The sequence below is a fragment of the Lactuca virosa genome, chromosome 7 (assembly GCF_052849685.1).
Source record: "Lactuca virosa cultivar CGN04683 chromosome 7, Lactuca_virosa_CGN04683_v6, whole genome shotgun sequence".
Taxonomy (NCBI): Eukaryota; Viridiplantae; Streptophyta; class Magnoliopsida; order Asterales; family Asteraceae; genus Lactuca; species Lactuca virosa.
The window spans coordinates 66,648,110-66,720,198 of record NC_136432.1 but is presented as its reverse complement, the minus strand read 5'-3'; the positions used below and the strand labels follow the sequence as shown (position 1 = coordinate 66,720,198).

The 72,089-nt window shown below is 35.9% G+C and overlaps 1 protein-coding gene and 1 long non-coding RNA gene across 2 annotated transcripts; one reads left to right on the top strand and one right to left on the bottom strand.

The window, feature by feature from the left end:
• Positions 1-39,364: 39,364 nt before the first annotated feature.
• LOC145126077 (callose synthase 2-like) lies at positions 39,365-57,351 on the top strand. The gene is made up of 43 exons (XM_079061488.1): positions 39,365-39,539; positions 40,950-41,182; positions 43,223-43,323; positions 43,479-43,594; positions 43,710-43,803; positions 43,880-43,990; positions 44,142-44,258; positions 45,048-45,140; positions 45,246-45,337; positions 45,470-45,596; positions 45,704-45,841; positions 45,922-45,998; positions 46,462-46,534; positions 46,651-46,773; positions 46,848-46,965; positions 47,054-47,388; positions 48,035-48,087; positions 48,171-48,231; positions 48,609-48,690; positions 48,786-48,835; positions 48,929-49,015; positions 49,105-49,239; positions 49,325-49,431; positions 49,833-49,917; positions 50,043-50,203; positions 50,271-50,394; positions 50,488-50,585; positions 50,910-50,988; positions 51,077-51,228; positions 51,300-51,409; positions 51,474-51,599; positions 52,012-52,080; positions 52,238-52,427; positions 52,811-52,967; positions 53,561-53,680; positions 53,783-53,898; positions 54,014-54,097; positions 54,459-54,571; positions 54,783-55,012; positions 55,280-56,074; positions 56,182-56,232; positions 56,565-56,750; positions 56,851-57,351. Exons 2-43 carry the CDS (start codon positions 40,990-40,992, stop codon positions 57,100-57,102), a joined length of 5,781 nt encoding a protein of 1,926 aa, XP_078917614.1. The 5' UTR covers positions 39,365-39,539; positions 40,950-40,989; the 3' UTR covers positions 57,103-57,351.
• A 215-nt stretch (positions 57,352-57,566) lies between these two features.
• On the bottom strand, positions 57,567-59,426 carry LOC145126078 (uncharacterized). The gene is made up of 2 exons (XR_013716291.1): positions 59,200-59,426; positions 57,567-57,936 (listed from the first exon to the last, which is right to left on the bottom strand). It is a non-coding gene; the product is annotated as an uncharacterized LOC145126078 (long non-coding RNA).
• Positions 59,427-72,089: the final 12,663 nt, after the last annotated feature.

Below are 72,089 nucleotides of genomic sequence, written 5' to 3'. Positions count from 1 at the left end.
TTATGAGCACTCATGAGTGTTGTAGCACCACTTTGTCCACCAACTTGGACCTCTACAAGCCAACTCATAACAGCCTTGATTCATATCTACTTCCAACATATGACCGACTGTGGATGGTTTGAATAACTTAATCATTCAGGAAGAGCGACTTAGTTATTCTGGAAGTCAAAACATGCAAAGAGAAACACAAGAATAAATGAATCAAATATGGTATCAAACCCTATGAATATAAATAAACACTTTTATTTATCACCATACTGATTACTCATTATTCATTGTTTCGGTTGTATCAACTTTATACTTGAATTAAAAACACTAGTTGTCCCATGCTCCAAGCATGTACACTATGTTTTTCTTAAAGAATAGCTTTGCCATACACTAAGTATGCACTCTATGTTTGTCTATGATCCGTACTTTGTGAACTAGATCGAGTGAACATACTTTCAATGATTCTCTTTTCACACTCCCAAATCCTTATCAAAAAATGTAAGAATTCCAAATTCCTATCATTTATCGAAATTTGTTTAGATTTTTAAACTTATATGCACTGACCTCTTGTAATGAAAGTGTACAAAGTTACAAAGACTTGTCAGCAGTCATTATAAGGTATTCCAATGGAGTTCAACTCCATGGAAACTAAGTCTCATATTCAAAGTACATTGCTTTGAACATGCTTCTTGCATTAAGTTTTCTAATCTTACACAGATAACTTCCACCTATGGAGACAACTCCATATTCTCATTTTGACTATCACTTCTGAACAAGAGATGCCTCTTTTTTCAGAATATGTCAATATGGTCCTTCCAAAATTAGCACTATACTTCCAACTGTCCCTGAGCAACCAATCTTTGGTAAACCTTAGATTGTCCTCGACAATTGCTTAATCCTTTTAGTCATATCCAATTCTAGACCTTTTCCCTTCTTAATGCCTCTGGGCATTTGAAAATTTTAGAAAGGACAAATACTATAGCACATGCAATCGATCCTGTACCCAAAGCAAATGGGACACGATTCATGATGTCTCACATAAAGACATGATTCTAGACCAGTCTTTTGCTACAAAATTTTTTATTTGCCATGTTCTCTAAATTTGACTATGAAGAGGGATGCCGTAATCATAATCGAATTTTGAGAACGCAATATATGGAATTTCCTTAAGTTGAACCAATCCAACATGAAATTCATATATATATATATATTCTTGACTAAAGATGATTAAGGTCTCAATCTAAGCCTTTAGAACTGAAATGAAGTATATCCTCTCCCTTAATTATAGCAAAACAACTTTTTCAACCCCTGCAACTTCACGAATTGAAACTTTTGTTTTCTATAATTAACATTGCTAACTTGCAATACTTATCATAATTATCATGCTCCCACTAACATGATGATTATTAGCATAACACTTATGCTCCCACTAGCTTTGACATGTACTCAGAAATCAGCTGGACTTCTAGAAATCAATACTTTATTGACTTTCTTACCAAAGTTCAGACTTCTGATACGAGATTGCTTTGATAAAACTTTATCAAAATCATACACCTTTCCTTAGATCGCATGCATGTGTGTCTAAACAATTTCAGAACTATGAAAAGGGATGCCGTAATCATAGTCTCAATTGTTTAGACCTTTTGCCATCTGCTTCAAATCTACTTGGTGGAAGTGTTTCCTCACCATCATTTTCATGAATCGGAGAGAAACCTTATGACTCTTAGATTTTATGGTGTATGTGTTCTTATCCATGTGAATCGTCAAAACCATAGTCACAAGACACGGTTAATGACAAATCCAAACTCATATGGACTGAACTCAATCTGAATTTCTTGCCACCTGGCAGCTCAAGGGCCTGCCATTGCTTCCAAGTTGTTATGCAACCAATTGAGAACTCTAAGAACTCATATGAAAAGCCAACTTTAACTGGAATGGGCACAGAAATAGAATTATGTCAACACGATAGGTTATAAACCTCACGTCGTGTGCTAGTCTTAAACTACATGTTATTATTCTTGATTAGACCTTGAAGCTTTCAGAATCTCTAAGACTCCCACTGTCCTCTTGACATATAAGACTATCTTGTCAAATATTCAAGAGATAGTGCAGCTTCTTTATCAAGACAAACACTTCACACACTTGGCCTAAGTTGGTCTTTGTTTAACCCAAAACATCACAACTTACCAATTTCTAATGTACAAGAGTAGGACACTTTTACTCTTACATTTGACAAGTGTTTTGAACCTTTCTTTAAGATATGTCACTCAACTTACAGTCTTGGAGTATGACACTAAGACTTGTTTTGAAACGAAGTATGACTCATCTTCTCGATTTAACCATTTCAACAATTCATGACTCCTCTTCTTAGTCATAAGAATGCACTAAGATGTCCTTAGAAGACCAATTGTGATGTGGTTCTTTAATCATTAAGATGATCACAAAACATGATACTAAAGTACTCTCCCATCTTTTCAGATTTGAGAAACTTTTATCTTTCTGCCTAATTTGATTCTTCTCATTCGTTCTGCCATACATCGAGACTTTTCCAATGCTTCAGAATTATACTTAAACTTATAAGTATAACCATATTTACTAAACTTTAGTAAATCATGACGAATAGTCTTACCGAGCTTTTGTGGTGGACTTGGTCAGTGCACAAGAATTGGTACTCGATCCCTTAGTCCTTCACTTGACTCACATATACATGTGAACAAGGAATTAGTCTTAATTTTTTCCAAAGCTGAAAGTTCTCATTCATCATACTATTCAACTTGCATGATTCCAAGTTTCTATCCAACTGAAGCCTTGGGAATGAGAATCTTTCCTTATTAGGTAAATTATGACACTACCACAAACGAAAGAATCAAGTCCATTTTTTTCCAAATATTGCTATCAATGGAATCATATAAACAACCATTTTTCACAAATGCCACTTGTAAGGATATTTAAAATAAATATAACATTAAAACCTTTTATTTTATTTCAAAACTTTGCGGAAAAAACTTATCCTTACAGTGCAAATGCATATGAAAAACTTATTGTTATCTATTCCTAAGCAATATATCATAACTCCTAAGTAACAGCTTCAAAAATTCTGATCACCAAACCATGCGATCGAAATCCATCTTCGTGATCAGAATCAGCATGTACTTCCTTTAAGTTTCTTCACTTTTCATTGATTCTTAAAGCATCAACATGTGACCCAGTCACATCATGTAATGAGAATCTCAGAATAGAAACTTAACAGAGTTAGATAGTGGACTTTACCTAAAGTAGAGTCAAACTTCTTGGCTTGATCAACCTTATGATCTTTCAGGTAAATAGGCAGCTTCGCAATCAATGCCCCTTCCTTTGGCAAGATAAACATATGGACTCTTTCGTAATAGGACTATCTCAGACTTAGCCTTTCTCTTTACCATTTGGTCAACCTAGTTGACTATGGTTAAACCCTTTCTTTGGGATGAGAAGGTTTTTCTAGATATCCAATGTTACCATTGGCAATGTCCATTGGGAAGTTGAACTCCTAATCAATTTGCTTTACTAGTCCTCAAATCATTGTTGACCAAGCAAATAGATAAGATCATTAAGGGTCATGTCATAGTCTTTTTCATAGTAGTCCCAAAGGAACTCACTATGTGACTCATAAAGTGATTGAACATCCAACTTTATCAAGACTTTGACACCCAACTCTCCCGGCTTGTCAATATGTGACTTCATCTCTAAGATGTGATCACACCTAGACCTTGCCTTGCCATTAGGGCTTGAGTGACCTTGAACTTGTGGGTTAGGGAGAATAATTGGAGGAGGTGGAGGAAGTGAAGTTCCAAGAGATTTGGGAAGATCATAGATGTCTGAGCTAGACATCTTTTGGGAGATATTCAAGATAGTTGATTTAAAGTCCTTAATATAACACCCAATATGAAATATTAAGGCTAGGACCCAGCAAACTATTTTATAACTTGGAAGAGGGATGCCGTAATCCAAGCTATAAAATATTTGAAGGTAGGTGAATGACGATTCACCAATTTCCACCATGAAAACGAAATAATTTAATTAGGTTTTACTTGGCTTTGAAACTCCTAGATCTTTTGAGATTCATTGAACTGTTCAATGACATGTTTCAATCTCGAGTGTGCCCTTCAGGTTTTGTGACTGGGATGCCGAGGATCACAAAACAAGGTGTGAATAACCATGCAAATATACTTGGTACCCTTAATATTTACCCCTCAATCGATGTGTCGGTTAACCACACACGCTCCACCGATACTATGATAAATATTAAGTTACCCTTTGCCTACTTGTTAAACCCAGGTTAGAGTGCCGGTTAACCACACACGCTCCACTAACGGTTTAAACAAAGTGCAAAGTGTAATTTCATGGATTAGCACCTTATTCACATTTTCCTAAGTAACTAAGATTGGGAATTAATAAGTGTTTAGTTACTTAGTATTTATCATTAATACTTTTAATGAAGGGAGAATTATAGTCCTTGTCCTACCTGTTCGGCTAACGACCCTCCACCAGTCAAGGAAGCGGTGGGTGAGAGTGGACACCCATTAAGCTGCCATTTTATAGGCAACAACCTTATACCCCCCTTATAGACCGGCTTCGTGAATGAGGCCTACTAATGGTAAGACTGACTTGCTCTTATACACATATATATATATTATTAACTTATAATATTATAAAGTATAAGGATTGAATTTTAACTTTTAAAATTCTAAGGGCTTAACTTGGAATTAAAGTATTCATAAGGGAAAACTTTTCAAATTCCAAAACTTGAGGGCAAGTTTTGAAACTATTCAAAACTATTCAATTCCATAACTTATGTGTTTAAAGTAGTTTTAATTAAAAAACTCTTCAAGTTCCATAACTTGAGGAAAAGTTATGGAAGACTTTAAACTAATAAAAGAATGTAACTTTTCTTTATTTTTGTAACTTATGGAACTAATTAAGGTTACACATTTTATTACTTAATGAAGTGACTCTTGAACCTCTATAACTTGAGGACAAGTTATGGAGTCATAAAACCATTCAATGAAGACAAGACTCTTCATTTTGTAACCTTTGCCAACTTTTATGAGTTTTAAGAAACTTTAATGTGAATTTTCATGTAACTTGAGGACAAGTTACACAAACACATTTTAGAATCATCTCTTAGATTAAAATGGATTGAAAACAACAATTTCTAATACTTTTCTATTAATCTAAGCAACTCATAAGAACAAGATAATTTAATCAAACTTTTTCATGTAATTAGACTAACCATTAAACTAATACAAAACATGAATCTATTGACAATTATCTTTGAAATTGGATTAGAATGAACATTACCACATCAAAAACAGGTTTATAGGTTCAAAAACAGCTTATGGTAATGTTCCTAGTCCATTTCTAGCCAAAAACATCAAACAACAAGCTGTCAGCACCCAAAACTCGTCGAGTTCCTTGAGGAACTCGTCGAGTTCATGCCCAAAATGATGAACTCGTCGAGTTTTTTTGCATAAACTCGTCGAGTTTTATGGTCTGGACAGTTTCAACTTTGAAAAAACAATTTTGCATCAAGTATAAGTGAAAACAAGCCTAGGCTCTGATACCACTGTTGGGTTTTGAGCATTCTAACACTCCTAAGTGTACATGCAACCCTAAATACCTTGGATCTATGTTTTCTCTATTATACATGCAAATATGAACTTTCCAAGGTATTCATCCTAACTAGCATAATAACATTGATTCATATGAATATATCAAGTTAGAATTACATACCTCTTTTGATGTAGAATGACTTCATGAAGCCTGAGTGCCTAGTGCCCCAAGTGTGACACCTCAAATGGTTCACACAACACCAAATACACTTGGAATAACTTGAGAGAATTGGAACACTTCATCAAATCGGCTAGCCCTTTCTATCACACATAGTCGCCGATTTTCTCCAAGAATAAGATCATTATATAGTTAGGGTTACACCATGTAAACCCTAATTGTCATGGCCTTTCATTTCCATGATCCATGGGTACAAATACACCATGGATCATCCATGGAGCATCTTATGGGTTTTAGCCCAACTTGACAATCCATGGAGCATTAGCCCACTATATAAGTATGGATGATTTACACAATCAACCCATATATTTAATTAGTCTTCTTTTGATCACTTAATTAATACTAGATTAATTCTTGATCAATACTAATTAAATAATCTTATTAATATATTATAACTTATAATATATTAACAAACCTTAAGTGTTATTTCTCTCATTATAGTCTATCCAAATGCATGATGCCATGCAACCCAAATGGACCATGCCGGGTCGGGTCAAGTCTTACCAATTATAGTTATGGACTTAGACATTAATCCAACAGTCTCCCACTTGGATAAGTCTAAAACTTTTATTGCGTATGACTTCAAGAACCGACTGGCAATCGTAGCTCTCAAAAGCTTCCGTCGAACTATGACCTTGCCGATGATCTCTGACCTCTGTCAATGACTTGTCGATTAGATAAGTGATCATATATTCCTCCATTCTAGATATCATATGGACTGAGACATGGATTATAAATCACTCTCTCTGTCCATTTGTTGTTTCCTGATTTTCGATTTATGATGACTGACTGATTGAACAAATCAAATCAGTCCTGGCTTGGCCAAGCACTCACATGTGTGATCGCTAAATCATCGAGGGGCCCACAGATATCGCTTTTATCCCGAAGATAAAAGGAATGGATAAACTTCGACTCATATGGCTTGTTCTACTACTTGTTGAATCATACACAAAGGCACGTTTTATAACATCGAGTTACCAATGCGTTTTCGTGCAATCAATGTATAACCAACTCATAGTAACAACTCATATCTCTAGGTTTGAAGAATATAAGATATTATCGTCTCATGATCACTCGTGATAAAATCCATGAAGTGATTCAAATGAGCGTGGGTTGAATCCAATACTCAGAACTTATGAGCACTCATGAGTGTTGTAGCACCACTTTGTCCACCAACTTGGACCTCTACAAGCCAACTCATGACAGCCTTGATTCATATCTACTTCCAACATATGACCGACTGTGGATGGTTTGAATAACTTAATCATTCAGGAAGAGCGACTTAGTTATTCTGGAAGTCAAAACATGCAAAGAGAAACACAAGAATAAATGAATCAAATATGGTATCAAACCCTATGAATATAAATAAACACTTTTATTTATCACCATACTGATTACTCATTATTCATTGTTTCGGTTGTATCAACTTTATACTTGAATTAAAAACACTAGTTGTCCCATGCTCCAAGCATGTACACTATGTTTTTCTTAAAGAATAGCTTTGCCATACACTAAGTATGCACTCTATGTTTGTCTATGATCCGTACTTTGTGAACTAGATCGAGTGAACATACTTTCAATGATTCTCTTTTCACACTCCCAAATCCTTATCAAAAAATGTAAGAATTCCAAATTCCTATCATTTATCGAAATTTGTTTAGATTTTTAAACTTATATGCACTGACCTCTTGTAATGAAAGTGTACAAAGTTACAAAGACTTGTCAGCAGTCATTATAAGGTATTCCAATGGAGTTCAACTCCATGGAAACTAAGTCTCATATTCAAAGTACATTGCTTTGAACATGCTTCTTGCATTAAGTTTTCTAATCTTACACAGATAACTTCCACCTATGGAGACAACTCCATATTCTCATTTTGACTATCACTTCTGAACAAGAGATGCCTCTTTTTTCAGAATATGTCAATATGGTCCTTCCAAAATTAGCACTATACTTCCAACTGTCCATGAGCAACCAATCTTTGGTAAACCTTAGATTGTCCTCGACAATTGCTTAATCCTTTTAGTCATATCCAATTCTAGACCTTTTCCCTTCTTAATGCCTCTGGGCATTTGAAAAATTTAGAAAGGACAAATACTATAGCACATGCAATCGATCCTGTACCCAAAGCAAATGGGACACGATTCATGATGTCTCACATAAAGACATGATTCTAGACCAGTCTTTTGCTACAAAATTTTTTATTTGCCATGTTCTCTAAATTTGACTATGAAGAGGGATGCCGTAATCATAATCGAATTTTGAGAACGCAATATATGGAATTTCCTTAAGTTGAACCAATCCAACATGAAATTCATATATATATATTCTTGACTAAAGATGATTAAGGTCTCAATCTAAGCCTTTAGAACTGAAATGAAGTATATCCTCTCCCTTAATTATAGCAAAACAACTTTTTCAACCCCTGCAACTTCACGAATTGAAACTTTTGTTTTCTATAATTAACATTGCTAACTTGCAATACTTATCATAATTATCATGCTACCACTAACATGATGATTATTAGCATAACACTTATGCTCCCACTAGCTTTGACATGTACTCAGAAATCAGCTGGACTTCTAGAAATCAATACTTTATTGACTTTCTTACCAAAGTTCAGACTTCTGATACGAGATTGCTTTGATAAAACTTTATCAAAATCATACACCTTTCCTTAGATCGCATGCATGTGTGTCTAAACAATTTCAGAACTATGAAAAGGGATGCCGTAATCATAGTCTCAATTGTTTAGACCTTTTGCCATCTGCTTCAAATCTACTTGGTGGAAGTGTTTCCTCACCATCATTTTCATGAATCGGAGAGAAACCTTATGACTCTTAGATTTTATGGTGTATGTGTTCTTATCCATGTGAATCGTCAAAACCATAGTCACAAGACACGGTTAATGACAAATCCAAACTCATATGGACTGAACTCAATCTGAATTTCTTGCCACCTGGCAGCTCAAGGGCCTGCCATTGCTTCCAAGTTGTTATGCAACCAATTGAGAACTCTAAGAACTCATATGAAAAGCCAACTTTAACTGGAATGGGCACAGAAATAGAATTATGTCAACACGATAGGTTATAAACCTCACGTCGTGTGCTAGTCTTAAACTACATGTTATTATTCTTGATTAGACCTTGAAGCTTTCAGAATCTCTAAGACTCCCACTGTCCTCTTGACATATAAGACTATCTTGTCAAATATTCAAGAGATAGTGCAGCTTCTTTATCAAGACAAACACTTCACACACTTGGCCTAAGTTGGTCTTTGTTTAACCCAAAACATCACAACTTACCAATTTCTAATGTACAAGAGTAGGACACTTTTACTCTTACATTTGACAAGTGTTTTGAACCTTTCTTTAAGATATGTCACTCAACTTACAGTCTTGGAGTATGACACTAAGACTTGTTTTGAAACGAAGTATGACTCATCTTCTCGATTTAACCATTTCAACAATTCATGACTCCTCTTCTTAGTCATAAGAATGCACTAAGATGTCCTTAGAAGACCAATTGTGATGTGGTTCTTTAATCATTAAGATGATCACAAAACATGATACTAAAGTACTCTCCCATCTTTTCAGATTTGAGAAACTTTTATCTTTCTGCCTAATTTGATTCTTCTCATTCGTTCTGCCATACATCGAGACTTTTCCAATGCTTCAGAATTATACTTAAACTTATAAGTATAACCATATTTACTAAACTTTAGTAAATCATGACGAATAGTCTTACCGAGCTTTTGTGGTGGACTTGGTCAGTGCACAAGAATTGGTACTCGATCCCTTAGTCCTTCACTTGACTCACATATACATGTGAACAAGGAATTAGTCTTAATTTTTTCCAAAGCTGAAAGTTCTCATTCATCATACTATTCAACTTGCATGATTCCAAGTTTCTATCCAACTGAAGCCTTGGGAATGAGAATCTTTCCTTATTAGGTAAATTATGACACTACCACAAACGAAAGAATCAAGTCCATTTTTTTCCAAATATTGCTATCAATGGAATCATATAAACAACCATTTTTCACAAATGCCACTTGTAAGGATATTTAAAATAAATATAAAATTAAAACCTTTTATTTTATTTCAAAACTTTGCGGAAAAAACTTATCCTTACAGTGCAAATGCATATGAAAAACTTATTGTTATATATTCCTAAGCAATATATCATAACTCCTAAGTAACAGCTTCAAAAATTCTGATCACCAAACCATGCGATCGAAATCCATCTTCGTGATCAGAATCAGCATGTACTTCCTTTAAGTTTCTTCACTTTTCATTGATTCTTAAAGCATCAACATGTGACCCAGTCACATCATGTAATGAGAATCTCAGAATAGAAACTTAACAGAGTTAGATAGTGGACTTTACCTAAAGTAGAGTCAAACTTCTTGGCTTGATCAACCTTATGATCTTTCAGGTAAATAGGCAGCTTCGCAATCAATGCCCCTTCCTTTGGCAAGATAAACATATGGACTCTTTGGTAATAGGACTATCTCAGACTTAGCCTTTCTCTTTACCATTTGGTCAACCTAGTTGACTATGGTTAAACCCTTTCTTTGGGATGAGAAGGTTTTTCTAGATATCCAATGTTACCATTGGCAATGTCCATTGGGAAGTTGAACTCCTAATCAATTTGCTTTACTAGTCCTCAAATCATTGTTGACCAAGCAAATAGATAAGATCATTAAGGGTCATGTCATAGTCTTTTTCATAGTAGTCCCAAAGGAACTCACTATGTGACTCAGAAAGTGATTGAACATCCAACTTTATCAAGACTTTGACACCCAACTCTCCCGGCTTGTCAATATGTGACTTCATCTCTAAGATGTGATCACACCTAGACCTTGCCTTGCCATTAGGGCTTGAGTGACCTTGAACTTGTGGGTTAGGGAGAATAATTGGAGGAGGTGGAGGAAGTGAAGTTCCAAGAGATTTGGGAAGATCATAGATGTCTGAGCTAGACATCTTTTGGGAGATATTCAAGATAGTTGATTTAAAGTCCTTAATATAACACCCAATATGAAATATTAAGGCTAGGACCCAGCAAACTATTTTATAACTTGGAAGAGGGATGCCGTAATCCAAGCTATAAAATATTTGAAGGTAGGTGAATGACGATTCACCAATTTCCACCATGAAAACGAAATAATTTAATTAGGTTTTACTTGGCTTTGAAACTCCTAGATCTTTTGAGATTCATTGAACTGTTCAATGACATGTTTCAATCTCGAGTGTGCCCTTCAGGTTTTGTGACTGGGATGCCGAGGATCACAAAACAAGGTGTGAATAACCATGCAAATATACTTGGTACCCTTAATATTTACCCCTCAATCGATGTGTCGGTTAACCACACACGCTCCACCGATACTATGATAAATATTAAGTTACCCTTTGCCTACTTGTTAAACCCAGGTTAGAGTGCCGGTTAACCACACACGCTCCACTAACGGTTTAAACAAAGTGCAAAGTGTAATTTCATGGATTAGCACCTTATTCACATTTTCCTAAGTAACTAAGATTGGGAATTAATAAGTGTTTAGTTACTTAGTATTTATCATTAATACTTTTAATGAAGGGAGAATTATAGTCCTTGTCCTACCTGTTCGGCTAACGACCCTCCACCAGTCAAGGAAGCGGTGGGTGAGAGTGGACACCCATTAAGCTGCCATTTTATAGGCAACAACCTTATACCCCCCTTATAGACCGGCTTCGTGAATGAGGCCTACTAATGGTAAGACTGACTTGCTCTTATACACATATATATATATTATTAACTTATAATATTATAAAGTATAAGGATTGAATTTTAACTTTTAAAATTCTAAGGGCTTAACTTGGAATTAAAGTATTCATAAGGGAAAACTTTTCAAATTCCAAAACTTGAGGGCAAGTTTTGAAACTATTCAAAACTATTCAATTCCATAACTTATGTGTTTAAAGTAGTTTTAATTAAAAAACTCTTCAAGTTCCATAACTTGAGGAAAAGTTATGGAAGACTTTAAACTAATAAAAGAATGTAACTTTTCTTTATTTTTGTAACTTATGGAACTAATTAAGGTTACACATTTTATTACTTAATGAAGTGACTCTTGAACCTCTATAACTTGAGGACAAGTTATGGAGTCATAAAACCATTCAATGAAGACAAGACTCTTCATTTTGTAACCTTTGCCAACTTTTATGAGTTTTAAGAAACTTTAATGTGAATTTTCATGTAACTTGAGGACAAGTTACACAAACACATTTTAGAATCATCTCTTAGATTAAAATGGATTGAAAACAACAATTTCTAATACTTTTCTATTAATCTAAGCAACTCATAAGAACAAGATAATTTAATCAAACTTTTTCATGTAATTAGACTAACCATTAAACTAATACAAAACATGAATCTATTGACAATTATCTTTGAAATTGGATTAGAATGAACATTACCACATCAAAAACAGGTTTATAGGTTCAAAAACAGCTTATGGTAATGTTCCTAGTCCATTTCTAGCCAAAAACATCAAACAACAAGCTGTCAGCACCCAAAACTCGTCGAGTTCCTTGAGGAACTCGTCGAGTTCATGCCCAAAATGATGAACTCGTCGAGTTTTTTTGCATAAACTCGTCGAGTTTTATGGTCTGGACAGTTTCAACTTTGAAAAAACAATTTTGCATCAAGTATAAGTGAAAACAAGCCTAGGCTCTGATACCACTGTTGGGTTTTGAGCATTCTAACACTCCTAAGTGTACATGCAACCCTAAATACCTTGGATCTATGTTTTCTCTATTATACATGCAAATATGAACTTTCCAAGGTATTCATCCTAACTAGCATAATAACATTGATTCATATGAATATATCAAGTTAGAATTACATACCTCTTTTGATGTAGAATGACTTCATGAAGCCTGAGTGCCTAGTGCCCCAAGTGTGACACCTCAAATGGTTCACACAACACCAAATACACTTGGAATAACTTGAGAGAATTGGAACACTTCATCAAATCGGCTAGCCCTTTCTATCACACATAGTCGCCGATTTTCTCCAAGAATAAGATCATTATATAGTTAGGGTTACACCATGTAAACCCTAATTGTCATGGCCTTTCATTTCCATGATCCATGGGTACAAATACACCATGGATCATCCATGGAGCATCTTATGGGTTTTAGCCCAACTTGACAATCCATGGAGCATTAGCCCACTATATAAGTATGGATGATTTACACAATCAACCCATATATTTAATTAGTCTTCTTTTGATCACTTAATTAATACTAGATTAATTCTTGATCAATACTAATTAAATAATCTTATTAATATATTATAACTTATAATATATTAACAAACCTTAAGTGTTATTTCTCTCATTATAGTCTATCCAAATGCATGATGCCATGCAACCCAAATGGACCATGCCGGGTCGGGTCAAGTCTTACCAATTATAGTTATGGACTTAGACATTAATCCAACAGTCTCCCACTTGGATAAGTCTAAAACTTTTATTGCGTATGACTTCAAGAACCGACTGGCAATCGTAGCTCTCAAAAGCTTCCGTCGAACTATGACCTTGCCGATGATCTCTGACCTCTGTCAATGACTTGTCGATTAGATAAGTGATCATATATTCCTCCATTCTAGATATCATATGGACTGAGACATGGATTATAAATCACTCTCTCTGTCCATTTGTTGTTTCCTGATTTTCGATTTATGATGACTGACTGATTGAACAAATCAAATCAGTCCTGGCTTGGCCAAGCACTCACATGTGTGATCGCTAAATCATCGAGGGGCCCACAGATATCGCTTTTATCCCGAAGATAAAAGGAATGGATAAACTTCGACTCATATGGCTTGTTCTACTACTTGTTGAATCATACACAAAGGCACGTTTTATAACATCGAGTTACCAATGCGTTTTCGTGCAATCAATGTATAACCAACTCATAGTAACAACTCATATCTCTAGGTTTGAAGAATATAAGATATTATCGTCTCATGATCACTCGTGATAAAATCCATGAAGTGATTCAAATGAGCGTGGGTTGAATCCAATACTCAGAACTTATGAGCACTCATGAGTGTTGTAGCACCACTTTGTCCACCAACTTGGACCTCTACAAGCCAACTCATGACAGCCTTGATTCATATCTACTTCCAACATATGACCGACTGTGGATGGTTTGAATAACTTGATCATTCAGGAAGAGCGACTTAGTTATTCTGGAAGTCAAAACATGCAAAGAGAAACACAAGAATAAATGAATCAAATATGGTATCAAACCCTATGAATATAAATAAACACTTTTATTTATCACCATACTGATTACTCATTATTCATTGTTTCGGTTGTATCAACTTTATACTTGAATTAAAAACACTAGTTGTCCCATGCTCCAAGCATGTACACTATGTTTTTCTTAAAGAATAGCTTTGCCATACACTAAGTATGCACTCTATGTTTGTCTATGATCCGTACTTTGTGAACTAGATCGAGTGAACATACTTTCAATGATTCTCTTTTCACACTCCCAAATCCTTATCAAAAAATGTAAGAATTCCAAATTCCTATCATTTATCGAAATTTGTTTAGATTTTTAAACTTATATGCACTGACCTCTTGTAATGAAAGTGTACAAAGTTACAAAGACTTGTCAGCAGTCATTATAAGGTATTCCAATGGAGTTCAACTCCATGGAAACTAAGTCTCATATTCAAAGTACATTGCTTTGAACATGCTTCTTGCATTAAGTTTTCTAATCTTACACAGATAACTTCCACCTATGGAGACAACTCCATATTCTCATTTTGACTATCACTTCTGAACAAGAGATGCCTCTTTTTTCAGAATATGTCAATATGGTCCTTCCAAAATTAGCACTATACTTCCAACTGTCCATGAGCAACCAATCTTTGGTAAACCTTAGATTGTCCTCGACAATTGCTTAATCCTTTTAGTCATATCCAATTCTAGACCTTTTCCCTTCTTAATGCCTCTGGGCATTTGAAAAATTTAGAAAGGACAAATACTATAGCACATGCAATCGATCCTGTACCCAAAGCAAATGGGACACGATTCATGATGTCTCACATAAAGACATGATTCTAGACCAGTCTTTTGCTACAAAATTTTTTATTTGCCATGTTCTCTAAATTTGACTATGAAGAGGGATGCCGTAATCATAATCGAATTTTGAGAACGCAATATATGGAATTTCCTTAAGTTGAACCAATCCAACATGAAATTCATATATATATATTCTTGACTAAAGATGATTAAGGTCTCAATCTAAGCCTTTAGAACTGAAATGAAGTATATCCTCTCCCTTAATTATAGCAAAACAACTTTTTCAACCCCTGCAACTTCACGAATTGAAACTTTTGTTTTCTATAATTAACATTGCTAACTTGCAATACTTATCATAATTATCATGCTACCACTAACATGATGATTATTAGCATAACACTTATGCTCCCACTAGCTTTGACATGTACTCAGAAATCAGCTGGACTTCTAGAAATCAATACTTTATTGACTTTCTTACCAAAGTTCAGACTTCTGATACGAGATTGCTTTGATAAAACTTTATCAAAATCATACACCTTTCCTTAGATCGCATGCATGTGTGTCTAAACAATTTCAGAACTATGAAAAGGGATGCCGTAATCATAGTCTCAATTGTTTAGACCTTTTGCCATCTGCTTCAAATCTACTTGGTGGAAGTGTTTCCTCACCATCATTTTCATGAATCGGAGAGAAACCTTATGACTCTTAGATTTTATGGTGTATGTGTTCTTATCCATGTGAATCGTCAAAACCATAGTCACAAGACACGGTTAATGACAAATCCAAACTCATATGGACTGAACTCAATCTGAATTTCTTGCCACCTGGCAGCTCAAGGGCCTGCCATTGCTTCCAAGTTGTTATGCAACCAATTGAGAACTCTAAGAACTCATATGAAAAGCCAACTTTAACTGGAATGGGCACAGAAATAGAATTATGTCAACACGATAGGTTATAAACCTCACGTCGTGTGCTAGTCTTAAACTACATGTTATTATTCTTGATTAGACCTTGAAGCTTTCAGAATCTCTAAGACTCCCACTGTCCTCTTGACATATAAGACTATCTTGTCAAATATTCAAGAGATAGTGCAGCTTCTTTATCAAGACAAACACTTCACACACTTGGCCTAAGTTGGTCTTTGTTTAACCCAAAACATCACAACTTACCAATTTCTAATGTACAAGAGTAGGACACTTTTACTCTTACATTTGACAAGTGTTTTGAACCTTTCTTTAAGATATGTCACTCAACTTACAGTCTTGGAGTATGACACTAAGACTTGTTTTGAAACGAAGTATGACTCATCTTCTCGATTTAACCATTTCAACAATTCATGACTCCTCTTCTTAGTCATAAGAATGCACTAAGATGTCCTTAGAAGACCAATTGTGATGTGGTTCTTTAATCATTAAGATGATCACAAAACATGATACTAAAGTACTCTCCCATCTTTTCAGATTTGAGAAACTTTTATCTTTCTGCCTAATTTGATTCTTCTCATTCGTTCTGCCATACATCGAGACTTTTCCAATGCTTCAGAATTATACTTAAACTTATAAGTATAACCATATTTACTAAACTTTAGTAAATCATGACGAATAGTCTTACCGAGCTTTTGTGGTGGACTTGGTCAGTGCACAAGAATTGGTACTCGATCCCTTAGTCCTTCACTTGACTCACATATACATGTGAACAAGGAATTAGTCTTAATTTTTTCCAAAGCTGAAAGTTCTCATTCATCATACTATTCAACTTGCATGATTCCAAGTTTCTATCCAACTGAAGCCTTGGGAATGAGAATCTTTCCTTATTAGGTAAATTATGACACTACCACAAACGAAAGAATCAAGTCCATTTTTTTCCAAATATTGCTATCAATGGAATCATATAAACAACCATTTTTCACAAATGCCACTTGTAAGGATATTTAAAATAAATATAAAATTAAAACCTTTTATTTTATTTCAAAACTTTGCGGAAAAAACTTATCCTTACAGTGCAAATGCATATGAAAAACTTATTGTTATATATTCCTAAGCAATATATCATAACTCCTAAGTAACAGCTTCAAAAATTCTGATCACCAAACCATGCGATCGAAATCCATCTTCGTGATCAGAATCAGCATGTACTTCCTTTAAGTTTCTTCACTTTTCATTGATTCTTAAAGCATCAACATGTGACCCAGTCACATCATGTAATGAGAATCTCAGAATAGAAACTTAACAGAGTTAGATAGTGGACTTTACCTAAAGTAGAGTCAAACTTCTTGGCTTGATCAACCTTATGATCTTTCAGGTAAATAGGCAGCTTCGCAATCAATGCCCCTTCCTTTGGCAAGATAAACATATGGACTCTTTGGTAATAGGACTATCTCAGACTTAGCCTTTCTCTTTACCATTTGGTCAACCTAGTTGACTATGGTTAAACCCTTTCTTTGGGATGAGAAGGTTTTTCTAGATATCCAATGTTACCATTGGCAATGTCCATTGGGAAGTTGAACTCCTAATCAATTTGCTTTACTAGTCCTCAAATCATTGTTGACCAAGCAAATAGATAAGATCATTAAGGGTCATGTCATAGTCTATTTCATAGTAGTCCCAAAGGAACTCACTATGTGACTCAGAAAGTGATTGAACATCCAACTTTATCAAGACTTTGACACCCAACTCTCCCGGCTTGTCAATATGTGACTTCATCTCTAAGATGTGATCACACCTAGACCTTGCCTTGCCATTAGGGCTTGAGTGACCTTGAACTTGTGGGTTAGGGAGAATAATTGGAGGAGGTGGAGGAAGTGAAGTTCCAAGAGATTTGGGAAGATCATAGATGTCTGAGCTAGACATCTTTTGGGAGATATTCAAGATAGTTGATTTAAAGTCCTTAATATAACACCCAATATGAAATATTAAGGCTAGGACCCAGCAAACTATTTTATAACTTGGAAGAGGGATGCCGTAATCCAAGCTATAAAATATTTGAAGGTAGGTGAATGACGATTCACCAATTTCCACCATGAAAACGAAATAATTTAATTAGGTTTTACTTGGCTTTGAAACTCCTAGATCTTTTGAGATTCATTGAACTGTTCAATGACATGTTTCAATCTCGAGTGTGCCCTTCAGGTTTTATGACTGGGATGCCGAGGATCACAAAACAAGGTGTGAATAACCATGCAAATATACTTGTTACCCTTAATATTTACCCATCAATCGATGTGTCGGTTAACCACACACGCTCCACCGATACTATGATAAATATTAAGTTACCCTTTGCCTACTTGTTAAACCCAGGTTAGAGTGCCGGTTAACCACACACGCTCTACTAACGGTTTAAACAAAGTGCAAAGTGTAATTTCATGGATTAGCACCTTATTCACATTTTCCTAAGTAACTAAGATTGGGAATTAATAAGTGTTTAGTTACTTAGTATTTATCATTAATACTTTTAATGAAGGGAGAATTATAGTCCTTGTCCTACCTGTTCGGCTAACGACCCTCCACCAGTCAAGGAAGCGGTGGGTGAGAGTGGACACCCATTAAGCTGCCATTTTATAGGCAACAACCTTATACCCCCCTTATAGACCGGCTTCGTGAATGAGGCCTACTAATGGTAAGACTGACTTGCTCTTATACACATATATATATATATATTATTAACTTATAATATTATAAAGTATAAGGATTGAATTTTAACTTTTAAAATTCTAAGGGCTTAACTTGGAATTAAAGTATTCATAAGGGAAAACTTTTCAAATTCCAAAACTTGAGGGCAAGTTTTGAAACTATTCAAAACTATTCAATTCCATAACTTATGTGTTTAAAGTAGTTTTAATTAAAAAACTCTTCAAGTTCCATAACTTGAGGAAAAGTTATGGAAGACTTTAAACTAATAAAATAATGTAACTTTTCTTTATTTTTGTAACTTATGGAACTAATTAAGGTTACACATTTTATTACTTAATGAAGTGACTCTTGAACCTCCATAACTTGAGGACAAGTTATGGAGTCATAAAACCATTCAATGAAGACAAGACTCTTCATTTTGTAACCTTTGCCAACTTTTATGAGTTTTAAGAAACTTTAATGTGAATTTTCATGTAACTTGAGGACAAGTTACACAAACACATTTTAGAATCATCTCTTAGATTAAAATGGATTGAAAACAACAATTTCTAATACTTTTCTATTAATCTAAGCAACTCATAAGAACAAGATAATTTAATCAAACTTTTTCATGTAATTAGACTAACCATTAAACTAATACAAAACATGAATCTATTGACAATTATCTTTGAAATTGGATTAGAATGAACATTACCACATCAAAAACAGGTTTATAGGTTCAAAAACAGCTTATGGTAATGTTCCTAGTCCATTTCTAGCCAAAAACATCAAACAACAAGCTGTCAGCACCCAAAACTCGTCGAGTTCCTTGAGGAACTCGTCGAGTTCATGCCCAAAATGATGAACTCGTCGAGTTTTTTTTGCATAAACTCGTCGAGTTTTATGGTCTGGACAGTTTCAACTTTGAAAAAACAATTTTGCATCAAGTATAAGTGAAAACAAGCCTAGGCTCTGATACCACTGTTGGGTTTTGAGCATTCTAACACTCCTAAGTGTACATGCAACCCTAAATACCTTGGATCTATGTTTTCTCTATTATACATGCAAATATGAACTTTCCAAGGTATTCATCCTAACTAGCATAATAACATTGATTCATATGAATATATCAAGTTAGAATTACATACCTCTTTTGATGTAGAATGACTTCATGAAGCTTGAGTGCCTAGTGCCCCAAGTGTGACACCTCAAATGGTTCACACAACACCAAATACACTTGGAATAACTTGAGAGAATTGGAACACTTCATCAAATCGGCTAGCCCTTTCTATCACACATAGTCGCCGATTTTCTCCAAGAATAAGATCATTATATAGTTAGGGTTACACCATGTAAACCCTAATTGTCATGGCCTTTCATTTCCATGATCCATGGGTACAAATACACCATGGATCATCCATGGAGCATCTTATGGGTTTTAGCCCAACTTGACAATCCATGGAGCATTAGCCCACTATATAAGTATGGATGATTTACACAATCAACCCATATATTTAATTAGTCTTCTTTTGATCACTTAATTAATACTAGATTAATTCTTGATCAATACTAATTAAATAATCTTATTAATATATTATAACTTATAATATATTAACAAACCTTAAGTGTTATTTCTCTCATTATAGTCTATCCAAATGCATGATGCCATGCAACCCAAATGGACCATGCCGGGTCGGGTCAAGTCTTACCAATTATAGTTATGGACTTAGACATTAATCCAACAGTCTCCCACTTGGATAAGTCTAAAACTTTTATTGCGTATGACTTCAAGAACCGACTGGCAATTGTAGCTCTCAAAAGCTTCCGTCGAACTATGACCTTGCCGATGATCTCTGACCTCTGTCAATGACTTGTCGATTAGATAAGTGATCATATATTCCTCCATTCTAGATATCATATGGACTGAGACATGGATTATAAATTACTCTCTCTGTCCATTTGTTGTTTCCTGATTTTCGATTTATGATGACTGACTGATTGAACAAATCAAATCAGTCCTGGCTTGGCCAAGCACTCACATGTGTGATCGCTAAATCATCGAGGGGCCCACAGATATCGCTTTTATCCCGAAGATAAAAGGAATGGATAAACTTCGACTCATATGGCTTGTTCTACTACTTGTTGAATCATACACAAAGGCACGTTTTATAACATCGAGTTACCAATGCGTTTTCGTGCAATCAATGTATAACCAACTCATAGTAACAACTCATATCTCTAGGTTTGAAGAATATAAGATATTATCGTCTCATGATCACTCGTGATAAAATCCATGAAGTGATTCAAATGAGCGTGGGTTGAATCCAATACTCAGAACTTATGAGCACTCATGAGTGTTGTAGCACCACTTTGTCCACCAACTTGGACCTCTACAAGCCAACTCATGACAGCCTTGATTCATATCTACTTCCAACATATGACCGACTGTGGATGGTTTGAATAACTTAATCATTCAGGAAGAGCGACTTAGTTATTCTGGAAGTCAAAACATGCAAAGAGAAACACAAGAATAAATGAATCAAATATGGTATCAAACCCTATGAATATAAATAAACACTTTTATTTATCACCATACTGATTACTCATTATTCATTGTTTCGGTTGTATCAACTTTATACTTGAATTAAAAACACTAGTTGTCCCATGCTCCAAGCATGTACACTATGTTTTTCTTAAAGAATAGCTTTGCCATACACTAAGTATGCACTCTATGTTTGTCTATGATCCGTACTTTGTGAACTAGATCGAGTGAACATACTTTCAATGATTCTCTTTTCACACTCCCAAATCCTTATCAAAAAATGTAAGAATTCCAAATTCCTATCATTTATCGAAATTTGTTTAGATTTTTAAACTTATATGCACTGACCTCTTGTAATGAAAGTGTACAAAGTTACAAAGACTTGTCAGCAGTCATTATAAGGTATTCCAATGGAGTTCAACTCCATGGAAACTAAGTCTCATATTCAAAGTACATTGCTTTGAACATGCTTCTTGCATTAAGTTTTCTAATCTTACACAGATAACTTCCACCTATGGAGACAACTCCATATTCTCATCTTGACTATCACTTCTGAACAAGAGATGCCTCTTTTTTCAGAATATGTCAATATGGTCCTTCCAAAATTAGCACTATACTTCCAACTGTCCCTGAGCAACCAATCTTTGGTAAACCTTAGATTGTCCTCGACAATTGCTTAATCCTTTTAGTCATATCCAATTCTAGACCTTTTCCCTTCTTAATGCCTCTGGGCATTTGAAAAATTTAGAAAGGACAAATACTATAGCACATGCAATCGATCCTGTACCCAAAGCAAATGGGACACGATTCATGATGTCTCACATAAAGACATGATTCTAGACCAGTCTTTTGCTACAAAATTTTTTATTTGCCATGTTCTCTAAATTTGACTATGAAGAGGGATGCCGTAATCATAATCGAATTTTGAGAACGCAATATATGGAATTTCCTTAAGTTGAACCAATCCAACATGAAATTCATATATATATATTCTTGACTAAAGATGATTAAGGTCTCAATCTAAGCCTTTAGAACTGAAATGAAGTATATCCTCTCCCTTAATTATAGCAAAACAACTTTTTCAACCCCTGCAACTTCACGAATTGAAACTTTTGTTTTCTATAATTAACATTGCTAACTTGCAATACTTATCATAATTATCATGCTACCACTAACATGATGATTATTAGCATAACACTTATGCTCCCACTAGCTTTGACATGTACTCAGAAATCAGCTGGACTTCTAGAAATCAATACTTTATTGACTTTCTTACCAAAGTTCAGACTTCTGATACGAGATTGCTTTGATAAAACTTTATCAAAATCATACACCTTTCCTTAGATCGCATGCATGTGTGTCTAAACAATTTCAGAACTATGAAAAGGGATGCCGTAATCATAGTCTCAATTGTTTAGACCTTTTGCCATCTGCTTCAAATCTACTTGGTGGAAGTGTTTCCTCACCATCATTTTCATGAATCGGAGAGAAACCTTATGACTCTTAGATTTTATGGTGTATGTGTTCTTATCCATGTGAATCGTCAAAACCATAGTCACAAGACACGGTTAATGACAAATCCAAACTCATATGGACTGAACTCAATCTGAATTTCTTGCCACCTGGCAGCTCAAGGGCCTGCCATTGCTTCCAAGTTGTTATGCAACCAATTGAGAACTCTAAGAACTCATATGAAAAGCCAACTTTAACTGGAATGGGCACAGAAATAGAATTATGTCAACACGATAGGTTATAAACCTCACGTCGTGTGCTAGTCTTAAACTACATGTTATTATTCTTGATTAGACCTTGAAGCTTTCAGAATCTCTAAGACTCCCACTGTCCTCTTGACATATAAGACTATCTTGTCAAATATTCAAGAGATAGTGCAGCTTCTTTATCAAGACAAACACTTCACACACTTGGCCTAAGTTGGTCTTTGTTTAACCCAAAACATCACAACTTACCAATTTCTAATGTACAAGAGTAGGACACTTTTACTCTTACATTTGACAAGTGTTTTGAACCTTTCTTTAAGATATGTCACTCAACTTACAGTCTTGGAGTATGACACTAAGACTTGTTTTGAAACGAAGTATGACTCATCTTCTCGATTTAACCATTTCAACAATTCATGACTCCTCTTCTTAGTCATAAGAATGCACTAAGATGTCCTTAGAAGACCAATTGTGATGTGGTTCTTTAATCATTAAGATGATCACAAAACATGATACTAAAGTACTCTCCCATCTTTTCAGATTTGAGAAACTTTTATCTTTCTGCCTAATTTGATTCTTCTCATTCGTTCTGCCATACATCGAGACTTTTCCAATGCTTCAGAATTATACTTAAACTTATAAGTATAACCATATTTACTAAACTTTAGTAAATCATGACGAATAGTCTTACCGAGCTTTTGTGGTGGACTTGGTCAGTGCACAAGAATTGGTACTCGATCCCTTAGTCCTTCACTTGACTCACATATACATGTGAACAAGGAATTAGTCTTAATTTTTTCCAAAGCTGAAAGTTCTCATTCATCATACTATTCAACTTGCATGATTCCAAGTTTCTATCCAACTGAAGCCTTGGGAATGAGAATCTTTCCTTATTAGGTAAATTATGACACTACCACAAACGAAAGAATCAAGTCCATTTTTTTCCAAATATTGCTATCAATGGAATCATATAAACAACCATTTTTCACAAATGCCACTTGTAAGGATATTTAAAATAAATATAAAATTAAAACCTTTTATTTTATTTCAAAACTTTGCGGAAAAAACTTATCCTTACAGTGCAAATGCATATGAAAAACTTATTGTTATCTATTCCTAAGCAATATATCATAACTCCTAAGTAACAGCTTCAAAAATTCTGATCACCAAACCATGCGATCGAAATCCATCTTCGTGATCAGAATCAGCATGTACTTCCTTTAAGTTTCTTCACTTTTCATTGATTCTTAAAGCATCAACATGTGACCCAGTCACATCATGTAATGAGAATCTCATAATAGAAACTTAACAGAGTTAGATAGTGGACTTTACCTAAAGTAGAGTCAAACTTCTTGGCTTGATCAACCTTATGATCTTTCAGGTAAATAGGCAGCTTCGCAATCAATGCCCCTTCCTTTGGCAAGATAAACATATGGACTCTTTGGTAATAGGACTATCTCAGACTTAGCCTTTCTCTTTACCATTTGGTCAACCTAGTTGACTATGGTCAAACCCTTTCTTTGGGATGAGAAGGTTTTTCTAGATATCCAATGTTACCATTGGCAATGTCCATTGGGAAGTTGAACTCCTAATCAATTTGCTTTACTAGTCCTCAAATCATTGTTGACCAAGCAAATAGATAAGATCATTAAGGGTCATGTCATAGTCTATTTCATAGTAGTCCCAAAGGAACTCACTATGTGACTCAGAAAGTGATTGAACATCCAACTTTATCAAGACTTTGACACCCAACTCTCCCGGCTTGTCAATATGTGACTTCATATCTATGATGTGATCACACCTAGACCTTGCCTTGCCATTAGGGCTTGAGTGACCTTGAACTTGTGGGTTAGGGAGAATAATTGGAGGAGGTGGAGGAAGTGAAGTTCCAAGAGATTTGGGAAGATCATAGATGTCTGAGCTAGACATCTTTTGGGAGATATTCAAGATAGTTGATTTAAAGTCCTTAATATAACACCCAATATGAAATATTAAGGCTAGGACCCAGCAAACTATTTTATAACTTGGAAGAGGGATGCCGTAATCCAAGCTATAAAATATTTGAAGGTAGGTGAATGACGATTCACCAATTTCCACCATGAAAACGAAATAATTTAATTAGGTTTTACTTGGCTTTGAAACTCCTAGATCTTTTGAGATTCATTGAACTGTTCAATGATATGTTTCAATCTCGAGTGTGCCCTTCAGGTTTTGTGACTGGGATGCCGAGGATCACAAAACAAGGTGTGAATAACCATGCAAATATACTTGGTACCCTTAATATTTACCCCTCAATCGATGTGCCGGTTAACCACACACGCTCCACCGATACTATGATAAATATTAAGTTACCCTTTGCCTACCTTGTTAAACCCAGGTTAGAGTGCCGGTTAACCACACACGCTCCACTAACGGTTTAAACAAAGTGCAAAGTGTAATTTCATGGATTAGCACCTTATTCACATTTTCCTAAGTAACTAAGATTGGGAATTAATAAGTGTTTAGTTACTTAGTATTTATCATTAATACTTTTAATGAAGGGAGAATTATAGTCCTTGTCCTACCTGTTCGGCTAACGACCCTCCACCAGTCAAGGAAGCGGTGGGTGAGAGTGGACACCCATTAAGCTGCCATTTTATAGGCAACAACCTTATACCCCCCTTATAGACCGGCTTCGTGAATGAGGCCTAGTAATGGTAAGACTGACTTGCTCTTATACACATATATATTATTAACTTATAATATTATAAAGTATAAGGATTGAATTTTAACTTTTAAAATTCTAAGGGCTTAACTTGGAATTAAAGTATTCATAAGGGAAAACTTTTCAAATTCCAAAACTTGAGGGCAAGTTTTGAAACTATTCAAAACTATTCAATTCCATAACTTATGTGTTTAAAGTAGTTTTAATTAAAAAACTCTTCAAGTTCCATAACTTGAGGAAAAGTTATGGAAGACTTTAAACTAATAAAAGAATGTAACTTTTCTTTATTTTTGTAACTTATGGAACTAATTAAGGTTACACATTTTATTACTTAATGAAGTGACTCTTGAACCTCCATAACTTGAGGACAAGTTATGGAGTCATAAAACCATTCAATGAAGACAAGACTCTTCATTTTGTAACCTTTGCCAACTTTTATGAGTTTTTAGAAACTTTAATGTGACTTTTCATGTAACTTGAGGACAAGTTACACAAACACATTTTAGAATCATCTCTTAGATTAAAATGGATTGAAAACAACAATTTCTAATAATTTTTCTATTAATCTAAGCAACTCATAAGAACAAGATAATTTAATCAAACTTTTTCATGTAATTAGACTAACCATTAAACTAATACAAAACATGAATCTATTGACAATTATATTTGAAACTGGATTAGAATGAACATTACCACATCAAAAACAGGTTTATAGGTTCAAAAACAGCTTATGGTAATGTTCCTAGTCCATTTCTAGCCAAAAACATCAAACAGCAAGCTGTCAGCACCCAAAAATCGTCGAGTTCCTTGAGGAACTCGTCGAGTTCATGCCCAAAATGATGAACTCGTCGAGTTTTTTTGCATAAACTCGTCGAGTTTTATGGTCTGGACAGTTTCAGCTTTGAAAAAACAATTTTGCATCAAGTATAAGTGAAAACAAGCCTAGGCTCTGATACCACTGTTGGGTTTTGAGCATTCTAACACTCCTAAGTGTACATGCAACCCTAAATACCTTGGATCTATGTTTTCTCTATTATACATGCAAATATGAACTTTCCAAGGTATTCATCCTAACTAGCATAATAACATTGATTCATATGAATATATCAAGTTAGAATTACATACCTCTTTTGATGTAGAATGACTTCATGAAGCTTGAGTGCCTAGTTCCCCAAGTGTGACACCTCAAATGGTTCACACAACACCAAATACACTTGGAATAACTTGAGAGAATTGGAACACTTCATCAAATCGGCTAGCCCTTTCTATCACACATAGTCGCCGATTTTCTCCAAGAATAAGATCATTATATAGTTAGGGTTACACCATGTAAACCCTAATTGTCATGGCCTTTCATTTCCATGATCCATGGGTACAAATACACCATGGAGCATCCATGGAGCATCTTATGGGTTTTAGCCCAACTTGACAATCCATGGAGCATTAGCCCACTATATAAGTATGGATGATTTACACAATCAACCCATATATTTAATTAGTCTTCTTTTGATCACTTAATTAATACTAGATTAATTCTTGATCAATACTAATTAAATAATCTTATTAATATATTATAACTTATAATATATTAACAAACCTTAAGTGTTATTTCTCTCATTATAGTCTATCCAAATACATGATGTCATGCAACCCAAATGGACCATGCCGGGTCGGGTCAAGTCTTACCAATTATAGTTATGGACTTAGACATTAATTCAACAGCTTCACCTCCCTGTCCATGATTTCGACTGGTTCTTCGATGAACAGGAGATTCTCGTTGATTTCGATTTCTTCTAATGGAATGACGAGAGTTTCTTCGGATAAGCATTTCTTTAAATTGGATACATGGAACACGGGGTGTACACGGCTGAGCTCAGCGGGTAGCTGCAGTCTATAAGCCACTGGACCGATTCGGGCAAGAATCTCGCAGGGTCCAATGTATCGAGGGTTTAGCTTTCCCCGTTTCCCAAAACGAATCACCCCTTTCCAAGGAGAGACCTTTAATAACACCCTATCACCAACTCTGAATTCCAAGGGCTTTCGCCGCTTATCGGCTTAGCTCTTTTGTCTGTCTCGTGATGATTGCAGTCGGGCTCTGATTTGAATTATCTTCTCGGTCGTCTCGCGTATGATTTCTGGTCCCGTTAGTGCATTGTCTGATGTTTGTCCTTTTGCTAACTGAGTGTCCCCTACCTCTGCCCAACACAACTGTGATCTACATTTACACCCATACAATGCCTCGAAAGGAGCGACTTTGATGCTTGAGTGATAACTGTTATTGTACGAGAATTCGATCAAAGGCAAGTGGATATCCCACGACTTTCCAAAGTCTATCACACATGCGCGAAGCATATCTTCAAGGGTTTGAATGGTTCATTCGCTTTGACCATCCATTTGTGGGTGGTAGGCAGTGCTCATGTCAAGTTGTGTTCCCATAGCTTTCTGAAGGGATTGCCAAAAGCGTGAAGTAAACCTACTATCTCTATCTGAGATGATAGATATTGGCACTCCGTGGAGTCTCACGATTTCCTGGATATAGGTCCTTGTCAGACGTTCCATCTTGTATGATTCTTTTATTGGCAGGAAATGAGCGGATTTTGTCAATCTATCAACTATTACCCATATGGTATCCAAACCATCAGTCGTCTTGGGTAGCTTGGTCACAAAGTCCATAGTAATCCTTTCCCATTTCCACTCGAGAATTACTGGTTGCTGTAGTAATCCCGAGGGCTTTTGATATTCCACTTTTACTTTAGCACATGTGAGGCACTTGCTAACGTAAGTGGCAATCTCTGCCTTCATGTTAGGCCACCAATAATGTTGCTTGACATCCAAGTACATTTTATCTGAACCCGAATGGATGGAGTATCGTGTCTTGTGGGCTTCATTCATGACCACTTCTCTGAATCCCCCAAGTTTAGGGACCCAAATGCAGTTCATGAAGTAATATGCTCCGTCCTCCTTCACTTCGAAATTCTTTTCCATTCCACGTAGCGCTTCGCTCGTCCTGTTTTCTGCCTTCATGGCATCCGACTGGGCTGCTCTGATTTGCGAGGTCAGGTGGGATTGGATGGTTATGGAGAGAGTCTTAAATGGACGATTCGAGTAATCCTTCCGACTCAAGGCATCAGCTACTACGTTAGCTTTACCTGGGTGGTACTTGATTTCGCACTCGTAATCGTTCAGCAATTCAACCCATCTTCGTTGCCTCATGTTTAACTCCTTTTGATTTAAGATGTGCTGGAGACTCTTGTGGTCGGTGAAAATGGTGCACTTGGTACCATAAAGGTAGTGCCTCCAAATTTTCAGGGCGAAGACCACAGCTCCTAATTCCAGGTCATGGGTGGTATAATTCACTTCATGTGTCTTTAGTTGTCGGGACGCATAAGCTATCACCTTTCCACGCTGCATGAGTACACAGCCCAAACCCTGATTCGACGCATCACAGTAAACTATAAAGTCCTCTGTTCCTTCCGGTAGTGATAGCATCAGCGCACTGCAGAGTGCTTGCTTCAGAGTTCGGAATGCAGCTTCTTGTTTATCTGTCCATTCAAAAGGTACGCCCTTTTGTGTAAGCGAGGTAAGTGGCTTGGCTGTTTTGGAAAAGTTCTGAATGAATCTCCTGTAGTAGCCTGCGAGGCCTAAAAATTGGCGAATTTCTATGGGTGTTGTTGGGATCGCCCATCCTTCAATGGCTTTGACCTTAGAAGGATCCACATGTATCCCTTCTTAACTAACAACATGACCTAAAAAGTTCACACTACGGAGCCAAAACTCACACTTAGAGAGTTTTGCGTATAACTTTTCGGTTCACAAGGTTTCCAGGATTTGTCGGAGATGTCGGCCATGTTCTTCTTCGCTTCGAGAATAGACGAGGATATCGTCGATGAAAACGATGACAAAGTTGTGAAGGAATGGTCGGCAGATTCGATTCATTAGGTCCATGAATGCGGCAGGGGCATTCGTTAGAACGAAGAGCATTACGACAAATTCATAATGTCCGTAACGAGTTCGGAAGGCGGTTTTGGGGATATCCTCCTCCCGGACTTTGAGTTGGTGGTATCCAGATCGCAGATCTATCTTAGAGAAGTAACTTGCTCCTTGGAGCTGGTCGAATAGATCGTCGATTCGTGGAAATGAATAACGGTTTTTGATAGTGAGCTTGTTAAGTTCCCTATAGTCAATACACATCCTAAAGGTACCGTCTTTCTTCTTAACAAAGAGAACCGGAGCTCCCCAAGGTGAGAAGCTGGGTCGGATGAATCCTTTGTCCAAAAGCTCGCTGAATTGACTGGACAACTCTTGCATCTCCGCAGGAGCCAATCTGTAGGGCGATTTGGCGATGGGAGTAGCTCCTGGCACTAGATCGATTCGGAACTCGACTTGTCTTTCTGGGGGTATCCCTGGAAGATCCTCCGGAAAGACATCCGGGAAATCGCAAGCCACAGGGATGTTTCGAATATTGATCTCTTCTTTGGACTTATCCACTATATGAGCTAGAAACGTCAAGTCCTTCTTTCGTAAATACTTCTGTGCCTTAATGCACAAGATAATACGAAGGTTCGTGCTGGGTTTGTCTCCGTATATAATTAGGGTTTCGTGATTTGGGAGGCGAAGGCGAACGACCTTCTCGTGACACATAATTTCAGCATGGTGGGGGCTTAACCAATCCATGCCGATAATCACATCAAAACTCCTAATGGAAACAAACATTAAGTTTATTTGAAAGACGTGATGGTTCAAGGTCAGGGTACATCCGATGTAGATTTCCCCAGTGGATTCTGTTTTCTCATTAGCCATTTCCACCGTAAAGGTTTCATTAAGCTTCTGGGGTTGTTGTTTTAACAAGTGTTTGAATTTATTACTCACAAAACTTCGTTCTGCCCCAGTATCAAATATGATGAATGCATAAGTGTGGTTTAGGAGAAACGTACCGGTAACAACAGCGGGATCCTGAACCGCTTCTCCTTGACCCATAGCTAGCACCCTTCCTGTTCCTCCGTTCCCAGGGTTGTTGATGTTGGGGCAGTTTCAACGGATATGCCCAGTCTTTCCACATCCATAGCAGGTGGGGCTTGATCCTGCATTATTGCCGCTGTTGTTGGTGTTGCTGTTGTTGCGGTTGTTGTTGTTGTTGTTTCCTTGTTGTTGGCTCTGGGGAGGATAGGTCCTGCAATACCTTGCCGTGTGACCCTTCCGATTGCAACTGGTACAATGCATCTCCCTGCATTCACCATTATGATGGAGACTGCACTTGTTGCACTTTGGGAGATTCCCAGAATACTGCCTAGGGGCACTTGGATTAGCTGAAGCTGGAGCATGTGGTGTGGAGGGTACTTGGGTGGTTGCAGCATTGACTGTCACTGTTTGTTGCTTCATTGACGACTCTGAGCCTTGTCGCCCTTTTCTTTTGTTGTTCTTTCCTTTCTTGTTGTCACTCTCCTTCTTGCTCTCACTTTCCACTGGCTTCTCGCCCTTCTTGTTGTTGTGATCGTATAGTTTCTTGGCCAACCTCTTGGCACTGTCGAATGTTTCAGGGTTTGCAGCTATTACATTTCCTTGAATTGGGGAGGTTAATCCCCAGATGAATCGTTCGATTTTCTTTCCCTCTGAAGTAATCATGCCAGGGCACAACAATGACAGCTCGCTAAACCTTGATATGTATGCATCTATGTCGGAGTTTCGGACGGTGACATTCCATAACTCTTGCTCCATTTTCTGAATTTCGCCTTGCGGGCAGTACTCAGCCATCAGCATTTCTTTCAACTCCGCCCACAGCATAGCGTTGGCTACGGGGAGAGTCATGGCCTCTACATGTCCATTCCACCAAGTGAGAGCTTGGTCAACGAATGTGCATGCGGCGAACTTCACTTTCACCTCCTCGGGGCATTCACATATCTCAAATACTGATTCCACCTTTTCCATCCATCTCTTTAGGGTTATCATTCCACCCGTGCCACTAAAGGTTCATGGCTTGGCGTTGGTGAAGTCCTTGTAGGAGCATGTCTTGGTAGGTCCTTGATTTATTCCGTTGTTCGAACTTCCAGCCCCTTGTCCATTGACTCCACCATTGTTCCCTTGGTGGATTTGCGCCATGGCTGCGGTAACCGCAGCAGATACAGCTGCTTGGAATGCAGCTGAGTTGACTTCGGGTGGGGTTGGTCCAGGGTTTCCACAGGTTGGTCGTTAGGGCATCTTTCTATCATGGAACGGAAAGATGTTGAGCGCCTATGATTTTTGTGAGATTGTGGTCCTAAAAACTAGGTGTATTGTGTATACTTAAGTGGTTCCGCATGTTAACATACAATCATAACAGATAACAACATCACAATAGAACACATAAAATTTTTCCATTAATATTATCCGCATTTTTGTTACATGAAAATTTGCTCGAAGGAGCACACATTAGTGGTGCAAGTTCGGCAGCGTAACGGCTCTATGAGTAGTGTAATCACTTAAACATAGAGTCGATGGTACATAGCATAGGTCACATAAGCATAATACTATGGATAGATATGACTAGTCCTAGTCGTGGGGGGATGAGCCAGGGGGTGGTGCTGAAGAAGTGGACGCTCCCTGAAGGTGAGCCACCTGTCGTTCCACGTCTCGGAGGCGAGTCTCCCATCTCACCTGTCTCATGTGGAACTCTCGGATAACCTCTCGCGTCTCCTGTTCTGCACGCTCAACTCTAACCCGCATCTGGTGCATCTGATCGACGGTGCTCTGAGCTAGGTCGCCAGTGTTCCGCAATCGTCTCACCATGACCGGAAGCGCGCGATCAGCTGGTCCTCCCTCACTCAAGTCGTAGAACTTGCGTGACATGCCAAATGGAGGTTGCTGTCCCTGCTGTCTGCTCCACCTCCAAAGGTCGATACCCCAGGGGGGTGTAGGGCCAATCGGGCCCATCCGGTGAGCGGGCACCCTAGTCGGGTAAGGGGGGTTGATGACTTCGGACTCTGTGTCCGAATCATCATCATCGCTAGGTTCCTCCTCGAAGTCCTCTTCGGCTTCTTCTTCTTCCAGGACCTCCAATGGCTCGGCAGGTCCGCCCTCGACTTCCGCCTCAGGTTCCTCTTCAGACCCTTCCTCAGGGTCTTCTTCAGGTTCCTCCTCCAGCTATCCGTTATTTCCCTGATTAGGGAAATACGAATCTCCGGGGTGATGGAAGCCGACCATACTGTCTGCGAGAGTATATAAATGTACTAACATTATTCCTAAGATGTTTTAATTATTATGTAATTTGAGTTGATGTTCTTTTCTTGGTAACAAAGGGGTATGTTTTTAGGTCTACCGACCATCGAGGTTTTCACCGGGGTATGTAATAGTTGTACTTCGGAGAAAATGTAGTTGATCAGGCTACATCCACCCCTTACTACAACTAAGAACAGTCCCGACTTAACCAAGATGTCAGCATTATTTTATTTGATTTGGTATTATGTTCTTTTTCCTATATCGCACAAGTAAAGATGTTTTATCGTTGTGTTTTATTTTGTTTTGTTCAGAGTTCTTTTAGTCCCTCTTTGGTTTATAGTTGCATATCAATGTGTGGTTAGATATGTCAGTTCACTATAAACAGAGCTCTGATACCAACCTGTCACACCCCCGAAACCAGACGACGGAAACGTCCGAGGGCTCGCGTGACTTAAATTGAATATCATCACAATGAATATACATGAATCATAATATAAACATCACCATGCATCAATACATTACAACTGATATTGTTCACATCCAGTACATTGTTTTAAATATTACACATCCATAACCCTAAATTGTTTGAGAGTTTTCAAAACATAATATCCTAACATACTTGATATTACCCTTCAGCTTACCTGTTACCTGAGAATACAAGTTATTTTGAAAAACGTCAACATATGAAATGTTGGTGAGTTCATAATCAAGGTTGTGATAAAAATGATTTGTGTAGTTTGTAAAACCCAGAAAATCCGATATTTTCTGAAAGGCAATAGTTTATCAAAGTGTGAAGATCCATAAGTTGATGCATGAATGATTTCAAAACGTGTATATAAAAAGGAGTTTTGTATTATAGTTATAGAAATTACAAGCGAGTGGTGTTGATTTCCTCGAAAAACCCGATGTTTTCCGATAACGCGACATATACTTGTTTACGAATTGCTACACCGCCACAACAAATGATTTTTGATTACTCTTCCTTGATTACTCGGGTGGTGTCGGATATTATCAAATTTTTGTGAGTCGTTGTAACCATGCATGGTAATGACTGGTTATAACTACCAACTACGAACGACCCATAGAGGTGTCGTCCGTTATTACTCACTTAATCCAAACCACCTTGATTACTATTGATTAACGACCTGAATTTGTTTACTTTGATTACGCATAAGCCTAGCAAACGAGGAGAAGAGGAATACAAAGTCCTGCTACTTCCGTGAGTTATTTTAGGCTGTTGGGTATACGAAGGACACGATGGCCCATTTCGCATTTGATTACTTGGACCTTACTAGCAATGCTAATGGGCCACTAAGGCCCAATGACACTTAAAAGCCATTGAAGGTCCCTTTAATATGGAATTGGGTCATAGAAGGCCCAATAACATTGGTTACCATTATCCCTTGGGCCCAACGGTCATGTTAATGGATCACAAAGGTCCAACTAGCATGATTGGAACTTTCAAGCCCAAAGTTTGAATGTTTACTTGTTTTAGGTATTGCATAATTGTTGGAAGGTTTGATTGAACGATTGTTATTTTTGGATCGGCACGAGACCGTTCGGTTGTTTATAATGATGTTTTTTTTAAAATATAGGTATATTCTTCATTATGTTTTCGTAAGTTGTAAATTGGTATTCTTTTGACTCAAATATCTTAAAATAAAATAATTGGTTCAAAATATTGGTTTGACCTTTTCAGCCCTTCTTTAATACAAATAACAATTTTAGTTCTTTATACAAAAGAAAAGACATTTTAAACCCTTAGACCATTTTCTTGACACTTTTGAATCACAGACTTGTTCAAATGATATTTTTAGCTCAAAACTTATTCTTTGGCAGTTTCAGACCTTCCAGCAAAGTGTTTTTCGGTTAAAGTCCAAACTTTTTGCAATTTTTACAACTTTGGCCCAAAATCCAAAAACTTTACATTTTTGATCCTTTTTGGAAAAGAAAAGCATTTTAACCCTTGAAATAGTTTTGTTTAACTTTTTATCCCCTGTTTTGAAGAATTTACCATTTCAGCCCTTTGAAAGTCATGATTTTCGCAACTTTGGGCTTAATGGGCCGAAAAGCCCAAAAATTAGCCCATTAAGCTAATATTTACATTTCAAGTCCTTTGAAGAGCATAATATTCATAAAAACATTTGTTTTAACTGATTTGACTCTTTTGACCCTTAAGAAAACCGTGAATGGCAATTTTTAACTCAACTTTTGTTTATTTGACAAATTTAAGCCCAAAAATTAGTTTTATGTTACAATATGTTTATCATAATCTTGGAGGGTAATTTTCTTGACTTGTTTAGTGTAATATACCTTAGTTCTTGTTTGTTTTCTTACTCATGCAATAGATCTCGAGTTTTCTTCCCTTTTTGTTTACATATTCAACACATAAGCACATAAAATCACACATACATGCATAAAATCATACATAGCATACACATACACATAGATCTACACATTTTACTTGTATTCTCCCCCATAAAACTTATGAAAACCGAAAAGAGAGGGGTATGAACTCACCTTGAGTTTGTGGATTCGGTTTAGAAGAAAAATGGAAGAAGTTTGATGCAAATCTCGGCCTAACAAGCTTCTTGGTGGATCTTTGGCTTAGATGTGTTCTAAGATGCAAGATCACGAGTTTGAATAGATTTAGAAGAGATTTTTTTTTGATGAAATGAAGTAGCTAGATCATGAATTTAAGCATCAACTTACCTTAGATGATGACTCTTAGGGAGAATCCTACTTGAAAGCTCCTAGATCTCGAAATGTTTGATGAAGAAGAAGGAAGAGTGTTCTTTGAGAGTGTTTGAGTGAATTGTGTGTGTGTGTGTGTGTCTTTCCCTTTGTGGTTCTCGGCCAAAGAAGAAAAGAGAGAGGAGAAGAGAGTGTGAAGTGATGGATGCTTGGAAATATGGGAAGGGTGCATGGATACCCCATGTACAATTGTGAGGTGGCAAGTAAAAAGTCAACTCTTCCCCCCATTTGTGTAGTTGGGCCGAGAGAAGGGGAAGGAAGAAAATAAATTGTGCTTTTTGTGCTTAAGTCCAAGATATGGGCCCAATTTACATCATAGTATGAGTCTTATGGCCTTTTTAAGTTAATTAGATTTGTTATGGCCCCCTTAGGGTATTTTATTTCATTCTGGGCCCATTATGGCCCAAAATATTAAAATAAATGAAAGTGGGTCCAATTAGAGTCCATATAGGAGTTCTAAGCCCAAAATAGTCAAATTGGAAGCTTATTGGTCCATTAGGCCCAAATAAGAAAACCCTAATCCAAAATGGACTTAAACCGGGGTTTCTAGGGTTTCCAATTCTTTGTTGACTATTTGCAGTGCTTGTATAAAGTGTTTGATGGAAGTTTGTTGTTATTGAATAAGCATCATACATGCTTTCACATTTTTGGTTCACAAATGTTATCATTGTTGTTGTTACAAAGCATCAAAATTCCTAGTTGTGACAGTGGGTCAGAAATCTCAACGCAAACCCCTTTGCTTCTTGTCGGGTTCGTGTTAGGTTATGGATTGAGTTGAGAATTGCCACCCCGGGCTAGGTTAATGTGTTAATAACATTTGTTGTGTGCTCGTAAGCACAAATCTAGACCAACAGATGGAATAGAATCAATGGTCATGATCTAAGAGTCTATGATATCATAATAAGGTAACATGTACCATATAATCATACAAATTTCAGCATAAGGGCATTTTGGCCAATTAATCTATATTAAAAAAGATTTTTTTTGGATTTTAAGGGATAATTAATTCCCTTATTTTTAAAAATCTGAATATTTTAAATTAATTCAAATTTAAAAATCCGATTTTATTCTCTCAGAATGACAGAATGCCAACCATAAACTAGTAAATATAATTTTGATTTTATTTTTGCAGAGTACATTTCCAGTGTAGATATTTTTGATAATTAACCTGATTTAAGAATTCTACGTATTCTTCATATACATCCAAGTCAGAATGAGGGTCTATGATTTAATCTTAATATACACCCTAACTTAAATAGAAATTCATACATATTTTTACAGACTAATAGCCTTATACATTTTAATATAGTTATACATATTCTAACAAAATATCATCAAAAATGAATAAATTCTTAAAAAATAGCATTCTTGAATATACAATTATTGAACAAATACACTTGATCTTCTACAATGGTCCAAATAATCCACTTGATTCCAACTATTCTTATGAAAATGTGATGTATTATCGTAAGAATGTAATTCTTCGCAAATATACTTGCTGTTGAACTCGATTCCAAATCTTTCTCTTGTATGATCAATACTGAATTCCTTCTTCAAGCCATTCTGAAAGAATAACATGCATTACTCGTTAGTATTACCAGTTAAGCTAATATACTTGCTGTTAACAAACATTCTCAAAGACATTCTAACAGAATGCATTCATACAAATAAATTATGACAGAATACATTACAAGATGCACTTAAATCATAGTCTTTTCTTCTATATGTATAAACATTCTACATCACTGAATGTATAAATGCATTCTGTCAGAATTACAAGCAACACATGTTTTATGTAATATTTATATTCTCATAGAATGAACAAATGTTTGCATTCTGATATGAAAAAAAAATCCCGGCTTAACCATTTTCATGCAACCGACCCCTTAAATTGTAGGTGTGAAATCCATAACTACAGAAAATCAAAATTTTTGCGAATGCAAAAATCACAACCTAATTATGAGATACCAAAGAAAAATAATATAACCCCATCATAATGCAAAAACCTGTTCATTCTATGAGAATATAAATATTACATAAAAGATGTGTTGCTAGTAATTCTGACAGAATGCTATTGGAATCCAGTTGCTTTAAATATTCAACAATATTGACCAATTAAAACCCTTTCTTTGACTTTATTTCAATGCATACGATTCATTCTGGATCACAAAAACCAACATATCATCAATTTGACTAAGAACCAAATTGAAACCATGTGCTTTGACTTTTCATTTGAATGTGAATTAGATGAACTAAAATAGACGATGCAAAGACAAATTTAGTACAACCAGATATGGAGAACAAATGAAGAAATTAGGGCTGATAAAGGTCGAATGATCAATAACGTATCAAATAATTTGGCTGGATAAAAAAAGAAATATGCTATATCATAGGAGATTACACTTTGGGCTTGAATTTCATAAGAAATCAAGACTTAATGAAGACCGTAGACTATTTCTTCAAAAATGATTCCAAAATTTTGAAAAACTCACCAATCATAAGATCTTGAATACATCGTGTCTCGCATCGAACAAGTGGCAGAGGTTGCCGGATTAGGATGTCGTCGAAGTAGGATGTCGACGGAGTGACAGAGGTTAGAGGAAACATTCCCGATGGGGGATAATGTCGTCTTCTTGAATATGAACGATCGATATTGTTGCCATTGAAGAAAATAATGATATGAAGAGTAAAATTGATAGAGCCCTATAAAAAAGGAAGGATATATAAAGAAGGAAGGAGATATATGGTCTGGTTCGGTGATTTGAAGAATATGATTTACAGGAGAAGAAGACGAGGGTGTAACGATGAAGCCATATAAGAAAACATCATATAAGGGGTAGAAGACGTTCTATTCCTGCTAGAAAAGGATAGAAGACGTATATGAGAGAGAGATTAGGTCAAATATTTATTTTATTTCCTTAATTATATGATTTCAATTAAATGCTTCCATTAATTGAGAATACAAAATCTCCAAAATACCCTTATTGAATTAAAAAAAATATTTAATATTTTATTATTTTTGATTGGTGCATTGGTGAACACAATAATTGTCAAAAACATTTGAACCTATCTCTTGCCACCCTATGTAAAACCAAGGAAATGTGTCTTTTTTTTTGGATTTGTAAAGGACGTTAAAAGTGCAAGATGCACCGGGACAATTGGATGTGTAATCCCCGATTATATATATATATATATATATATATATATATATATATATATATATATATATATATATATATATATATATATTTTTTTTTTTTTTTTTTTTTTTTTTTTTTTGCTCCGGCTTATAGCTAAATCTTTGTTTCTAAAAAAAACCCGACATTTCAAAAAGAACGGTAAAATCTTTAAACAATAAAAGCAATCCCATAAAAATTAAAATGGAAAGCTTTTAAATATTATTATCAAACTTACTTGAATTTCCACATGTAAAAAATATGATTCGATACGAATTTTCTCGTTTGGAAAAATGAGTAGGGAGACAACTCGTACTATTGCCAAAAAAAGGAAAAAAAAATCATAATATATCCAAACTAGCGTAACACAGTTTGTTTTAGGGGGTGAGCAAAAATACCGATGGTACCAAACCGAACTGGTATAGGTATCGGTACCCAATCGGTGCTGAACCATATACTTGGGTTCAATATTCGATTCTTACTTTTGTGTCATTTTGGTTTAAGTACTTTCGGTTTGATACTTGGAGATAGTGTGAATGATTCGAGTCTTAACAACCATTGCACATCAGTTTTAATTCCATGGATTCATCTTCTTATGGCCAGGGTACTAAATTTGAACATTCCTGAAAATATGAAGCCTAAACTGCAAATATTCATATTTTAGTGGTCAATTATTTGTGTTGTTGCCCGCGTTTTCTTGTTGATTAAGGCGAGTTAGGTAATGCCTCTCTCTCTCTCTCTCTCTCTCTCTCTCTCTCTCTCTCTCTCTCTCTCTCTCTCTCTCTCTCTCACACACACACACACACAGTGTGTATATATATGTGTGTTTTCTTGCAAGCGTTTCTCTTTTCAGCAGAAAGCTTTCCGCATGATGAATCTTTTTTGTGACTAGTGAATCGTTCAATGTGATGATAAAAGCAACTTTTGTATGAAACTTTGTGCTTCATTTATCTGGTAAGTTCAACATCCTCTTCTATATATTTTGAATGATCTTGTAATTTAGTTGTTCTGTTTAGCTGTTTTTAATCCTGTAAGTTCCTCCACACAAGGGTTTTTATTATCAATAAATTTTCCAGTTTTCTGATGAAAATTTGAATGAATTTTCGAGGGGTTTCACACAAATATGATTAATGGATTTGGTTTGTTGATCGAACAGCTTACAAATTTCCAGTTTTCTGAGAATTGAAAGATGGCTGATGGTTTTCTTTTATGAGATGATAGCTAACTTTATCAAGTCTACTTGCTTTTGGAAAGTGATTCAACTATATAAAGTTGTCTCGTTGTTTTTTGGGCTTCATGCAAGAAATGATAATGTACTTTGATTTACCAATGTATTATAGCATAAAACTAAACTTTCTAATTGTTTATTAAAGCTTTTTTTTATAAAAAATACCCCATTTTAGCATTATACTTTTAGTTATTTTTATATTACACTTTAAAAAATCCACCAAATTATACCAGTGAAACTATTTTGTACTTGGATAGGATTACAACTATTGGATTGACTTTTCAAAATAAATTATTGTAATAAGATGAAATAAAAGTAAGATGCTATAATAACAAACCAATGATAATACCTTACTATTTCTTGGATATAACCTTGTTTCAAACCATCAAAGGCTGAGACTCGAAGTGTAAAAAGTTGCTGGCTACTAAATATTTATTCTCTAACCAATATCAAGCTGTTTGATTTCACTTAATTTCACAAATTCAATTGAAAGTAACTTTTCCTTGGTGATTTGACATTTTTTTTTTGTAAAAGTAAAATATGTCAAAATGTAGAATATATGAGATTAGCATGGACAAGCTTTCTAGACATATTTTAATGATGATGGGCTTTTTCCACACTGATTAGATAAAAAACGAGTTTCTATTCGACCTTTTTAGATGGGATAAAAATTACAATTTTTATCTCATTCATATTAGTCTCACTTAAGGATAATAAAAACTCGTTAAAATACAAATTAGTTATAATAAAATTAATACTTTTCGATACTTACATAAATAAAATTTTAATAATTTTTTTTTGAATGGCATACCATCTAAAAGTTTAAGCCAATGAGATTTGAACCTGAAAATTTACATAAATAAAATAAATTTCCAAACATTTTTGTGATGGATTGGAAAAAATACCCCTACCTAGCCAATGAATGAAAATTAAGAAAATGGACAAAATGATGCTTTCAAGTTTCAAGAATGGTCTATCCATCGGGCAAAAACCTCCTTTTTGTTCCAATCGAAGGAACCATTTCGTTCATTCTTCGACTGTATCAATACCAAACGCTATATATATGATACAATTTTTTGTGGTCTTTTGCTATTTGGTAATGATTTTTTTTTTATCTTCATATAATATATCAAAAGGTGAACAGAAACTAGTCTGTAATAAGGTCCGGGAGAAACAATGACCAATAATCGAAGAAGGTCTAACGAGCAACCGCCTACTCGGCTACTACATACTCAATCAATCAGTGGTAGTTCGGGTATTGAACCTATGATGGATAGCGAGGTGGTGCCTTCATCTCTTGTTCAAATTGCACCTATTCTTCGTGTTGCAAATGAAGTTGAACCTACAAACTCAAGAGTTGCCTACTTATGTAAGTCTCAAACCTGTTTATAGCGGTTATTTTTAATTTCCAACACTAAATAATTAGAATGGTAAATTCATTTGTGAATATAACGAACTAATACATAAAAATGAACATTGTACCCGCTTTCACAACATATCATCCATATGTGAATTTGAATAAATTTATTTGTGAATCCCAGTAAACTTCATTTGTGTATGATCAAAATGTTAAAATAATAATAATATCAAATGAATTTACTTATATTTACATGTAAAGTTAGTCGGATTCACATGTAAATATGAATATTTATTGGAATTCACATCTAAATTTGATATGTCTACATTAACGATCACACACACACACACATATATATATATATATATATATATATATATATATATATATATATATATATATATATATATATATACCATTCATATTGATCATTCATATGTGAATGATCAATCATGTAGACTAAATTGATTGACGGTGTATGATATTTGTACATGATACGGTTCAAATTTACAATTAGAATATTGGGTTTTTAATTTAGACATATCAAATTTAATACATCTTACTTTCAAATATACACAATTAAAATATTAGGTTATAGATGTCAGTTAATAGTTACTAAGATTTTATGAATTTTGATATATTAATTTTTTTTGATAAAAAATACCTAGAAAAAGAAAAGAAAAAAAGAAATGATTTTTTTTCAACATGTATGTGTCCATTGTAAATAAGATAAATATATAGATGGCATTGATGCCTTGATTCCTTGTTTATTTTTGTTCTCTGTTAAACTTTTATCATCTTATTAATACATCTTACTTTCAAATATACACAATTAAAATATTGGGTTTTTAAATGCTCTCTAGTTGGAGATATTTTTATATTTAGTTAGGTTTTTCAATTTAATATAACCTAATAGAAGAAATAAAAAATTAAGTAGTATATAATAACCAATCAACAAAAAATACACTTTATAATTTTTGTAATGAACCAAATAGTCCCTATGGGTCCGGATTAACATTCAGACTGCTTCTTCCTTGTCGGATGCTCCATGTACTAACCCGACAACCATGGCTACTGCCGGGTTCGGGCGTGGCTCTTCTTCTTTACCCACTCAAATGGGTCTACAAAATAGTCTCTCACCGGTTCGCTTTCTTGGTTGTGATTGATTTAATTTTGTTTTAACTGCAAGTTCGACCCTTATGGGTTTTGTTATTTTGTTGTTGAAACTGGTTTTGGAATTTGGTTATAAGGAGAAGATAAATTATCATTTTCATTAATCAACCAGCTGGGAGAGATGAAATTTAGGGACGAAAATGACAATAATATAATGGGATCACTTTACGTGCCCCTTTAGTTAAAAAAAAGGGGCAGGGTGAAGTATATGTTTGTGTAAAGGGGGTTACGAGGGACCTTGATATAATGTAGTGACCATATTATATAATATTTTCTGGTAGGAAAGAACAAAATTTTGTAATTTACTTTAATTTCAATTATAGTAGTGAATGCAGTTTTGATTTTATGAAATAGTGGATACCAAACAAAGGCACATGAGTGGTCTATAAGTGGTGGCATAGTAAATAGTAATGATACTAGAATTTCATAAGGCAGCATTTGTTACAAATGAGACAAGACATGATTGGATTGAAGAAACTTTCTAAGGCTCTTTTTGATGATATGTCAAAAGAGAAATTGAGAGCGAGTCCATGTCTGATGTCTCGTATTTTTGGACGAAGCAAAAATTGTCATTTTTGTTCTATCGACTGTGGTCTTGGTCTTAGTCCAAGTCCAATGAACTTAACTTCAATAATCAATGCATTGGATTGAGATTGAGACTGATGTCAATGAGACAAAAATTACCAATAAGGTGGGACAAAGGGCCCACTCTTGATCTCTTATCTGTACAAAAGACGTGAATGCCCTCCTCATTCATATCATTGGAAATTGCCTTAGAAAGCTTGTCCGGTTACATCAACTCCTGTCCCGTGTAACAAACACAACCTTAATGGCAGCTTGCTTTGCATGCATAAATGAAGTTATTGTGTATGCACTTAGGTCGGTTCTATGCCTTTGAGAAAGCCCACAATCTAGATCCAAAATCAAGTGGACGTGGTGTTCGCCAATTCAAAACTGCTCTACTTCAACGTCTACAGAGGGTATGTGTTCGTTTCTTTTCCATCTAACAACTTCCATACTTTGTGCATATATTCATTTCTGAATATTTAAACAGTTAAACTCTTACTTTTTAGCATGCTTATCATATACTAATGTTATAAAAAAAAAACGGATAAATTATATCTAATCTTTTCAGGAAGACAAAACCACATTAGCAGGACGAACACAGAGCGATGCACGTGAAATGCAGAGTTATTATCAACATTACTTCATGAAATACATTCAAGCCTTGAAGGCCGAAAAAGCTGATCGGTTATAATAATAATAATAATAATAATAATAATAATAATCTCTCTTTGTGTTCTATGTCTTTCTTTCAATTTGCGTTATTTATTTTCTGATTTAAGAAATTTACTTGTTTCATCAGTACTCGCCTTACAAAAGCTTATCAGACTGCTGCTGTTCTGTTTGAGGTTTTAAAGGCTGTTAACTTCACAGAGTCTGTCGAGGTGGCAGATGAGGTAAACACTGGATTTTTCTTTTCCCTTTATAGAATTTTACATGATGATTCTGAATAATTACTGCTTCTGTGTGTAGATTTTGGAAGCTCACACTAAGATTGCTGAGAAGACAGAGATGTATGTTCCTTATAATATACTTCCACTTGATCCGGATAGTTCAAATCAAGCTATAATGAGATATCCAGAGGTTAGTTCCAGATTTTTTAAAAAATTGTAATGTTTTAGTGGACACACAAATAACATAATTGTTTTTTTGAACATTGAGGGATAATAAGTTGGGTTTTTTTTTTGAGCTTTTCCCATTTAATTTATTCATGCTTTAATTGTTCAATTTGTAGATTCAAGCTTCTGTTACTGCACTGCGTAGTACCAGGGGACTTCCATGGCCGAAAGGCTACAAGAAGAAAGTAAATGAAGACATTCTTGATTGGCTACAGGCTATGTTTGGTTTTCAGGTGGTTTATTTGGAACATATAGTTTACACTAAATTACAAAAATGGTCCAAGAGTATTTCTATTTCTTGCAATTTTGGTCCCTTTTTCCACACGATGTTAAATTCCATCCGTTAAATGCTGGACATGCCTTGCACGAGAGGGCAAATTGGTCTTTTTTCCATTCTCTCTCTCTCTCTCTCTCTCTCTCTCTCTCTCTCTCTCTGTCTCTCTCTCTCTCTCTCTTATCGTTATGTTTTCATAGGTAGTCTCTTCCACCTGTTCATCTACTTCTTAGTGTTCTTCATTGACAATTACCCTAATCCTAAAAATACATTTTAGGAAACAATGGTGGGTGGGAAATTTTTTTAACAGAAATATAGGGATCACGTATGAAAATATAATACTAAAAAAATTCAAACAGGTGGAAGCTAATGTGTTAGGGGAGAAGAGAACGAAAGGAAAAAGACCAGTTTACCCTCTTGTGTAAAGCACGTGCAGCTTTTAATAGATGGAATTCAACTCCTTGAGCAAAAAGGGACCAAAATCGAAAGAGAAACGTAAAAGTAAGGACCAAAAATTGCAAGAGGAAACATTTTGGAACCAAAATTGCAAAAGACAACATTACTTAGGAACCATTTTGAAATTTAATATATAGTTTTTATATTATAAAGGATGCTATTATTCGTACACCACATAAATAAATATTAAAAAATTAAACAGAGGGTCGTACATTTAGTAATAGGGGTGTATGAGTAGAATCACCAATTATTAATCATGATGATTCTCGGTTTGACTTGTGTTGACTCACAGAAAGATAATGTCTCAAATCAGAGAGAGCATTTAATCTTGTTGCTTGCAAATGTTCACATTCGTCGGTTCCCAAACCCTGACCAACAACCTAAGGTATTATTATAATCTTTAGATGTAGCATAACATTATACACATTTTATTTTTTACATATTTTTTGTTTATAACTTTGACTCATTGTCTTTTTTTTTTCTTCAAAAGCTGGATGATTGTGCGCTTACCGAAGTTATGAAGAAACTTTTTAAGAATTACAAAAAGTGGTGCAAATATTTGGGTCGCAAAAGTAGTCTTTGGTGAGTAAAGTTTACCTTGAGGTTTTGAATCTAAAAGCTACATTTAGTTGTTTTTAGATATTTAGTCGTCACTCATTTCATAAGATTCAATCTTTTTATAAGTAATATGTGACCATTATCCTCCATTTTCAGGTTGCCAAATGTTCAACAAGAAGTGCAACAAAGAAAATTATTGTACATGGGTCTATATCTTCTCATATGGGGTGAAGCTGCAAACTTGAGATTTATGCCGGAATGCCTTTGCTATATCTATCATCACGTATGCATAATGATTTTGTTTTTCAATTGTGTGTATTTCCTTTGATTGTTACAAGAGTACAAACACACAAACAATTAAATTGTTCAATGTTTTCTTTGTTTACAAAGATGGCATTTGAAGTATATGCTATTCTGGCTGGTAGTGTTAGTCCTTTGAATGGTGAGAATATTAAACCTGCATATGGTGGTGAAAAAGAGGCATTTTTGAGGAAAGTAGTGACTCCTATCTACAATACAATAGCACAGGTATGGTGTAAATCTGGAGAGTTTTTTATTTCAAAGTTAATAGTTTATATGCGTATGTTTTTCATTATTGTCTTGTACAGGAAGCTAAAAAATGCAAAAGGGGAAAAACAAAACATTCTCAATGGAGAAACTATGATGATCTAAATGAATACTTCTGGTATCATGATCTCTATTCATGCTTTATTCAATGATAAATTCAACTGAATATAGGATTAATTGCAAGAAACAGCGACTACTTTGATTAATTTGTTGATTATAGCATCCTACTTTCTTTTCTTTCAATTACAACATTATACTTTGAAAAATCCACACAACTATACCAATGTCATTCAAATTTAAAGCAATTTAATGCTATAATTGGGTATTTTTTTTTTCAAATCATGAAGTACAATGCTCTAATCGGGTATTTTTTCAATATACAATGCCTTAATAAGAAAAAGTTTAAAATTACAATCATACAATGTGGTTATAGAAAGAAATGAAAGTAGGATACTATAATACATATATAAATTTCGTATGTTGCTGTTTCATGCATTTAACACTTATATATATATATATATATATATATATATATATATATATATATATATATATATATATTGATTGGGATAATGTTGTAGGTCAGTTGACTGTTTTCGTCTGGGATGGCCAATGCGTGACAAATCTGATTTCTTTTGTCGGCCTGATGATGATGTAAGCACTAAATTTACATTTTTAGCCACACATATTATGCTTACTACATCAATAATAATAAAAAAACCAAGATTCTATCAATTTTGTTTATTTACAATATATATTAATTATTTCAGGAGAAAAAACCCGATAAAAGTGATCATTGGATGGGAAAAATCAACTTTGTTGAGATAGATTCATTTTGGCATATCTTTAGGAGCTTCGATAGAATGTGGAGCTTTTTCATTTTGTCTTTACAGGTAATTAGTTAATAATTAATTATCTTGTGATTAATTACTCTACTTGTTTATTAACTATTACTTTTTTATAAAAGGCAATGATTATTATAGCATGGAATGGATCTGGTGAACTAAATTCTATCTTCGATGGGGTTGTGTTCAAGAAAGTATTAAGCATTTTCATAACAGCAGCAATATTGAAACTTGCACATGGTAAATACACACATACATATATACCTACAATCTACATACACTGCTTACATAGCGATATAATCTGATTATTGCCACCTCATTTTGCCAGCTGTCATTGATGTATTTATAATGTGGAATGCAAGATTCTACATGTCATTTCATGTGAAGCTTCGATATATTTTGAAAGCTCTAACTGCAGGAGCTTGGGTGGTGATTTTACCTATAACATATTCGTATAGTTGGAAAAATCCATCTGGATTTGAAGAAACTATTAAGAATTGGTTTGGAAATGGAGAAAGTTCACCTTCTATGTTCATCATAGCAGTTGTTATTTATCTATTTCCAAATATCCTTTCTGGACTTTTATTCCTTCTACCCTTTATACGAAGAAATCTAGAGAAATCAGACTATAACATTGTGAGGTTTGTGATGTGGTGGTCTCAGGTATGGAAAATCTTCCTACAACTTATGTCACGTTTATTTTATTTTTTACTATTATTCCTTGCTATTTTTATTTTTATTTTTGTGACTAAGGTCTTGTTTCTTTTTCCCCATTAACTGTTCTCCACAAAAGATAATAATGTACTTTCATTATTTGTTTATTCTAACATCATACTTTCATTTCTTCCTATTACAACATTGTATTTTGAAAAGCCTACCTAATTATAGCAATGTCATCGAAAAAAAAAACAATTTACACTGCTATAATTCGGTAGATTTTTTATGTACAATTGTCCTAATAAGAAAAGTATTTTAAAGTACAATACTATAATTGAGCAGGTTATTTTAGATTACAATGCTTAATAAAATAAAAATGAAAGTACAATGTTGTCATAGATAGAACTTAAAGTAGGATGCTATAATACACAAATAAATAGAAGTCCGTTACTATTTCTTGCGTTTAGCCCAAAAAGATCTTAGAAAAGGATGGCACACTTGGGAATTGAAAGGAAAACAATAAATAAAGGAAAAGTTGTTAAAATATAGGACTTAATGGGGAAAACCTCATTTTCCTGACTTTCTCTATTAAGTCGTTCTTTCTGCATTATGTCAAAAACAAATACCCATAACATATCATCAAATTTTGCAGCTTTCGCTTTATGTTGGGAGGGGAATGCATGAAGATCCTCTATCCCTTATCAAGTATGCTTCCATATTCTAATCGCATGTATAGATTGCTAAAATTAGTTGTACCATGCTTTATGTTTTTTTTTCTTTTCTTCTAGGTACACTATATTCTGGGTTCTTCTTATAGCTTCAAAGTTAGCTTTCAGTTACTACTTAGAGGTGCCTTTCTTTTCCCTCATGTTTTTTTATTATAACATTGTACTTTCATTTCTTCCTATTACAACATCTTACTTTGAAAAATCTATCTAGTTATAGCAAATGTCATCCAAATACAAAGCAATTTATTCGGCTATAATTTGCTAGATTTTTCAAAGTATAATATGTCTTAATAAGAAACACAAAATACAACACTATAATTAGGTAGATATCTTCAAATATAATGCCTTCATAAGCAAAAAGAACTGGAAGCACAATGTTGTAAATTGTAATAATAAGAAATTATAGTACAATGCTATAATAAACAAATAGATGCAAGTAAGTTGCTCTTTCTTGCATTTGTTCCTAATTAAGAATAAGTAATTATATACATATTTCAGATAAAGCCTCTAGTGGGTCCAACAAAAGCAATTATGCGACTTCACATTAGACGTTATGAATGGCATGAATTCTTCCCTCAAGGTAATCAAGATTAAGAACCTATATATATTATATGCATAACGTTATTAGTAATAATAAGAATTAAAAATGTTACAAATTGTCAATTTTCTTTTCAGCTAACAACAATATTGGCGTTGTGATTACACTATGGGCTCCTATCATTCTTGTATGTTATTTTTATATTATTCATATCCTGTTAACTTCCCTTTGCCTCCAAAACATGCTACATATAATGTTATTTTTTTAAAAATCTTTATAGGTCTATTTTATGGATACTCAAATATGGTATGCCATCTTTTCCACAATATTTGGTGGAATTTATGGTGCATTTCGGCGTCTTGGAGAGGTTAGTGCTCTAATTTGCATTTATCTAAAATTTTACCTACTTCGATTATATATATATTTTTTTGTGTTTTTTTAATTTCTATTCTTTAGATTCGAACTTTAGGGATGTTGAGAAGCCGGTTTCAGTCACTGCCAGTTGCTTTCAATTACTGCTTAATTCCAGAAGAAAATAGCCAAATGATTGAGCATAGGCTCACGGTTACTCCGTCCCATAGAATGACTAAGGTTTAATTTCTTTTATTTTTTTATACCTATTTGGGTGGTTGATGGTTTACAAATAGTTTTTTTTTTTTTTTTTTTTTTTTTTTAGTTGTGTTTATTTCAGGAACCAACTAATAAAGAGGAGACAACAAGGTTTGCTCATATGTGGAATAAAATCATTACAACTTTCAGGGAAGAAGATTTGATAAGCAACAGGTATTTTCTGTTGGGAAAACGGTTTCAAATATTTCCAACAACCGTCCAATTGTAAAATAATAGAGAAAATTGAGCACAGATATATACGTGGAAAACTCCAAAACCAGAGAAAAACCACAGGCCTCTACAGAGAAAAAAAAGTCCACTAAATGACAAAGTATATAAATATCTCAAGCCAAACCCCCATTTCGCGCACACTCTCCAAAGATATAATTCACTTTTCTACACTGTAAAGCAAGAGAAGAAAAGAAAAGAATCAATTACTTAACGTTTGTCCCACCCAAAAAGGTGGAAAAAGGAGTCGAGAGATCTTATATGTGCAAAAGACAAAAATGCCCTCCTCATCCTCATCTTGGTCTCTTACTTGTCACTGATATGTGCTTGCATTTTTATTTTATCAGGGAAATGGACCTTTTACTTATGCCATGTTGGGCTGATTTTGACTTGAATCTTATTCGGTGGCCACCATTTTTACTTGCTAGCAAGGTTCATTACTTCCTGAAACATTTTCTTTCATGAACATTGATAATATATATATATATATATATATATATATATATATATATATATATATATATATATATATTGACTATTCAACAATCATTTTATAGCTTCCAATAGCCTTGGACATGGCAAAAGACAGCAATGGAAATGACCGATTACTACAAAAGAGGCTGAATGCAGACAATTATATGCTTTGTGCTGTTCAGGAATGCTATGTTTCAACCCAAAATATTTTAAATTTTCTTGTTGAAGGAGAAATTGAAAAGGCGTAAGTAATGTATTTTTTTAATATGATATGATGTATTTGTTAATTGACGTGGTTTGTCTTTTTGCAGAATTATGAAGGAGATTTTTGAAAAAGTTGATCATCACATTAAGGAGGGAGATTTACTAAGTGTGTTTGATATGAGTTACCTGCCTAGCCTCACGAATCATTTCATCCGGCTTATTGAATATCTGGTCAAATATGATCTCTTTGTTTTTTTATGTTTTCTCTTATGAGGTTTTAATATTAAATACTAGTACTTTTATTTTATTTTTTTTTGCTTTTAGAAAGAAAATAAAGCAAGTGACAAGGACGAGATTGTCATTGTGCTACTTAACATGCTGGAGGTGGTAAACATAGACATCTTGGATGAGCCATTATCTAGGTAAATGAAATGGATATAATGTCTCTTCGGATATTGTTGGGCTAAATGCAAGTAATAATAACATACTTTCATTTATTTGTACATTTTAGCATCCAACTTTTATTTATTTCAGTTACAACATTATACTTTCAATTGTTTTCTTATTAACCTATTTCATTTTTTTAAAATCCACCCAATTATAGCATTGTATTCGGACATTACTTTAAAAAACTATCCAGTTATAGCAGTGAAAATTGCTATGTATTGGATGAACATTGCTATTTCTTGCATTAAACTCAATAATAAAGCATTACTAACTAACTTTCTTTTGCTTTTGACATGTAGCATGGTAGAGTCAAGCCATAAGTATTTTGCAGATCTAAATTTTCCTGTTATAGGAGAGATAGAAGCTTGGAAAGAGAAAGTAAAAAGCTTCTACTCTTTATACACTAAATTACAAAAATGCCCCCGTGGTATAATGAACTGAAGTTGTAATCTCCACTAAACCACAGATCAGAAGGCTTCATCTGTTGCTTACAGAAAAAGAATCTGCTATGGATGTTCCATCAAACTTAGAAGCCAGAAGGCGTATCTCTTTCTTCTCAAATTCATTGTTTATGGATATGCCTAAAGCACCCAAAGTTCGAAATATGATATCTTTCTCGTAAGTTTTCTCTCAAAATATGTTGATTTTTCTTTGACTTTGTCTTTACGATAAATTCGCTTTTATTTTAGCGTTTTGACTCCTTATTATAATGAGGATGTTCTTTTCTCTATGGATGCCTTGGAAAAGCCTAATGAAGATGGAGTTTCCATTCTTTTCTACTTGCAGAAAATCTTTCCAGGTAAGTTGTTTTTCTTTCTAAAATTGTATGTTTCATGATACTAAGTTTAGTAAATAATTTTCAGATGAATGGAACAATTTTCTAGAGAGAGTGGAGTATAGCAATGAAGAAGAAATGAAAGGAGATTTAGATTCAGAAGAATTGTTGCGCCTTTGGGCTTCATATAGAGGCCAAACACTTACTAAGACTGGTAATTGAATTTGCATATGTAAAGGATTAGATGCAAGGAATAACAATGTGGTTTCATTGATTTGTTTATTATAGCATCTTTCATTTCTTACTATTACAACATTTTACGTTGAAAAATGTACCTAATTATCCAATTTCATTCAATTTCAAAGCAATGGTTATTGCTATAATTGGGTAAAATTTTCAAAGTATAATGTCCTAATAAGAAAAAAAATAGAAACTATAATGCTGCGATTAGGGTAAATTTTTTAAAGTACAATTTCTTAATAAGAAAAGATTGAAAGTATATTCCTTTGATAGATAGAAATGAAAGAGGAAAACTCTAATGATACTGATGATAAACTTATATCAACCTTTTGTTATCCATTTCAATATTCTGATCATAATTTTATTCTTCTCTTAACTTAATATAGTACGAGGCATGATGTACTATCGACAAGCATTGGAACTTCAAGCTTTCATTGACATGGCAAATGATGATGGTATATACAAGCAATAACAACATACTTTCATTTATTTGATGATTTAGTGCATGCATGCATACATACATACATACATACATACATACATACATACATACATACATACATGCATGCATGCATGCATACATACATACATAACTATTGATGATTGTTGCAGAGTTAATGAAAGGTTACAATCCTGCGGAATCTAACACGGAAGAATATTTAAGGAATGAAAGATCAACACTAGCACAATGTCGAGCAGTTCCAGATATGAAGTTCACATATGTCATCTCATCTCAGCAATATGGAATCCACAAAAGATCAGGCGATGCTCGTGCTCATGACATTTTGAGGCTTATGACAACGTACGACTTGAGCACTTGTATTCAAGAAATATCAACATATTTTTCATTTTTGTTTCTATTAAAACATTCTTCTTTCATATCAAATTGCATTTTGAGAAATCACCCAATTATAGTAATATACTTTCAAACTTTTTCGTATTCAGACATTATACTTGTAAAAATCTACCCAATTATAGCAGTGAAAATTGCTTTAATGTTATAAATGGATAGATTTTTTCAAAGTACAACGATGTGATTGTAAGAAATGAAAGTAGGATATTGTAGTGAATAAATCAATGAAAGTAGGTTGCTATTTCTAGCATGTAACGCATTTTACTTTCATACATGAAATGTAACTCTAATTTTCTAATTAATGTTGGGAAATCTATATGTTTTTGAGGCAGGTATCCTTCTCTTCGAGTTGCCTATATTGATGAGGTGGAAGAAACTAGCATTGATGAATTAGAAAATGTTGTTACCAAAGTTTCTTACTATTCAGTTCTTGTGAAAGCTGTACCAAAGTCTGCTGATGCCTCTCACCAATTTCAGAGCTTAGATCAGGTACAAATTTCAATATTTGTACTGTTGAATCAATCCATTTTGGAATATATTTTTTCACCTATTTGAGCTCATTGTGACAACTGGTAAGAAGGTTGACCAAAGACTCTAGCAACTTCTAAACAACTCATGAGTTTTCAAGGAAACTAGTTGAGACTTGAGACTTCTACTAGCATCATTTTATGGATAAATGCAAGAAATAGCATCATACTTTCATTAATTTATGTATTATAGCATCCTAATTTCATTTCTAGCAATTACTACATTGTATTTGCAAGTTCTTTTATTATTATTAAGACATGTACGTATGAAATTATGAATATCCATGTTGATTTAAAAAATTTGTTCATAGTGCAATGTCTTAATAAGAAAATAGAAGTTGAAAGTATAATCTTGTAATAGAAATAAAAGTATGTTGCTATAATACACAAATAAATAAAAGTATGTCGTATTTCTTATATTTAGCTCAATATTATATTTATAAATCAAACAGGAAGCTAGTCCACAGAAAATTTTCAAATTTGAAAATCTACTATTTGAAACATATGTGTATCATGAAGGTTCATTAATGTAAATATACCATTTTTGATATTCAGGTTATATATCGTATAAAACTTCCAGGAGCAGCCATACTTGGTGAGGGAAAACCAGAGAACCAAAATCATGCCATCATTTTCACACGTGGAGAAGGTCTTCAGACAATAGACATGAACCAGGTATCTGACTTAATACAGAAAGAACAACTTAATACCAAAAGTCCTAAATTTTTTACAGATTTGCCCTTGAATAAAGCTGTTTAATTATTATCTTATGAACAGGACAACTACATGGAAGAAGCCTTTAAAATGAGGAATTTACTTCAGGAATTTCTTGTCAAACATGGAGTGAGAACTCCAACCATACTTGGACTTAGGGAGCATATATTCACTGGAAGGTAAATATGCATTTCTATTTCTTTTGTATCATGTAATGTTTTTAATAATTTATTATATGGGTTACTCTATTTTGTGATTGATGACTTTTTTTTATTTGTTTTGTTTATGATTTAGTGTATCTTCTCTTGCGTGGTTCATGTCAAACCAGGAGACGAGTTTTGTAACAATTGGACAAAGATTATTGGCTAACCCATTGAAGTAAGTTGCAAGATTGATTTTATAGTATCGATGTACAACTTTAATTTGATATGCTTCAAGTTTCATGTGGTTTTCATAATTTATTTTGTGAATTATAGCATCTTACTTTCATTTTTTTATTACATCATTGCACTTTCAAAAAAAAAAAAAAAATATTATTAAAGCATTGTATTTTGAAAAATTTAGCCAATTATAGCGGTGAATAATGCTTTATATTTGTTTGCCATTGCTATAATTAGATAGATTTTTCAAGAGTACAATGTTGTAAATGGAAGAAATAAAAGTATAAAGCTATAAAAAAAACAAATGAATGATAGTTGTTGCTATTTCTCACATTTTACCCTTTCATACATATTTGCAGGGTTAGATTTCACTATGGGCATCCTGATGTATTCGAAAGACTATTTCACTTAACCAGAGGAGGTATCAGCAAAGCTTCAAAAATCATCAATCTAAGTGAAGACATATTTGCAGGCATAATTTTTTTCCCTTTATCTACTTAGTGGTCCCCACATGATTGTTTTAGAATATCACATTTGTGGGTCCTAGTAAAACCACTCCCTTAAAATGTTAGATGGGAAGGGGTGAGAATAGAATCACCCTCTTGTCAGTGGGACCCGTTGGTGGTTTGATTTTTTTTTTCAACAAATGTTTTGTGTTTGACATTTTCCCGAATTGTTGGCAGGTTTCAATTCCACACTACGTGGAGGAAATGTGACTCATCATGAATACATACAAGTTGGTAAAGGAAGAGATGTGGGCCTCAACCAGATCTCTTTATTCGAGGCAAAAATAGCACAAGGAAACGGTGAACAAACAATGAGTCGTGATATATACAGACTTGGACACCGTTTTGATTTTTTTCGTATGCTCTCATGCTATTTCACCACTATCGGATTCTACTTCAACACATTGGTAATAAATATTTTTCTCAACTATTTTTTAAACATCATTTATTTTCTACTTAATGGGCTTAATATGTTAACAACAAATATACATTTGTTTTTGACTTAATCTTGATAGAATGACTCAATGGGTTATCATATTTTTTAAGACACAACCTTTTACCTATTTACCTTTCTTCTCTACTCCTCTCACTATTGATGAGTATTATTTATACAACATTTTATTTATACAACTACTTTAGGAATACATCTAATACCCATCAATCTTACGTGGCAGCTGACTGTGCTCATTGTATACGTATTTCTCTATGGTCGCCTCTACCTCGTACTAAGTGGACTTGAAAGAGAATTAAACACAAATAAAGCAATTGCAAGAAACAAACCCCTTCACGTAGCTCTCGCATCTCAATCTTTCGTTCAAATCGGATTCCTCATGGCACTCCCAATGATAATGGAAATTGGACTCGAAAGAGGATTCCGAAGTGCATTAACCGATTTCGTCCTCATGCAACTCCAATTAGCTTCGGTTTTCTTCACATTCTCTCTCGGAACAAAAACCCATTACTACGGTCGCACTTTGCTTCACGGCGGCGCACAATACCGCCCCACCGGCCGTGGATTTGTAGTTTTTCATGCAAAATTTTCCGAGAACTACCGGCTATATTCTCGTAGCCACTTTGTAAAAGGAATCGAGCTTTTGATCTTGCTTGTTGTGTATGAGATATTTGGAGAATCGTATACAAGTTCGGTTGCGTATATGTTGATTACAGTTTCGATGTGGTTTATGGTGGGGACATGGCTTTTTGCTCCGTTTCTTTTCAATCCTTCGGGGTTTGAGTGGCAGAAGATTGTTGATGATTGGTCGGATTGGAGTAAGTGGATAAGTAATCGAGGTGGAATCGGTGTTTCCGGGGATAAAAGTTGGGAATCGTGGTGGGAGAAAGAGCAAGATCATCTTGTGTCTTCGGGGGTGAAGGGTATTGTTATAGAGATTTTGTTGGCAGTTCGGTTTTTTATTTATCAGTTTGGACTTGTGTATCATCTCAACATTACAAAGAGCAAAAGTTTTCTGGTATTTTTTTCGTGTTGATGAACTTGCATTTGATTAATTTTTTTTTTTGGATATAAAACGGAATTGAGTTTAATTAAAATTTTTGATGTTCACTTGTTATTTTGCAGGTTTATGGAATTTCGTGGCTTGTAATCTTCGCAGGACTTCTTGTAATGAAGGTGATCTAACTAACATGTAGTATAATAATTTCTAATTATTTAAGTCCATATAAAGTCCATATAGGTACTTTTTGTAATAACATGTTGCCCACACCTAGTAGTCTTATAGAACATATAAGTCCTACCTTGTTCCATTTTTTTGATGGAAGAAAAAATTATACTTTTTGTCCCACTGACATCAATCTCAGTCTTAATATAATGCAAAAACAGTCTGTCCTAATGTACGCCTTTGAGGGACAAATGAAATAGATATCTTGAAACAGATTTTCTTTACACACGTGGTAATTTTTATGTGCTTATTAAATTAATGTATTCTTTTCTATATTTTCCAGGGGATGGCATATTGTAGAAAGTCTCTTAGCAATGACTATCAGCTTGCATTCCGATTGATCAAGGGATTAATCGCTATAAGTTTTTTTTCTATACTAGTTACCATAATAGCACAACCTCATATGTCAATAAAGGATATAATTGTATGCGTCCTCGCCTTAATGCCTACGGGTTGGGGAATGCTTCTGGTGAGCCATCCCTTTAATCCATATTTAACATGTGCTATTTTTTTAATGGAAAAAAAATTGTAGATAACTGGTTTTAATTAACATTGGTTTTGTTGTGTAGATTGCACAAGCTTTGAAGCCATTTTTGAAACAAACTGGATTCTGGTCATCTGTTAGAACGTTAGCACAATATTATGAGATAATAATGGGTTTGCTTTTATTCACGCCAGTTGCATTTTTGGCTTGGTTCCCATTCGTGTCTGAATTTCAGACACGAATGTTGTTCAACCAAGCATTTAGCAGAGGTTTACAAATCTCCCGTATTCTTGGTGGTGGCCAAAAGAAAAACCGATCATCCCGCATCAAGGAGTGACTTTTTGTCCTTTAGCATAACTATTTCCATTCGTATGTATATATGCATAAATTTATGTATGTATGTTATCACAAGCATGGGATCAACATACATCTATACAAACTAGTAATGTGAATTGATTATTTGTGTAGAAGATGTATCACCATTAGGTAGTAAGATGTATAGTTTTATTTACTTTTTCTAGGTGTGTTGTGTGATCATTGACTACTATTTATTCATATTAAGGGTAGTGGAAGTCATTTTGCATCATATGTTTGAATGTTTTTAAAAATTGGTCCAAAAAGCTCAAGCAAATTCTTTGGGTTGCATTTAAACATTCCTTATAAGGGTGTAGATGTCTCAGATCCCATCAGAACTCCACAGTTAAACAGACTTAGAGGAAAACAATACTAAAATGGGAACATGGGACACTCTAGATATTACATATGACTCATGATATGAAGTCTAGGACATTGGTCAAAGTGTTTGTGGAACTAAAAGTCTTCATAACAACTTGCAACAAAAGGTCAAATTACAAACTAGAGAAGCTAAAATGCAATCCGAGTTTAACTTTTAATTGCATTACAGATGGGAATAAAATGAAACGTTATTTATTTTGAGAAAATCAAACCGAAAAGACCAAAAACCCACGACACAAGGGATCCTACGACCCAAAGTAGGAGGGCAAAAACGACAATCCCAGCCAAAATAGTAAGAAAAGGAGGTCCTTGGGCACTTCCAGTGTCACTACTTGTAATTGCTTCTGTCTTCCCAATAGGTTCTTCTGAAGACTTGTTTGATGCATGTAGCAAAGGCAACTTTCTTTTTGTCATCAATTTTGCACCATTCTTGAACCTGTGGCCAAGTGTAAATGAAATAATTTGTCTGAATAAATAATGTTTAAAAAAGAAACATTCGTATATAGCTTAATGAATTAAGTATCTTCTAATTTAAGTCCATTAAGTCAAAAAGATACAACACCTTAGTTTATCTCTACTATCTGCATTTAATTTAATATTAAAGAATTTAATTTGGGTTGAATGCAAGAATTAACAACGTGCTTTTGGTGATTTGTTTATTATAGCATCTTGCATTAATTTTTTTTCCAATTTCAACACTGTATTTTGAAAAATCTACCCATCAATGTCTTTCAAATTTGTTACAATTTTCACTGCTATAACTGGAAAGATTTTTTAAAGTATAATGTCCTAATAAAAAAATTGAAAGTACAATGCTATAATTGGGTAGATTTCTCAATGCACAAAGCCTTAATCAGAATAAAATAACTTTTATATACAATGCTATAACAGAAAGAAATAAAAGTAGGATGCTATAATACACAAATAAATGAAACTACATTGTTATTTCTTATATAATGAGACTTTGTCAAACATAAAACATCATCAAAAGTGATGATTACAACTTCAAGCAAGCATATTTTTGATAACTTGCTTCTACTTATGATTACATAAACGGGTTTCTTACTAACATAGTAACATCAATAAAACTCATTACTAAAGAGTAGAGTAAAATTACTTATATACCCTTACTTACATTTAATTTATAGATTACTTATATAATTAGAATTCATTTAGCATTCAACATCTTGAAAAGTGATATCACAACTTCAAGAAAAAGCATACCCAAACACTATTTCAAGGGGGGCAATAGAAAGAAATGATAAATGGAAGTGCAATGCGTTTTTTCTTTCATTTTTAGCCTATCAAATTCAATAGGTAGTATTTGGAAGCATGAACTTGAGATTTGAAACTTGAAATGACGCCCAAATAGTTCAATTCGCCATATGATTTCCCACTTGCACCATTACTAATTCAAGATTCATAGAACAGGATTTGGCAGGATCGATTATGATGTTAGCAAGGGAAGCTCTAATTCTAATTTTAAAGCTGGAAAATACTCCCAAATCCTACCTAGAATTTCAACATTGCAAATCCCACGAAAATACGAAGAAATGATGTGTATTGTTAGCATTGAGGAACTTATCGAAACACAATTAGGGCATTTAAAACGAAGTTAATTTGCAAATGAAGTTAAAAAGAGAGCAGCATCGATGAGTTAATGATGGAATCGAAAAGGATAATAGGGATTGTAAAGAACCTGAAAATTGAAGATAAGTGGAGATTCCGTGAGGAAGAATCAGCTGGGGAGCAGGGAATTTGATGAAACCCTAGTTTGATAGAACGAGTAGGACGTGCATTGCAGGAGAGGAAAACTGATGCCATTCTTTTTCTGTATCTGTCTTCCCCAAAATCCAAATAAGACCAGATTCATAACAACCACAACTTGGGAAATGAGAACTGAGAAGCACTTTGTCAGTTTGTCATAATATCGGTTTGTTTTTATTCAAAATTTCTTACCAAAGTCACTTAAGATCCATTTTTTAAAACCTGGGTCGACCTGGCCGGTTCAACCGGTTGTACCGTGACCCGCGGTAGAAGGCTGGTCAATTGAGAACAGTATTTTGTAAAAATACAGACCGGATCGAACCGGTCGGGTTTCTCCTAAACCGCAGTCGAACCGTTTGTGTTGAACCAGTTAAAACTGGATTGACCCGTTTTAATAGGGCTTCGATACAAATACGGACCGGATCGAACCGTTTTTGTCAAACCGGCTTCTCAATCACAAGGTGACCATGTTGATCATGAAGTTGATAGTGAATTTCAATTACTAAGTGACCGCGAGATCGATGCTTATAATACTCCAATTTCTCAAGATCCATGATTTGGTTTGGTCGTGACGCATTTGGATCCATCTAAAACTATGTTTTGTTTTGTTATTTATACTCTATGTTGTTGTTTATTGTGTTTAGATTGATCTATAACATGTGTTGATACGTTTTTCAATGTTTAAACTTTGTGGACATCAAATTATTTGTTTTATATGTCTATGCATTATGTAGGAAAGTAAAAATATATGGAAAAAAAAAACATAAACCGGGTTGACCCGGCGGTTCAACCGGTTGAACCGGTTGACCCGTGAACTGGTCATCACACCGGATCAACTAAAAACCCGAGTTTTAAAACGTTGCTTAAGATCTCATAATATTAAATTAGACCATAAAATCTCAAGTTTGGTTTGTTTTGGCCCTTACGACCTTCCGAAGTCGGTTCCATTACATACGTCGCTAAGGGGGTCTCATTTATATATGTAACATATGTAGTGCACAATTTATCCCACCACACTCGTCTTCAATAAAGGTGATTGATTTCTCCCACATCCCCCATGGCTTCCTCCTTAAATACACATAACTCAAACTCAAGATCGATCAAATCCAAGTTAAAATCAAAACTTGATGTTGCAAATCCATGTGATTGTGGCTATCCCTTTCGAATTTGGATATCACAGGCCAAAGAAAATCCTAGAAATTTTTTTAGGGTTGTCATAGTTCATTGGTATGTGGGTTTTAATCTTTATCTAATAAGATTTTCTTCATTGATTTGTATTGTTTGTTTTAGAGTAATCCAAGGGTTAAATGCAAATTTTGGCAATGGGTTGATGATGAAGAAACAGTCAACGAAAAGAATGAATATGAAATGGTAGCACAATCCTGTGAAGTAAGGATTGTCATTTTGGAATGTGAATTCGATATGTACCAGGACAAGACAAATTAAGAACGGAATAAGATAAGTAGGAAAGTATGTAGTCTAAAATGTTATGTGATTGTCCTATTTATGTTGTTTGTAGTGTTACTTCTAGCGTTGAGAGCCTTGCTTGCATGCTTGTATGTTTAATATTGTATATGGTATTTTGGAGAACTCACTAAGCTTTGGCTTATAGTTGTGGATTAAATGTTTTAGGTACTTCAGATAATCATGGCAAGGTGAAGGTTACATTAAGGTTACATAAGTGTAATCCATGAACATCAGAGGCAATGCTTTGGTTAGGATATTAGATGTATAACTTGGGATTTATTTCCATTAAATGTAGATAGACATCACCACTTAATGACTTGATCTCATCCATCACTCTGTTGAAAGCAACTTTATTTGAACACTTTGTAACCATCTAAAGCAAATTCTTGAAAACCATTTCTTGAAACTCCTTCTGGAAATTAGCATAGATGTATCGGGCACATTGCCCATGTTTAGCCATGAGCATTAACTCTTTAATAGCTTCCATAAGTCCCTACAAGAAACACAATGTGACAACCTGAAACTTCTAACTTATAAGATCAGCTAATGTTATCAATATTAAACTCGATTTTATCATCATTTAACACCGTTTAAGGGTGTAATGATACTTTCTAAGCCTCGTATAATCAAAGGTTGAGTTCTAGGTCGAGTAATACCAAGTCGTAGTACAACATTCGGGCCATACACCCTCTCGGGAGGAGTGTACGGCCGTACACATGGGTGTGCGGCCGCACACCCACCCTCCAACCGTACACCATCCTCTATATAAAGGAGGAGACCCCTTCACTCATTCCTTTCCTTTGGCTGCACTCTACTTTCTCTCACTACTTTCTCTCTCTAAAAACTTCATCCAAGAATACTCTAAAGGCCTCAAAAACGTGAACTACTTCATCATTCAGCTTGTTATATTGGTAAGACACCTGAATCTAAGCCTAAAACTCATAGTGTTCTTCGTGTTCTTCATCCTTTGAAGGTGTACGGCCGCACACCTTCATAAGGTGGCTGTACACACCTTAAAGACTCTCCAAAGTGAAGAGTTTGGCCTCCATTTGCTAGTTGGACTTGGTATTAGCACTAGAACACCTCAAAATCGATATTTCGGGCACAAATGAGGAGTGTACGATCGCACACTCCTGTGTACGGCCGCACACACCCTCTGTACGGCCGCACACTCCTGTGTGCAACCGCACACACACCTTGGCCGCACACCCTGGCCGCACACTAACTCAAATGGCCATATACTTTCCCTGTTCAACCATTTATGGCTCCAACACTTAGTTCCAAGCATTTCCAAGTCTTTAGGGTGGTTTCCCGTCATGTTTTGTCATGGAATACCATAATCTAATACATATATGTGTTACTATATGTAATAGGATCCACTTGCGTACGAAACATCGGTTGACACTCAACACTCGTAACCAATTTTGCTTTCGGGTCCTACGATAAACTGTGAGTTCATACCCCTACGCTTTTCCGAGTTTTTCATGTTTTCAGGGGGGGGGGAATACAAGCAAAAACACGAGGAAACTCGTGTTCAAAGTAACTTACATTGTATAAGTTAAATTACATGCTCAGTATGCTTTTAACACGGAAAACAGTATTTACCAATCGATTAAGAAATCAACTCGTAGAAAACACTTTTCAAAACCAGGGTAATTAATTTGTGAATCTTACAGTAAAATGTATTATTTTAAGGGATTCATGCAAATCATAAACAGGATTTCCAGTATTATTACTTGTAAATTTGTTATTTTAAGTTGGAGACACGTCCTTGGTAACACTCCACCGGATTCGAGAGTGTAGGACTAACCCTTGTAACCAGAATCTCTTGGAGGGAGAGCGTGACTATTGTGTATAGATCTATACGGGACTGACTATACCGCTCCTCGCTGCTAGCTACAGTGGGACCGACAGGTCTACGGGTGACAAAGTCATAAAGGATACTGGCCCCCATACGTGCCGTATCAAGTTAATGTATGGTTATAAAACTCGCAACCTAGATAACAGAGATTTACTTTTGTAATAATGAAACAAGTGAACTAACCTCAAAGTAATAACCGATTGATTACTAGAGGGTATTAATAATACCCTTAGGATCTAGTTCACTACCTATTTATTAGTTTTATTTATGTAATACGGCTAATACATCTCTCAGAGAACAAACAGGGTTTTTCAAGGAAACTACATCTAACGATACAAGTATGGTAGATACTTGTACACCTCATACTCGAATAGATAACCAACTATCAACTCATAAGGAAAAAAAATAGGATTTTCCTGGGATAACTCAACCTTACATAAACAGGCTGTTAAACAAGTAACGAATGGATAATCAAACATCTTTCATAAGAAAATATAGGATTTTCTTGGGAAACACTTTTCAAAGGATCAAAGAAACATTTCTTTCACCAGAACTAAACGCTTATGAACTCACCAGCTTTATGCTGATATTTTAAAACTGCTTGTATTCTCAGGGCAACAATAGACAGGTACTCTTGCCAAGCTTTTGGAGAAGACGAAGCATTTTGGAGTCACGTCTTTTACTTTTGTTATATAATGTTATGTACAAACCATATTTTCAAACAAATGTAAATATTCATATTACAATGTAATGGTTGTGTTTACTTTGATTACTATGATACGATTGTTGTGATACTACGCATGACGTCCTCCGCCCCAAAACGTTTCCGTCGTTCCGGTTTTGGGGTGTGACAGATTGGTATCAGAGCTCTTGTTTATAGTGAACTAAGTATACCGAACCTTACATGGTATACAACTATAAACACTAAAGGGGCTAAAGTGCTCTGAACTAAAAGTATACTTTTAAAATACAAGTATTTTTGCGAAAAGTATACAAGTATACCTACATACCAGAAACAGTCTCATGAGTAGAACAAAACAAAAGTATTTGGATGTTGAACACTGCGGTTAAACCTGGGCAGTTATGTAATCATGTCTAGGGTCAATATAGCCTGATCAACTATATTTATTCGAGACATGACCAACATGTGCTTGGGAGTGACTTTGGTGTTGCAGCAGGCCTAAAACTTACCTAGTATCCATACAACAAGGTATCAAAAGAACAAAACATACAACTTAAAATACTGTAGGAGTATTTTAGCCAGAGCCGAATACATTGTAGAAATTCATTCCTAGTGTTGCTACTCATTCCTTTTAGCGATAACTTATTTGCATTGGTAGCTTTTCCTTGTTTATCGCTTAGTAGAACACTCTAGCCATCATATTGAGATGCATCTTACTTTATATCTCTTGATTCGATTCCAGAGGACTTACCACCCTCTTCTTCCTAATCATTTTAGAACAAGATGCCTCCAAAGAAAAGACCCAACAAAAAGAACAATGATCCCCCAACAAACCCAGCTCCTCCACCTCCTCAATTCGATCCCGCTATGTTTCAGGCAGCTGTTACTGCTGTTGTGGCTGCCACGATGTCACAGATAAATCCTGGTGGATCTGGTGGACCGGGAGGTGGTACTCATCCTGAAGGGAGTAAAGGGCACCAGAAGGAGTGCTCCTATAAAGACTTCATGAATGCAAAACCCACATCCTTCGACGGCACTAGAGGTGTTATTGCCCTGACTCGATGGTTCGAAAAGATCGAGTCCATCTTCGAAATCTGCTCTTGTTCTGAAGCTAACAAGGTGAAATTCGCCGCTTGTACTTTCACCAACAAAGCATTGACCTTGTGGAATGGCCGGGTCAAGTCCCTAACCCTGCCAATAGCAAATGTTATAGGTTGGGAGAGCTTGAAAGAGCTCATGCTTGCTGAGTACTGCCCACGGGTCGAAATGCAGAAACTGGAGCACGAACTCTGGAACCTAAAGATGAAGGGTTCCGACATTGTTGCTTACACATCTAGGTTTGAAGACCTAGCACTTCTTTGCCCGGGGATGGTCACCCCGGAAAGCAAAAAGGTTGAAAGATACATTTGGGGACTGACCCAGCCGACCAAAGGAAATGTCTTGGCTGCTCGGCCAGCTACATTTGATAGCGCCAAGTGCCTGGCGCAGACTCTGATCGATCATGGAGTCGATCTCGATGAAGTGGCAGCCACTCCTGAACCGGCTAAAGGGATTGGTGAGAAAAGAAAATTCTGGAAACAGAGAAAGGGTCAGTCTTCACAAGAGCCCTCAAAGAAACAACAAACGGTGGCAGTCCACGCCGCTACTACTCCTGCCGCTGCTCCTGCCACTCAAGCACCTACCAGTAGATATGCTGGTACCCTTCCTTGGTGCGACAAGTGTAACTATCATCATAATCCCGACCCATGCCGAGAAATGTCATGCACCAGCTGTGGCAAAAAGGGGCACACAGCTCGAGTTTGCAAAACACCAGTACAACCAACCAATCAGGCATCTGGAGTAGGCGTCGGTCAAGCCTGTTATGGATGTGGAGAAGTCGGGCACTATAAGAGAAACTGCCCCAAGGCAACAACAGCAGGTGGCTCGGGGAGAGTGTTAACGATGGGCCAAGAGGTGGCAGTTGCAGATCCCACAGTTGTTTCGGGTACGTTCCTCCTCGACAACTCTTATGCATGCATTCTTTTCGATTCTGGTGTGGAGAGGAGTTTTGTTAGTCATGCATTCAAACATATCCTCAAACATAAACCTCAACCACTAACTAAAACATTTACCGTTGAGATGGCTAACGGTGAGAAAGAGAGCCCTAATGATATATACGTAGGTTGCACCCTTACCTTAAACGATCATTCTTTTCCTATCGACCTTATGCCAGTCTCCATAAAAAGCTTCGATGTCATCATCGGCATGGATTGGTTGAGCCCCAATCATGCTGATATCCTTTGTTTTGATAAAGTCGTTCGCCTCAACCTTCCCTCTGGTGAAGCTCTCATAGTCTACGGCAATAAACTCAGTTCAAACCTCCGTATCATCTCGTGCATCAAAGCTCAAAAACTCATGCGAAAGGAATGTCATGCATTACTAGCCCATGTCATTAACAAGAAGCAAGAAGTTAAAGACCTCGAGAGCATTCCCGAAGTCTGCAACTTTCCTGATGTCTTTCCCGAGGAGCTTCCGGGAATCCCTCCTGAACGCCAAGTTGAGTTTCGTATCGACTTAGTCCCCGGAGCTACTCCCGTAGCTAAATCCCCATACCGCCTAGCGCCAACAGAAATGCAGGAGTTATCTAGTCAGCTCAATGAGCTGCTCAGCAAAGGATTCATCAGACCGAGTTCCTCACCCTGGGGAGCCCCGATCTTGTTCGTGAAAAAGAAGGATGGATCCTTTCGAATGTGTATCGATTATCGAGAGCTGAACAAGCTCACTGTCAAAAACTGTTACCATCTTCCTCGAATTGATGACCTCTTCGACCAACTTCAAGGAGCCAGCTACTTCTCGAAAATAGATCTAAGATCAGGGTACCATCAACTATAAGTCCATGAGGGTGATGTTCCTAAAAAAACATTTCGGACTCGATATGGTCACTACGAGTTCGTAGTAATGCCCTTTGGTCTAACCAACGCACCGACAGTGTTCATGGACCTGATGAACCGGGTGTGCTGTCCTTTCCTGGACAAGTTCGTCATCGTATTCATCGACGATATACTTGTCTATTCCAGAAGCGAGGAAGATCACAAACAGCACTTGAGGTTGGTGCTGGAAACTCTAAGGGCGGAGAAGCTTTACACGAATTTCTCCAAGTGCGAGTTCTGGATTCGAAAAGTAACCTTCCTAGGTCACGTGGTAAGCGAGGAAGGCATTCACGTGGACCCTTCCAAAATCAAAGCGATAGAGAACTGGTCAGCACCGAAGACACCCACATAAATTTGTCAATTCTTAGGTCTCGTTGGCTATTATCGCAGATTTATCCAGAATTTCTCCAGAATTCCCAAACCCTTAACCACTATGACTCAGAAAGGTGTACCCTTTTGTTGGAGTGAAAAGCAAGACACTGCATTCCAAACGTTGAAGCAGGCCCTATGCAACGCACCTATCCTGTCACTGCCCGAAGGGACGGAGGATTTCGTTGTCTACTGTGATGCATCCAATCAGGGCTTAGGCTGTGTGCTCATGCAGCGAGGAAAAGTCATTGCTTATGCCTCGAGACAGCTGAAGGCACACGAAGTCAACTACACAACGCACGACCTAGAGTTGGGAGCAGTGGTCTTTGCATTGAAGATATGGAGACATTATCTTTACGGAACCAAGTGTACTATCTTCACTGACCATAAGAGCCTGCACCACATCTTCATCAGAAGGAGTTGAACATGCGACAACGGCGATGGGTTGAACTACTCAGCGACTACGAGTGCGAAATACGCTACCATCCCGGCAAGGCCAATGTAGTGGCGGATGCTCTTAGCCGAAAGGAGTACACGAGTCGCAGTGCGAAAGCACTAACTATGACTATCCATTCCCACTTATCCGCACAAATCAGAGAAGCCCAGCTGGAAGCCTAAATCCAGAAAACGTCACGGATGAGGCCTTGAGAGGAATGGATAAAAACCTAAAGATCAAGGGAGATGGAGTCTACTATTTCATGAACTGGATCTGGACCCCAAAGTTCGGAGGTTACAGAGAGGTTGCCATGAATGAAGCCCACAAGACCAAATACTCCGTTCATCCAGGCTCGGATAAGATGTACCTCGATCTCAAGAAACTATATTGGTGGCCAAACATGAAAGCGGAGATCGCTACATTTGTGGGCAAGTGTCTGACTTGCGCCAAGGTAAAAATCGAATATCAGAAGCCCTCAGGTCTGCTCCAACAACCGGAAATACCTGAATGGAAGTGGGAGAGGATTACTATAGATTTCATCACCAAATTACCCAAATCTCCGAGTGGGTACGACACCATATGGGTAATAGTCGACCGACTAACTAAATCCGCTCACTTCCTGCCGATCAAGGAAAATTTCAAAATGGAGAGACTCACACGAATCTACATATAAGAGATAGTCCGACTGCGTGGTGTGCATGTGTCCATTATCTCCGATCGAGATAACAGGTTCACTTCGAGATTCTGGCAGTCTCTGCAAAAAGCTCTTGGAACTAAGCTGGACATGAGCACAACTTATCATCCCCAGACAGATGGACAGAGTGAGAGAACCATCCAAACCTTGGAAGACATGTTGAGAGCATGTATCATCGATTTCGGTAAGTCGTGGGACACCCATTTACCCTTGGTTGAGTTTTCCTACAATAACAGTTACCATACCAGCATTAAGGCTGCGCCTTTCGAAGCCCTCTATGGTCGCAAGTGCAGATCCCCTCTGTGCTGGGCTGAGGTGGGCGACACGCAGCTAGCCAAGGGACAAGTCCATGACAACACTCTCACTGGTCCAGAAATCATCCGCGAAACCACGGAAAAGATCGTCCAAATCCGAGAACGACTGAAAGCCTCGCGAGACAGACAAAAGAGCTACGCTGATAAACGACGAAAACCCTTGGAATTCCAGGTTGGAGACCGTGTTCTGTTGAAGGTCTCGCCTTGGAAAGGCATGATACGCTTCGGAAAGCGTGGAAAGCTAAACCCAAGATACATAGGACCATTCGAGATCCTTTCTAGGATCGGTCCTGTAGCCTACAAACTCCGTTTACCTCAAGAGCTTAGTAACGTACATCCCGTCTTCCACGTCTCGAATCTTAAAAAGTGCTTATCCGACGAGACTCTTACTATTCCTCTCGATGAGATTGAAATCAACGAGAATCTAAACTTTGTGGAAGAACCAATCGAAATCATGGATAAGGAGATCAAACGAACAAAACAAAGTCGCATCCCGATAGTGAAGGTTCGCTGGAATGCCACGCGTGGACCTGAATTCACTTGGGAGCGCGAAGATCAGATGAAACAGAAGTATCCGCATCTCTTTCCCTAATTCATGATTTGTATTCTATATTCGAATTTCGGGACGAAATTCCCTCTAACGGGGGGGATGATGTGACAACCCGAAACTTCTAACTTGTAAGATCAGCTAATGTTATCAATATTAAACTCGATTTTATCATCATTTAACACCGTTTAAGGGTGTAATGATACTTTCTAAGCCTCGTATAATCAAAGGTTGAGTTCTAGGTCGAGTAATACCAAGTCGTAGTACAACATTCGGGCCATACACCCTCTCGGGAGGAGTGTACGGCCGTACACATGGGTGTACGGCCGCACACCCACCCTCCAACCGTACACCCTCCTCTATATAAAGGAGGAGACCCCTTCACTCATTCCATTCCTTTGGTTGCACTCTACTTTCTCTCACTACTTTCTCTCTCTAAAAACTTCATCCAAGAACACTCTAAAGGCCTAAAAAACGTGAACTACTTCATCATTCAGCTTGTTATATTGGTAAGACACCTGAATCTAAGCCTAAAACTCATAGTGTTCTTCGTGTTCTTCATCCTTTGAAGGTGTACGGCCGCACACCTTCATAAGGTGCCCGTACACACCTTAAAGACTCTCCAAAGTGAAGAGTTTGGCCTCCATTTGCTAGTTGGACTTGGTATTAGCACTAGAACACCTCAAAATCGATATTTCAGGCACAAATGAGGAGTGTACGGTCGCACACTCCTGTGTACGGCCGCACACACCCTCTGTATGGCCGCACACTCCTTTGTGCAACCGCACACACACCTTGGTCGCACACCCTGGCCGCACACTCACTCAAATGGCCGTATACTTTCCCTGTTCAACCATTTATGGCTCCGACACTTAGTTCCAAGCATTTCCAAGCCTTTAGGGTGGTTTCCCGTCATGTTTTGTCATGGAATACCATAATCTAATACATATATGTGTTACTATATGTAATAGGATCCACTTGCGTACGAAACATCGGTTGACACTCAACACTCGTAACCAATTTTGCTTTCGGATCCTACGATAAACTGTGAGTTCATACCCCTACGCTTTTCCGAGTTTTTCATGTTTTCAGGGGGGAATACAAGCAAAAACACGAGGAAACTCGTGTTCAAAGTAACTTACATTGTATAAGTTAAATTACATGCTCAGTATGCTTTTAACACGGAAAATAGTATTTACCAATCGATTAAGAAATCAACTCGTAGAAAACACTTTTCAAAACCAGGATAATTAATTTGTGAATCTTACAGTAAAATGTATTATTTTAAGGGATTCATGCAAATCATAAACAGGATTTCCGGTATTATTACTTGTAAATTTGTTATTTTAAGTTGGAGACACGTCCTTGGTAACACTCCACCAGATTCGAGAGTGTAGGACTAACCCTTGTAACCAGAATCTCTTGGAGGGAGAGAGTGACTATTGTGTATAGATCTATACGGGACTGACTATCCCGCACCTCGCTGCTAGCTACAGTGGGACCGGCAGGTCTACGGGTGACAAAGTCATAAAGGATACTGGCCCCCATACGTGCCGTATCAAGTTAATGTATGGTTATAAAACTCGCAACCTAGATAACAGAGATTTACTTTTGTAATAATGAAACAAGTGAACTAACCTCAAAGTAATAACCGATTGATTACTAGAGGGTATTAATAATACCCTTAGGATCTAGTTCACTACCTATTTATTAGTTTTATTTATGTAATAAGGCTAATACATCTCTCAGAGAACAAACAGGGTTTTTCAAGGAAACTACATCTAACGATACAAGTATGGTAGATACTTGTACACCTCATACTCGAATAGATAACCAACTATCAACTCATAAGGAAAACAATAGGATTTTCCTGGGATTACTCAACCTTACATAAACAGGCTGTTAAACAAGTAACGAATGGATAATCAAACATCTTTCATAAGAAAATATAGGATTTTCTTGGGAAACACTTTTCAAAGGATCAAAGAAACATTTCTTTCACTAGAACTAAACGCTTATGAACTCACCAGCTTTATGCTGATATTTTAAAACTGCTTGTATTCTCAGGGCAACAATAGACAGGTACTATTGCCAAGCTTTTGAAGAAGACGAAGCATTTTGGAGTCACGTCTTTTACTTTTGTTATATAATGTTATGTACAAACCATATTTTCAAACAAATGTAAATATTCATATTGCAATGTAATGGTTGTGTTAACTTTGATTACTATGATACGATTGTTGTGATACTACGCATGACGTCCTCCGCCCCAGAACGTTTCCGCCGTTCCGGTTTTGGGGTGTGACACACAAATTATGTATATAACACCCCGTTTTGAAAAGCACTTTGTGGCGGTCTCGGAGGCCCAGGGTATAAGTAATTCGGTCTTTTAGGGTCCCGAGAATTATTCAGAAGGTTTAAGGCTTGGGTGTGTGGTCAGGAGCGTAGGGATTCTCGCCACCTTTTCGTGGATATAAGGTTCGTCGGAAATGGACTTAGAATGAAGAAGTTATAGCACTTTAAAGAATTTGGCATAAATGGTCTCTAATGGAAATGTTTGGTAAGCAAGTCCCATGCATGCAAGGGAAGCATGCACGTGTCCGGCTGGGTACGCCCAACGTAAGCTGTGTACACCCAGCGTAATGGAGTAAATGATCGCGGGTATGGGGAGGAGTACGCCCAACATACTCTCAGAGACCCTAAACCCTAATTTTTGGGGCTAACCACTATATAAAGAACATTATGGCTCAAACCCTAGCCTCCTTATCAGCCACCCCAACCTCAGAGAATCCTAAAACGTCTCATCCTTCCATGAGTTTCATCTTTGGGTGATTTTGACTTCAAGAAGCTCATTTTGGGTGGTGTAAGCTTGGAAGAGGAAAAGAAGAAGTTGGGAAGGAAGAACTTGGGAAGTTGGAGCTCATAGATCTGGAATAACATCATCATTTGGAACTCTTTGGAGGTATACAGTTCATAACTTTACCTAAGAATACTTAGGTCTAGTGTAGTTTGGTTTTGGAGTCATTTTGGTCCAAAGAATGGACCTTTATGATGAAATCTCGTTTTTGAGCTTAGGGTTGCCACCCTCAGAGCTAAAAGGGTCCCATAACCAGTAAAGTCTCCATCTTGAATGTCTTAATGGGTTCATGCATGAGATCTAGCCCTCTTCATGGAAGTAATGCATCATTTTTGGAGTTTGGGTTTGTTTGGGCCAAGTAAAGTCACCAAGTGAGTGACTTTATGGATTAAGACGTGGAAAAGGATCAGGATATGTGATTATAGCTTCTGAAGTGGAGTATTAAGCCCTTAATGGGAAAAGGACTTAACAGGGGATTTACACTGAGCGTACTTGCCGGTACGCCCAACGTACGCACCTTCTAGCCTGTACGCTTAGCGTACGTAGATGTACGCCGAGCGTAATCTGTCAGTATGAACTTTGTGTTATTGGGCCACGATTTGGGCCATGCTTGGGTATTTGGGCTTTGATGGGCCATCAGGAGTAAGTTATTATGGGCCAAGAATATGTGTGAGCTTAGGGAAAGG

Bases quoted from the DNA above. Each gene is read 5' to 3' on its own strand.
- LOC145126077 (XM_079061488.1), top strand. From the start codon at position 40,990: ATGACCAATAATCGAAGAAGGTCTAACGAGCAACCGCCTACTCGGCTA. The intron at 43,324-43,478 runs GTATGTGTTCGT...TAATCTTTTCAG, and splicing joins TACTTCAACGTCTACAGAGG to GAAGACAAAACCACATTAGC. The intron at 54,098-54,458 runs GTAAGTTGCAAG...ACATATTTGCAG, and splicing joins TTATTGGCTAACCCATTGAA to GGTTAGATTTCACTATGGGC.